Here is a 72,089-nt window from a genome sequence, read left to right as displayed (position 1 = left end):
CTGTGCCTTTTATTATTATTTTATTATTATTATGTTGTTATTATTATTATTATTATTATTATTATTTGTGCCTTTTTGTTTTTGAATTTAATTTATTGATTTTAGTTGTATTTCAATTTTATTTTAATTTCTATCATCCCCTACTCAACATCTCCTCTCTCTCCCTTCCCTTCTGCTTCTTTTCTGTCTGCTCAAGTGTGTTTTGTGGTTATTATTGTTATTATTTACCCCTTTTTATTGCCTTGGGTATTATTTATGTTCATTATTATTATTATTATTATTTATTTATTATTATTATTATTTATGTTATTTATTATTATTTATGTTATTATTATTATTATTATTATTTATGTTATTTAATTTATTCATTTGAAGTTCTTTATTTTATTTGGGCATTCCATTCCTCCCTTTTAATTCCTTTGCCCGTCTCTCCTGCCCCTGCACTCCCTTCTCATGTCAATTTCACCACTATGTGTCTCTATTTGGGTAACTTTAACCTTCCTCTTCTGCAGCTTGGAATGAGGCTCACTGTTTTCGATTCCTGCTTTGCTTGCCTTTGAGCACTTGCCCTTCCTTTTCGGCAAGTGGTACCTGCATCAACTAGATTTTCGGGTGGTGGTCTCATGTGGTGATACAGGCATGCTGCAGCTCCACATTTCCTTTGCCGAGACCTCGATTTCGCTTTGCAGTCTTCTTCTGTGCGGGTTTGCTCGCTTGCTGGCCGGCTGGCTGGATTTTGACCCTGTGCTTTGCTTCGCTTGTTTATCGCAGGTTTACCATGCCCCGGAGTAAGCCCAAAAAAACACCGGCTCCTGCTGCTCGAAAGAGCCATAACCGCCCCAGCAAAAAAGCAAGGCACAGTGATGCAGTCGAGGCACGCTTGGATCAGCTGTACACTCGGTTGGCTGCTATAGAAGCCGAGCGGGCAGCAGTGCCGGCGGGGGGGCAGGTGGAGAGTGTTGCACCTCCTGTCCCCCTGGAACCACCGGTGGGCCAACTAGTCAATGCAGGCGATCAGCCTTCATTGGCCGACATTTACAGGGTGTTGGCGCCACAAGGTCAGACGGGGTTGGTTCCGGCTCAGCTAACCCTTGCAGATATATATCGCTTAGCACAAGGGCTCAGTGCGGGACGAGGTCCTAGCAGGGCTGAGGCTGACTCAGGCCAAGGGCCTTCCACGTCGCATGTGGCTCCATCTCCAGATGTGGCAGTGACTTCTGAGGCTGGGGCAGCTCAGATGTCAACGGTCAACATAGGAGCATCCACCTCAGCTGCGGCTCCAGGTATGTCATTGCTACACGATCAGGTTTGGCCCACTGCGGTGTGGTCACCAAGGCTGTCCGGTCCTGAGAATGGGCCTCCCGTGCCCACAGGGGTAGGCTCCACCATCTGCTTGCCCTCTAACACTCAACAACATGGTCAGGTCAGCGAGTTAAGCTCGGGTGGGGCTGAGGTGGGGGGTAATGCACGGGAGTCTGGTAACTCGCTGCAGAAGGAAGCATCGCCTGCAACTGTAGTCATACCCGCAGAGCCCGCAACTGCAGCGGGGGGGCCCCCGCATGCACCCGCTATCTTAGCAGGGGCAACGAGCATTGTGGGCCAGGATGATTCTGTTGGGATCCGTCCTGTGCAGGCTGCCTCCTACCCGGCGGCTTGCAGCCCGTATTTGGAGGTCTCTGCCCCTCTGGGGGAGCACCTCCTACCTGCAACAAAGGAGCGAATAATGAGGGGTGAGTACGTTGACCTCTTCTCCTTGGTGTTTCGGGACCCTGAGCCTAGGGTGATGGTTAAGGATGGTGTGGTCATTAGTCTGCCAAAAGAGCTGGAGCAGTTTAAGCGGCCGAAACTTGAGAGGAATTTCCTCAACTGGTTGGCAGGCTGGACCATCTACGCAGGGGTCCTTACTGAGATAGAACCCAACTGCCGTTGTGGAGGTAGGCAGCTCCTGAAATATCAGGATATGATTCTCAGGTGCCATAGTTCGGTCAAGGGTTCGGCGTGGCTCCATTATGACGAGCAGTTTCGCATGCGTAAGTCAGTTAACCCATCTTTACCCTGGAATGTAAAACATTCGGAGTTATGGTCCGACATCATGGTATGTAACTTGGCCTCCCCTTACAACCGCTGTGACAGTGGCTATGTCCCTTCCGGTGGCCAGTCAAAAGGGAACTTTACGAGGCCTGCCTCTGACAAAAAAGGGCCCACAGTGTGCTGGGATTTCAACGCTGGTAAGTGCAAGCGTCAGTCCTGCAGGTTCGACCATCGATGCACAACGTGTGGGGGAAGGCATCCCAACTCCTCCTGCTTCAAAGGTAACCGGGGAGGAGGGGGCAGCGGATCGGCAGGAGGGGCTCAGGGAGCCAAGGGCACCAACTCCCATTAAGATCCCTCAGCTTTCCGCCTGGCTGGCCCTATATCCCAGGCGGAATAGTGCAATGTACATATTGAAGGGCTTCACTGACGGTTTTCGCATTCCATATTCTGGGGAGAGGGTCTTTCGCTTTGCTCCAAATTCTAAGTCCGTTGACATGTTGAGGGATATAGTGAGGGAGAAACTTCATAAAGAGATTTTGGCGGGTAGAATTTCTGGGCCCCACACCTCCCTACCCATACCGACTCTCCGCCTATCCCCACTGGGGGTGGTGCCCAAGAAAGTGCCAGGTGAGTATAGGTTGATTCACAATCTGTCCTTCCCTAAGGGTGAGTCGGTTAACGATGCTATTGACCCGGCTCTATGCTCAGTTAAGTATGCCTCTTTTGATGCTGCGGTCAGAATGATTAGAGATCTGGGAAGGGGGGCCCTTTTGGCCAAATGTGATATCAAGTCTGCATTCCGGCTTCTCCCAGTTCATCCTGAGGATTTCGATCTGTTGGGATTTAGCTTTGAGGGGTCATACTATTATGATAAAGCCATGCCCATGGGCTGCTCTATTTCCTGTTTTGCATTTGAGCAGTTCAGCACATTCTTGGAGTGGTGTGCAATACGAAAATCTGGCAACAAAGCAATCACTCATTATTTAGATGATTTTCTGTTTGCGGGCAAACCAGGCACTACAGCCTGTGCTTCCACGTTAAGTTCTTTCCAGCAGCTGGCTGAGGAGATGGGTGTCCCATTAGCCCAGGAAAAAACGGAGGGGCCGGACACTACACTTACTTTTCTGGGGATCGAACTGGATACTATCGCCGGCATCTCTCGACTGCCTGCAGAGAAGCTACGGACTTTGACTCAACAGGTAACCAACATATTGACCAGAAAAAAAGCCACGTTAAGGGAATTCCAGGCTTTGGCAGGTTTGCTGAACTTTGCTTGCAGAGTAATTGTGCCTGGACGGGCGTTCAGTGCACGACTTTATGAGGCTATGAGAGGGGTTGCTTCCCCTCACCATCGCATTAGGGTGACTAAGCAAATTAGAGAAGATTTGGGCGTGTGGCTGTCTTTTCTTAGGGGATATAATGGTGTGTCATTCTGGAGATCTGACCTGCACCTGCGAACAGACTTCCAAGTTCATTCTGATGCAGCGGGGGCTCATGGCTTTGGGCTCTTCTGGAACGGCCAATGGTGTGCTGAGAGATGGCCTGAAGGTTGGGTACAGGGGGGACTCGACAGGGATTTAACATTTCTGGAGCTGTTTCCCATTATAGTTGCAGTACACCTATGGGCAGACGTTTTTTCAAACAAGTCGGTGCTCTTTTGGTGCGATAATCAGGCGGTGGTACAGGTGGTGAATGCGCAAAGCTCTAAGTCTTCCAGAGTTATGAGATTGATAAGATGCATGGTCCTACAGTGTCTTAAGTATAACATTGTCTTCCGCTGTCAGTATGTGCCAGGGGCCTCTAATTCAATTGCAGATGCTATTTCCCGTTTTCAGTTCGACAGGTTTCGGGCTCTGGCCCCGTACGCTTCTCCGAGTCCCTTGAGAGTGCCGGCGTACCTATGGACTCTTGGCGAATAGAGGTGAACCGTGCAATTCTCATGTCATTGGCTCCATCAACCCAGCTCGCTTATCGTCGCAGCTGGCGGGTATTTCAAAGGTTCGTGGCATCGGTGGGGGTGCCAGAGGAGTGGCCGATACCAGTGGATGTGATCCTTCGCTTTGCGGTTCACCTCAAGGAAACTGGTTTGTCTGTGCGCACTATTCGGGGGCGGATAGCTGCACTAGCATTCTATTCACGGGCCAGGGGTTTCATGGATAACACAAGTGATTTTAGGGTCCGAAGAGTTCTCGAGGGGTGGGCTAGGGAGGCACCCCCACTCCCAGACTCTCGCCTTCCAGTGTCGGAAGTGGTCCTGCAGAGGATACTGCCAACCCTGTCGGCGATATGCAGCACGCCTTTCGAGACTGTCTTGTTCCAGACAGCTTTCACGGTGGCCTTTTTCGCAGCTACTCGCATCAGTGAACTCTTGCCTAAATCCAAGTCGGATAAATCTCAAAGGGCCATTCAGGTTGACGATATCACAATCGGTGTGAAGGGTATGTCAGTTCGCTTCCGCTGCTCCAAGACAGATCAGCTCAGAAGGGGGCAAGCTATATTCCTGAACAGGGCTCCTTTGGGCCAGATATGTCCAGTTGGCTTATTGGAACGTTATCTACGGATGCGTCCCCCGGTGGCAGGTTCTTTGTTTGTTCATGCTTCGGGGGTCCCTTTGACACAGTTTCAATTCATGGCTGTTTTCAAAAAGGCAGTCATGAAGGTGGGTTTGTCACCGGACCATTTCTCCTCTCATTCATTCCGCATTGGAGCAGCGACGGCGGCGGCCACACATGGTTTGCCATCCGCGATTGTGCGCAAGGTGGGCCGATGGCGGTCCAGGGCATACAACACTTACGTACGCAGGCAAGCCAGTGACGAGCTGGCAGGATATCTTAGGGGGTCCCCCGGGGGACACCACCACTGATTAATTATTTGTGTTTTGAGCAGGCGTCCTTCCTATGGTCTGGATCATCGGACACAGCATTGTATTTTGGGCGGAACATCATGCAATCTTCTCCAGCAGAGGGACCGACCTGGGTTTGTCAGCAGTAGCCACCATCCGTTGGGCAGGCCGCCGGGGAATGTTGTGGGGGGCATTCCTCCCACGTGTGATTGAGATGGCAGCAGAAGGAACGCCCCCGGATGTCATATTAATACACCTGGGTGAGAATGACTTGGTAAGGATGCCCGGATTGCAGCTCGTGGGACGGATGACATCAGACCTTCACCAATTACGACGGCGATTTCCTCACGCGACTATTCTCTGGACGAGGCTGCTACCTAGACGGGCATGGCCGGGTGCTCGGAGTGAATCTGCAATCAATGCGGCAAGGCGACATGTTAACCGGGATATAACACGGAACTTGGCTTGGATAGGGGGGCGGGCAGTTTCACACCGAGACATACGGGTCGAACTGCCCGATTTGTTCAGGGGTGATGGTGTCCATCTGTCCCCTCGCGGATGTGACCTTTACCTGGATGAGATGTCCAGGGCCATTGGGGGTTCCATAAGTGATAGGGCTGGTGGGGGGAGGGGTGGCCAAGCTGGGCTGGCCCCCTCCTGTGGCGGTAATGGTCAGCCCTGTCACTAATGGAGGGCAGATTTATGTGTGACAGGCATACAACAGAAGGACAGAAAAATGATTTATGGGGGTAATATAATAATTAACGGTTTTGACAAATGATTTATGAGCTTGTCAAAGATAATTTATGAGGGCAATTATCTTTGATTTATGGGCTAAATTTTGATGGATTGCGATTATGATTTATGATAGATTTATGGTTAATTATGAATGATTTATGGATCATTTCTTGATTGATTTATGACCTGGATTTGGCTTGCCTACTCTGTGCCTGTCACACATGTAATCAATTTCCTATGCAATAAAGTTGTGGCCTAATTTTAACCCAAGTTAACAGCGTCCGGCTCATCCAGTCCCACTGCAAGGCACCCCCCCGACAATAAGAGAGGGGGTCATTTTGCAGGGGGCACACTGGAGAGTCGACGCTTCTGGGGTGGCCCTCAGGGTGGCACCACTGAGGGAGAAATTACATGGGAAACTTAGGGGGGGGAGAGCTGAGGGGAATGTAATAGGATACACCTCAGTCTCTCAGTCCTGGGGAACATCGCGAGGGCTGGGAAACTGCAAGAGGATGCTGGGTGATGGCATGGTTATAAAAAGCTGGCACACACGTGGCTTCAGCCTTTTTCGGGCGAAAGGACAAGCTACCCAGCCCACCCACCCTTTGTCAGTTTTGTTAACCCGCTACCTCTGGCTTCGGCTGGTCGCCTTCGGGGGCCGGGAGGGAATTTTCCCATGTTACTGGACCATGGGTTTTTCGCCCTCCTGGAGGTATGCGGACAGTAGTTTAGTGTGGTGGTCAGGGCAACTCTGTAGCATCTCTGTTGTACTAGATATGGAGTAATAGTGGTCTTATGCTAGTCGGCTTAGCGTTTTGTTTGCATGCTTACCTGTTATTGATTGTGTATTTTAGCTTTAACTGTCACAACTGAAGGAGGACAGGCATACAACAGAAGGACAGAAAAATGATTTATGGGGGTAATATAATAATTAACGGTTTTGACAAATGATTTATGAGCTTGTCAAAGATAATTTATGAGGGCAATTATCTTTGATTTATGGGCTAAATTTTGATGGATTGCGATTATGATTTATGATAGATTTATGGTTAATTATGAATGATTTATGGATCATTTCTTGATTGATTTATGACCTGGATTTGGCTTGCCTACTCTGTGCCTGTCACACATGTAATCAATTTCCTATGCAATAAAGTTGTGGCCTAATTTTAACCCAAGTTAACAGCGTCCGGCTCATCCAGTCCCACTGCAAAACCCAAACCATGCTGGCCCTCCAAGCGTTCCTATATGAATTCTAATCTAAAGCAAGTATGCCCTCCCACATTTCACAGATGGAAACCAGGACACAAGCGGTCAAGCAACATCAGATTATGGACAAGATGGGAAAAGTTATTAATGAGGGGGGAAATACACAAGCCAGGAGAAGATGCAACTGTTTGCTTTTGCCTGAGCCTACTGGGAAGAGCAAGATTGCATACTTTCTCCTGATGTGTTCACTGAATGCAAACTACATTTGCAATTAGAGCTCAGTTTGCAGCAACTGAGGTTAGCTGAGGATAAAGGAGAAAGTGGAAGAAAGAGAAAGAAACCGGGAAATTTTAAAAGCAGCTGAAAAGGTGGGACAACGGGGAATTAATTGGGATTGTCCCCGCCACATTGGGACAGTTGAAGGTTATGGGCTGGGAAAGTTGCTGTTTGTGTTGACAAGGCCTCCCAGCTAAGTGATAAGCACACCATGAGAAAGTTACTAAGGCTTTGTTCCTATGTGTTTGGGTTGGAGTGAGTGGGGAGGATGGGAAGAATGTGAAGAATGGGGCTCTGGAAAAACGAGCCGTCCAATTTATTAAGCCCACACATTCATTAACTAATCTGATTATTCTGAACTTGGATAGAAACACTTTGACGAGGGTGACAGCCTGAGTTAATCGCCAAAGGTAAATGAGCCGCCAAAGTTTGTTTCAAAACTTGGTGATTAATGGAGATCATGGAACAGATGTATTTTTCTCTACCGGGGGCGAAAACAAGAGCGTTCCATCGAAATCAGCAGGAAAGGTTTTGGCACGGAGCGTAGTAATTCGGTTGCACCGTTCGTGGAAGTGGAAGGAGGAGAACAGGTTGTGCGTGGAAGCCGTCAAAAGCAAGCTGGAAGAGACCATCTGATGGCACCATCCACAGCCATTCTCTCCCAGCTGAAATGAGTGGCAGCTCTTACTCAGTTTGGTGCAGCTTGAACATGAAAACGCAACCTTTATTAACGGGATGGAGTAACTCCTCCTTTCAAATACATGAACAGTAGTTTTGGATCAAGCAGGTGGAGGAGACTGCTATGCCTGCACAGTTCAGTGCCTCTGTTGCTGTTTATTGGTGGTAAGAGGTGACCAGGATTCGCAGCCTTGAGTCCCTACATTGGGAGAAAGGTGGGATATCAGAAAATAAAATAGTAATAATAAGAAGAATAATTGCATCCACACAGCAGAAATAATCTGGTTCGACACCGCTTTAACTGCCATGGCTCAATGCTATGGAACTCTGGGGTTCATAGTTCATTGGGGCACCAGAGCTCTACAGGTGAGAATTTTGCTAGATATGGTTATTAAAATAAAACTTCCCTACATTTGCAAATTTCATTATAAATCAGATGCAAAGAACGTGAAGTATAAAGATTTCCAATGTGAGAAAGAAAATAAAACTGACATTAATACACCCAGGAAGAGGACTTTGAGGGCTTAGATCTTAGAAGATGAAGTCTAAAGTCTAAAGCCTTATGCTTTCACCCAGAGATGTGGTATCACATTAGGGTTGTCACATTGTTTTTACTGATGGGTTCCTCATCATTAATATCTATAAGGCAGGTACAACTCAACCTTCTCCAGGCTTAGAACAGATGTACCTGTTGAATCTGGCCAGTGAAATCTAAGAATTGCTTTTGCATTTTGCATTTTGCAATTATTATTGATGCAATGAATCGAGGTTCAAACACAAGAACAAATGGACACAAGTGAGACTTGATTCTTTGGTATTAGTGCACATATTAGCTGCTGATAAAATGGTAACGGTGTTTCACTCCTGCAACTTTCCTGTTGAATATCCTCCAAATGTCCTAAATTCAGAAAGAGTTTTTCATGTGTGTTTTTTTAAAGAAATTGTCAGAAGCAGATTATGTGAAAGTTTGCACAGAAATGTGCTGCATGCTGGAAAAAGGGAATTTATTGTCTCTGAAGTTTAGGAGGAACTTAAAAATAAACCGGAGCTGTTAAAGTGACAAAACAACACCAGTTCATGCTAAGAAGGAATGAGCGTGACAGAAATAGCTTTCCTTAACTTTGGCTGGCTACCCAACCGCCGGTGGAAAACTCTCCGCTCTGTCTCTCCTTTGAAAAGCCAACGAATCGGCTCATAAAAGGCCCTTGTTTCACCTTAAATGGAGCCCACATGGCGGCAAAGTAGAGGCCAAACTCAAGGTTGGAAATATGGTTGGCCTGAGACTATGTTTAGCTATGGGATTGCTGTTAGCTTTGGGGAACGTGGTTGGGTTTATTTATTTATTTCGCTCAGCCGTGCCTCATTATTTCTGCAATGTATTTTGAGGTGAAGGGTCTTGGTTTTATCCAGTAGTGGTCACAACGATGCTTTTTCTGCTAGGTTCGCTTGTTCTAACTGTGTGGTCCTGTTTCTGGCAAAGAGAAAAGAGGCTGACTCAGCTGCCATCAGCTCCTTCTTCTTGCATTGAATACTTGCATGGATTTCCCTCCCTAAACCAGAGCGTAGGAAGCAGGTTGGGGCAGAGGCTAAGCCCAAGTATTTGTTTTCAGCACCAGAATGGAGCTCATTAATGTTTCACACACCAAGATGGATCCCCCCCCCCGGCCATGTTTTCTTCAATGTAATAGTCTAATTTTGAGGGGTAGTCTGGAAGGAGTTCCTGTACCTTGGATCAAACATGGATCAGAATGGAGACTGCTGTCGAGAAATCAGAAGAAGGCTAGGGATAGCTAGTCTCCATTCTGATCTATGGAAGGAACTAGACAAGATCCTAAAGTGTAAAGATATACAATAGAGCACTGACATTAGAATAGTCCAAGCCATCATGTTCCCCATCACCATGCATGGATGTGAGAGCTGGACAGCGAAGAGAGTGGATAAGAAGAAAAGCAACTCATTTGAGATATAGTGATGGAGAAGAGTGCTGAGGATGCCATGGATGGACAAAAAGACAAACAAATGGGTTCTTGAAAAGATCAAGCTTGAAATCTCCCTGGAAGCCAAGATATTAAGTTGAGACCGTCGTACTTTGGCCACATCATCAGTGACCAGTGGAATGCCACAGGGTCCTGTCCTGGGCCCAGTGCTATTCAACATCTCTATCAATGACAATAAACTTCCCAGGGTGGCTTTCTCTCTGCTTGGGGGATGAGACCCTCCCCTTTGCTGTGATGTTCTGACTTTCAGTTCTTGCAACTATATAGCTTGCTCATTGCACCCAAACAGCGAAAGCATCTTGGAGAAATGAGTAGGAGATAAGCATCATGACATTTTGGGTAAGAGGGACGGAACATTGGGAGCAACATCGGGAGCTAAGAGAACAATGGTATTCATCCTGAACTCTGCTGGCATCAAAGCCTGACGGCAACAATAATATTGACCTTTTCACAAAGGGAATCTATGGGCAGTTAGTGGGCAGAGCAGTGAACAAGGAATAAATATCCATCCGTTCCAATTGGTGACCCATTTGAAAGAGTTCTCTATACAGAACTCCCAGAACTTAATTTGGAAAACCTGACTGAAAAGGAAAATGGTATTTAGGCCTAAGTCTAATGAAATGCCAGCAAATTGAAGATCTTCACAAGGACAGTTGCACGGCAGTTGTGCAAAACAGTTGCACGGCAGTTGTGCAAAACAGTTGCACGGCAGTTGTGCAAAACAGTTGCACAAAGAAATGTTTTTGCTGGGTATTATGGATAGAGGACTGGATGGGAAATATGGATGACTTCTCCGATACATGATAACAGCAGCAAGAACACTGTTTGCTCAAACTTGAGAATTTACTGGATCATGGATGATGGAAGAATGGATCCTTGAGGTTGCTAAGTTTGCCCAGGTTGCCAAACTGATGCTGGTTTTAAAGACAAACAAATTGAAGATTTTTTAAAATAAAAGATTGGAAACCATTTATGAGCAAACTGAAATCTAATGATGCAATAACTTGTGGCTATGGCTACTCATAACTTTAGCAGTAGGATCATCTAGTTGGAACTGTAATGGTAGAATAAGATAATCCCCCTTTTTCTTTGCTTTGTTTCCTTCATTACATTCTAGATATGGCAGGACCCCTGATCTTGACAGACAGGCGTTTGGTCTATAAATCCAAATGCTCTCCACTCCAGCCTTGGCGCTTCCCAGGGGTCTTTTTAACTGGAGGTGTCCGGAACTGAACTCTGGTTCTTCCACATGCAAAGCCTCTATGCTCTACCTCTAAGCTGTAAGATCAGTCACAATGCACACTCCCAAGCCACTCTATTAGACCGGCAGCAGCTGGATGCAGCCCTACAAGGCTTCAAATGGGCTTTGCCTTGGTCTGTGCTCACTGTCGCATTGAAATGGGTCTGGCCCTGAAGTCCTCTAACTGGACAGCAAGAACCGGGAGGCAATCCAAGGTCCAGACAAACCTGGCAACATAAGTCAGGTACAGACTTAGTTTGCAGCTGTCAGATTCCCTGGCTAGATATCAGTTTGAATCCTCTTGAATCTTGTTTTTTTCTTTCTCACATTCTGTTGCAAGGCAAAGGCAAAGGCAAAGGCAAGGCAAGGGGGCTTATACTTGCAATAGGGAGTGGACCTCATGCAGCCCATAGGCAACACATGGTCCCCAAAGCCATTTTAGTAGCCCATGGAGTCTCCCAGAACAAAAAGGAAAGGAAAGGAAGAATCACAAATGCCCCGCACCCCCACCCTGGGTACTAGAAATTGTGTCCCTTATATAAAATGGCAAAACCAAGGTTTGTTTTTTGGATCATTTTTTAAAAAAATGTTTTGAAGCTATGGATGGTTGACACCTTGCATGCAAAATCTATGGCTATGGAGGGCCAACCGTAGTCATTTTTGCAGTTGTCGTCCCACTGCCAGAAAGTCTTCGAACATTACACTGTGTTTGGAGACTATTCACGGTCTGGAACTGTTTATGAACAAAATCTGCATATAGTATTTTTGCAGAGTAAACAGCATTTGCTGCATAACCAAGAATATTTTCCACTCAATTATATGCATGTTTGCAAAATGTGCACAGGAAGTTATCTTCTGGAGAGATAAAGATGAGAAAAGGGGATGGGGATTGATAAACAGAGTTGCCCAAATGGGTGTGGGCATTCTTCTAGGACTAAGAGCAAGCATCCATTGGAGAGAGAGAGAAAAAATCTCTGCCTTTGTTTCAGATTGCATTTTGCAGGCGATCACTCCCTCTAGCGTTGGCGTCTTGTATATATGACAACATGCATCACCCCATTGTTTTGGCTGTTATCTATAGTGGTCACTTGTGCATCCAACCCTTCATGAAGAAATGCATCACCATTCAAGAAAAAGGTTTAAAGAGAAGATATATACATGCGGTCGAGAGAGTTGCATACCAATTTGGTTGCTAAAATACATGTTCATGGGTGCAGCTATAGAAAGAATTGCTGTGATTTAAGTATCAGCATGCAAAGGGATCTTGTAGCACCTTTGAGACTAATGGAGCAAAAGAAGTTGTAACATAAGCTTTCGTAGACCTGGTCTACCTCCTCTGATGCATGGAGTGGTTGAAATAGAAATACATCTACTTATGGTCCAGGTGCCTCTAAATATTTATGGGCAGCTTTAAAGGTAAAGGCCATTGCTGGTCTCCCAGCTTATGATTCTTTATGATTAAACTTGGGTTGCACTAGACAGCTCTTCAAACAAAAGGAATGGAGCAATGAAGGTCCATGGACCAGCGCCAGTCTGTGAACCATTAGCTGCTAGTCCACAAAGAGCTTGCAGAAAATAAATTGTTGTGGCAATACAAATCTGGTACCAATCCTTGGCACACATTAGAGGGGTGCGTGTTTTAGTTCTGTTTTTTAACCTGTGTACATTTTATGTTAATTTTATACTGTTTCAAGTTGTTTTTAAATTCTAACTGTAAAATTATTTAAGAGGGAATGTGGAAGAGAGAGCTCAGGACGGTTAATGGTACAAAAAGTCCCCATTGAATTGTCGGAGAGAGGTGTGATAATGAAAGCTCCAAAAGAGGTGTTTTTCATTCACTTTTAATAACGCAATTGCAGAAGGGAGAGATGAGATGAAACCAATGAGCATGTTATAAAGTACTCACTGTCCCTTGGAGTCCTTCCAGGTCCCCCTTCCAGATCTTTTTTCCTGTGATTCAATGCCTCCTCTTCTGCAGTAAATCTACTTTGTAATATTCATAGTTTCAAATAAGTCAGGAATGAGAACGTCAACAGAGAGGCTGTCCAGGCTAGAACCCAACCCGTTCTAGCAAAGAAAGTAGTTTTCCTTGCCAGTCCTTCCAATGCAGCTCCCACAGCCATCCTTCTCCTGAATAAAATGCCTACCAGAAGGATGGGAAAGGAAAGGGCATCTTGCTAGGCAGAGTGACCATCCTATATTTTCAGACCTTTAATTTCCAAACCTAGCGCAATCAAAGTGGTCAGATGGGTAAAGACTTTGTGCGATCTATGACACAAAAACGCCTCTAATCTCTTATAATCGGGTTGATCCATATGGCATAAATCTGAAAACTAAACAGACACTAAGCTCCTGCAGAGAGAAGGAGGAGAGAGAAAGGGAGGCCTTGCTATCTTAGCATTTGAAATGGGGAAAAGGATGGCCACTGGCCATGCTGGCTGGGAGATACTGGGAGATGCAGTCCTTGCAAATAACTTTCCCAGTTTCTCATCTAGAATTGGAATTGGAAACCTGAATCAGCAGAGCTGAAAGAGGAAAGAGTAGTCTGTCTTTCCCTTAATGGTTTGGCCTACAGCTCCCTTCAAGCCTCAGGTTAACCAGGCAAGTGGTCAGGGATAATGGGAACTGTAGTCCCAAATATTTTAAGGGACCCAGGGATGGTGGCATCCCTTGACATCCACAAGAAAAGTTCTTCTTTAACCCTTAGAGCTCTAAAGATCCACAGGTCTGCCGCATCCGCAGAAAGGGTGCCAAGCACTGAGCCCTTCCACCAAGGCACATTCTTGGATTAACAGAGAGGCAAGGCATGATGACTCTCTCATATTTCATATTTTGTATTGTTTTTAAATTGTATTGTTTTATACTTATTCACCACCTTGAGTCCCTATATTGGGAAGAAGGTGGGATGTAAGAAAATCATCATCATCATCATCATCATCATCATCATCTTCCCACAATTCCCTGGGATGACAGTTTGGCAAAGCATTGTGAGAATGTTGAAATCAGTTAGGATTTTGTGGCTTTGAAGCAACTCCTGTACATCATGGAGAGACTATTGCTTGAAACCTGTTTTTGTCACCTGAACGTAGCAATTCACACTGTTCATACTTGGTTCAAGCGGCCTATGCTTCCAGGGATGTCAGCGTGTTTTAGTGTACTATAGTGATTTCAGCGTTGGACTACAACTCTTATAGTTCCACACTATTGAATGCAATAGTGGCAGATTTTGCCATTCCTAACTGATTTCTATAGGGATGTCTCATACAGCGTCTGCATATTTGTGCAAATTGGTTAAGAGAGAGTAGAAAAGAGTGAAAAGTTCCATTAGTGCTAAAGATTAAAACACAGCGGCATCAAAGGCGATCTGTAGTCAACACTTGTGGACTTTTTTTCAGCCCTAAAAACATGCCTAGGCATTTACCTGAGGACTGCTAATGGATGGAATATGCAAAGCTGTTAGCTAATGTTATAATTACTCGCCTGCGCTGTTAGGTTTCAAGAGACGCTCTTTTTCAGATCTGTGTTGCAGACACAGCAAATGGTTAGAAACACAGCAAATCCTTCGCAGTGTTTGAACTCCAGTAATTATGCCCCTAAATGCTTCAAATGCACCAAAATAGCTGGAATGGAAGTGCTGACAGACTCCATTACTATACAGTGGCATACATTGCTTTGCTAAAAATAAATGGCGTGAATTTTTGTATTCTCATGACAGCCTCTCGTTTGCATATTCTGGTAGTGTATTAGTAGTACAGAATATAGTAGTACAAGCTGGTTTATATTACTTATCCTTCATGGAAGAACACATGTGGTTATGGTCATAGCCATTTCACACATGCAGAAAGCATGGGTTTGCCATCAGATATAGCGTGCCAATGTGGAAGAGTGGCTAGTGTGAAGTTGAAGGCTTTTATGGCTGGCATCCATAGTTTTCTGTGGGTTTGGGGGGCTATGTGGCCATGTTCTAAAAGAGTTTATTCCTGACGTTTCACCAGTATCTGTGGCTGGCATCTTCAGAGAAAGATGGGCCTCATTCCCACTTACAAATGAATCAGTTTGCAATCCGAATCGATGGATCGGTTTGACAGTGGAGCATGGTTCACATTACATTTGCCCCGATCACATTTCTTCCCTGTAAAATAACCTACTTGTGCTTCACATTCAAAAGTGAATCGATTCCAGCCAGTTCACACTTGCGCAGAATCGATTTATCTTAAAAAATCAGCATCAAAAAGACATGGGTTAAATGGGTCTAGCGCATGGCCCCTCTCTCCAAATCGCTTCAGCAATTCGGTTCAAGTGGGAACCAGGGTCATTTGAACCGGTCAAAACCAATTTGAGATCCAGTTTAAAAGGTAGTGGGAACCAGGCCTTGGAGAGACACCTTCCAGCACAAAACAGGTGGGACATAATGGCGACAAACACAACGACGAATAAATAAAAGCAAGTATAATCCAAAAGCCTTTAGGAAGGAAAGATGAGCAGCTCCCAATTAAAACTGTTGCTGCGCACGGCAAGGAAATGTGCTGGAACTGAATGTCATATTTGCAGTTCTCTCTTTCGATAAAGAGGTTGCAGGTCTAAGAGTCATTAGAAGCATCAACCTTTTCTCCCTCCCAGATTTATTAAAACATGCACTTTGTCTGCAATTAAATTCTGGGCATCCATTGCCAGCCTGCCCTCTGAATAATATCTGAAAGCAAACACTGGCTTTGAAGAAGCAACTGCGGAAGACAAGCTGGCAATGGCGATGGCGGCTGCGGTGGGCAGCCAGTAGCTGGCAGTGCCAGTTGGGTACCATTGGCCTGTCTTTCATTGCCATGGCAACACTTGCTGGTGGGAGCTGATCAGATGCAGGCATCCCTTTGGCAGAAGCAAAACCATTGGGGACTCTGCAAGCCAACCCTATTCTCAGTCCCACTCACTCCCTTTTTGGAGAGGGATGTCTGCAGACACTGTGCTTCTTGTATGACCTTTGTAATGTATACTGTAGGCCCTTGGTATCCACTGGAGTTCTGTTCTAGGGATAGCAAAATTCATGGATGCTCAAGCCTCACTAAATACAGTGGCACAGCAATATGGTATTCCTTATACAAAATGGCAAAATGAAAGTTTGCTTTTTGCAATGTATACATTTCAAACCATGGATGTTCAATTCCATGGATAAAAAAAAATCCATGTGATAAGTTTGCCTTAGGATCGCCATAAGTTGGAAACGACTTGAAGGAACACAACAAGGCACCAGCACTCTTTAGCAGAGAAGACTAAAGCCTTATAAGACTACAAATCGTGGGATTACATGGGATAAGTGGTGTCAAACAGCATTATTTCTGCAGCGTAGATGCACCCAGGAGCATTTTACCCCTTGGAGTCTCCTGCAGGTCAGGCAGAAGGAGAAATACTCCTTCTCCTGCATTTTCACACTTTAAGCTTAAATTGCTTTTGAGACTCTCTTGGGCCATTTACATGAAGTCTAACTGTTGCTCATGTGGAACAAAAAGCGAGGAAGAGGTATTCATAATTCAAATGTATGTCTTGTTCATTGTAAGCCTGACATTTGCATTACAGAGCAAAACCCCACTTTTTACTCCCTCCGTCGGGGGATACAATTTTCATTTTAAGTCTTGTTGACATTCCTCTTGGAGTCTCCTTTTCTAATATGATCTTAAGAGGACTACATGAATCCCCCCCCCTAAAAAAAGCAGGATAAATACAGTCAGCCCTCCATATCCACTGATTTTTTATAATCCACAGGTTCAAATATTCACAGTTTGAATTTTTTTAAAAAACAATAGATCAATTCCATAAAGCAAACCTTGGTTTTGCCATTTGATATAAAGAACACCATTTCACTAAGCCATTGTATATAATGGGACTTGAGCATCCACAGAACCAAACTCCTGCAGATACCAAGGTCCCACCGTCTGTCATGAAAACCAGTTGCAATGACTGGGAGCTGATGCAAATAAATGCCTATCTAGGCATTTTAAAACAAAAGAAATAAATATAGTTGCACAGTGGGGTTTGGACAGCCCTCCATGCCCTACTGGGGGGCAGACATGGCCCCCAAAATGCTTCTGGTTGCCCACATTTGGCTCCAAGTGGGGCATGAGGGTTTCCTGATCTGCATAGCATTCATAACAGAGAGACAAAACATAAATATTGCGATGTCCCGAACTGCCTCATCTCCACCCCAAAAGCCCTTCTAATCTCATCCAGAAGATTGCAGCTAATTAAAAGTGCAATCGGAGAAAGAGAAAATGAGAATGCACCATGCCATTTTAATCCTGTCTCTCTTTCTTAAGCCTTGGATGTGCAGAAAGCGTGAGTCATGCTTCGCGGAGCAACACAGGCGACATTGGCACTGGCTGGGAAGGCAATTATTTTTATCAAGAGCAATCCCCCCCTTTTGAAACCCGCTCTTTTGTTTTGCTCCTCAATCGCACTCAGAAAGACCTTTAGGACCTTGGACAAGTCACACTCGCTCAGCCTCCGAGGAGGAAGGCAAAGGCCAGCTCCCACTGAACAAAATCTTGCCAAGAGAACCCTGTGATAGAGTTGCCTTGGGTCAGAAAAGACCTGAAGGCACACGACAACAAGGAGACCTCACTGTTTACAGTGCTGGATCTCTTGTTAACTGATACAGGTATACCTCTGACAAAGAAGCCTCCTTTTACAGTGTCTTTTTATGGCCACCCAGCTCCCCTTGTCCTCCTTGGCCTCTGCCCAGATAAATGTTTTTTAGCAGCATCAGCACTGGAAGACCAAATATCTTGCAGAACTATGCTGTAATTCCATTGCATTGAGCCATGGCAGTTAAAGCGGTATCAAAATGCATTCATTCTGCAGTGTCAACGCAGCCTAAGTCTGTTCTTCCCCACAAATCTAAAGATCATGGCAAACTTCAATATTCAAGTTTCAAACATTCTCCTAGATGATGGAAGTGCCGTCAACTGGCAAGTGAAAAAGGATGCCCCTAGCCATGTTTCAGAGACACAGCAGCTACAGGTCAGAGGCAACGTCATGCGATAAGTATTGCCAATGGTGCTGTTTCCTAGATGTAACTGCAGATTAAAAGTCATGCGTAGTAATCTCCTTGGCCAATTTTACTTCCAGCCACAATCTCTTACACAGCTCTTGGTGACCTGTAAGGGAATCCTAGGATTCTGTCCGGGAATGCTGCCAGCAGACACTTGACAGTAGCCGATAACAGAGCCTTAGCACAGTGGAAGTGAAAGTAAAGCAGACCTTGCAAGGAATCAGTCTGAGAGCAGTCCGAGAAAACAAGCCGAGTTCAGAATTCCAGAAGTCCAAACGTTCCAAGAGTCAAGCCGAAGTCAGGATACCGAGAAACAACGTTGGTCAAACAGTCCAAGGTCAAACAGCCAAGAGATAACGAAGTCCGGTCCAAGGTCAAGGTAACAAAGAATCCAGATACTAGGAGCTAGTGCTAACAGCAATCACGCCGAGAGATCATGCAATAAACTCTAGCCACCAGCATTAGTCTCTCTCCCACTTAAGTAAGGGAAACTCTCCCTCGTGCCACCTGAGGCTGGTTGGCTAATTGCCTCTCGGCAATTCTCTGTGATCTGCGCCTGCAAGCACTCTCGGCTCTTCTCTCTTTGAAAGAAGGCACCTGCATGCAAGCTTCATCCCCAGAGTCCCCACTAGGCAGTGGTACCATAGAAGGCCTCTCTTCGGCACTAGGACCTGGTTGAATCTCCTCCTCTGGGGCTGGAGGATCACAGCTGGGACCTGGCAGGGCAGGAACAGCACCTGGTGTTGCCTCAATCAGCCCTTGCTCTGGAGGAGGCTCATCCTCCTCCTCATCCTCCGAGAGCTGATCTTGGCTGGCCATGACAGATACTGGGGAAACGTGGTTGAGAAACTTTGACCCCGTAGACACATAGTTTGATCTAAACTAGACAGAAACCTGTGTAGAGTTGCAGCTAGGAACCAAATGAGATCTTGCCCACTGTGTACCATAAAATAATACTAATAAACCTGATATGCCTGGTCCCTTCAGATGAAATGTGCTAATTCAGAAAGCAGAAGAAGAGGGGAGTCAACAGATACACAGCTTTTAATTTCCCATTCCCGGCAGACAATAGCGGGAAGATCGACATGTCAGATAGTTGCTTTCATTCACCGCCATTGCGCGACACAATAGCACTGGCCAAATCATCTGTAAATTGGCACAAAAGAATTACTCTGCATAAAAGAAGCAATCTATAGTTTCCATGGAAGCACTTCTAATTTTTTTTTAATGTGCAAAAGCCACAGAGACCGTTCTTCAAAAGGGTTGGCTTGGGAGGATGAAAGAAAGCTAAATAATGCCCAAACGGAGCCAACCTCATGGCACCCTGCAGATATGCTGGACTACAAGCCCCATCATTCCAGACAACATGTCCTGGGAATGATAGGACTCTAATGCAGCACATGTGCAAGGTACTAGTTTGAGAAATGCTACCCTATTTATAGCACTTAAACACTGATACTGGGCAACTTTACTCAAGTGCCTCTGAGACTTACCTTCATGCGCAGCTTTGTTGTCTGGCCATGTAGACTTAAATGCTAAATCCTGACTGCAGCAGACTCACTGAATCAATTAGATTTACCTTTATATACCTGGCCACTCAAGGCTTAAATGCGATTGATGCACTTGTCTGACTCGATTTGGGTGCTGGGCCACCTAAAAACCCCATGCCCTTCAACATTTCACACATGAAAACCAGGAGACGTGTGGTCAAGAACGTAAAAGATATTAATGAGGAAGATCACACAAGCTAGGAGTGGCTGCAAAAGTTTGCTTTTGCCTGAATCTACAGGGAAGGGCGAGAGTCTGCTCTTCCGCTCCAAGTTTCTGAATTAACAGAGTGCAAACTACATAATGTTTTGAACTTATCTTTGCAGCAATTGAAGTAAGCTTAGGGCAAGGGAGAAAGTGGGAGGAGGAGAGAGAAACTGGGATATTTTAAAAGAAGCTGAGAAAGTAGGTTGGAAGAGGATTAAGTGGAACCATTGGGGGTATCCATATGGAGAGGCAGGGTAAAAATAAAGTTGTTGTTGTTGTTGTTATTTATGCAAGCCAGCTAATGACCTGATTTCTGAAACTGAATTATCGTTATTGACAGTGGAAGTGAGTAGATCACTGCCCAGGAAGAGCATAAGAGACCACTGACACCACTTTAGCACTATTCATAATTCTCAGACAAAGAGCACTAGTGCCTCCCCAAACTACAAATCTCAGACTCCCACAGGATGCAGCCGTGGCAGTTAAAGCAGAAGCATTGTGCAAGAACTGTGTTGAAAGACCCAGCCGAGGTGCCAATGGAAGCATTTCCTACTGGTGAGGAACGTGTCATTTTGTAGGCCTCTGTTTTATTTATGCCAAACAAGAGGGAGACCTCGAAGGACGAAGGCTAAACAAACCAGTCTGAAGGTATTTGCCACTGAGTCCTCGTCGCGGCACCTCTGAATCTGTCTCTCGCAACCTGCATCTGTTGCAAATGTGCAATTTTACACTCTGTCAGAGGCATTTAACAGGCTCAAGCTGAAGAGGATGTTGATTCGAAGAGAAAAGCTGCAGAGAAAGAGGAGAAGATGTGCTGCAACTTCAGAGATATCTCCTAGTGCATGCAGCGAAGGGCCTTTTCACACTGCAGAATTAGACCACTATGATGACTCTACTTTAATCTCCATGGCTGTCATATACTCCCTTTGAGAGATTGGTTTCAGAAGGCAAAACAGACCTACCCCAACCATGCTTTCCTCCATTTCAGTCTGAGAGTCACCTAAGTTCTCCAAATAACACTCCAAGTTCTCAAGAAAGGTGAGCACTGCCTTGAAAGGTGTATCCATATATGTTGGTAGACTTGGTATTTTTTTATTGCAACAGGATGCTTTGCACAACTGTAGTTGGCATTTAACATATGTTCAATGGCATCACCAGGAGCTCCTTCTTGGAACATCACCAGGACCCAATTCCTGTGACATCACAAGAAGTCATTCCTCAGTTTTTGGTCCTCAAATCTCAGGACCTGGACACGTCCTAACCTTGCAGTCCTATTGATGCCTGACATCCCATGCTTGGCACTGGACACTATACACTTTTACTTGGGTTGGCTTCAAGCAGGAACAAGGCACTTTCCAACTTTGGGCAAAGGGGAACCAAGGTTTGGTTCAGCTTCCTTTCTCATACATGTTCCCAAAGCTGGCTTCTCTGAGCCACATTTCTTGGGTCCCGATACAAGCAGAGGCCAAGTGTTCCCACTCCAAGCAGCTCCAACGTCTTCCCAAGGGTCATCCAGAGCGTGGAGTACAGATGCCAGGGAGTCCATGCCATCTTGTTGGAAAATGAGTCCCCACCCCATAAAAACTTCATCATTGGCAATACTGCTTCTTGTCCAGGCTCTTGTGCTCTTCAATGTAGCGAGCCTGGGAGAAACACATGGCTGCAGCCCGGTCGCACTGGCAGATGTGCATTTCGCAAGGGTCGTTCTCACCTTGAAGGGGGCAAAAAAGCAGAAAAAAGGGAAATCACCACCAAGGGACTGGTTCAGCTCATTACAGAAATCAAAACTTTCCCCCTCACATGCTTCTGCCCCCAAAACTGCCTTGCCTAGGATAAAGGCAAACCTCCATATTCCAACCTACAACTCCCATCATCCCCACCCAACATGGTTAACTGTAATTGAAATGTTCTGGTCCCAAATATCTAGGACGCCAATGGTTCCTACAGCTCTGTTTAAGAGCTTCTTGTGTATTTCTCACCGTGGGGATGAACTATATTGGTGGGTTTTTTTAAATTATATTATATTAAAAAAGAAACAATACAATACAAAATACAGACAATTTGAACTATGTTGGTTTTGATGGCCAGTGGCAATGCTGGATGGGGGATTGTTAGGAGTTGCAAGACCTGAGCAGGGCTATTGATAACTGGAGCTCTTGAGGGTCTCTCATTCTTGGATTTGCCATCAATCAAAGTTGACTTGATGGGACATGACAATGAAGAAGATATCTTGCGTCCCAATTATTAGGAAAAGACAGGCTATAAATCAATAAATGGTGCCGAATACTGGAAGCTGCAGTGCAATAACATTTGGAGGGCCACCAACTCTCACCTCTGCCCTAAGAATGGGGAATGTTCTCCAGATGTTTGGGACAATTATTCCCAGAAGACAGAAGAATGGTAAGAGATTATGGGAGCTGCAATTTGTAATATCTGGAAGGATATATCTTTCCCAACCGCTGAACTTAATGGTATGCCTGGAAGCTGAGCTGTCTATAGGCACTTTGGCATCCATCAAGAAACTAAAATTGTAGACCTTTGGAGCACTGTAAGGAAGAAGATGGCGGACTCAACCAACCTACTCACTTGCACAGGTGATGTCCGTTCCAGAGCAGGTATAGGAATAGATCTCGATGTAGGGGTTGTGAAACCATGTATAGCAATTTGGGATGTCGTTGGCAGCCCCATAGCAGTCATCGTGGATTTGACAACACCTGCAAAGAAAGGTTCAGTGCTCAAACCACAGAGTCTAAATATGAAATTCATTTGTTTCATATACATGTTATATGCATAGCCTGAAACTAATTTTCTACACAAGCTGTTAAATAATTGTGTGCATGAAATTGCTTTGTGTGTATGAAATTGTGTGCATGAAATTGCATTGATTTATATTTGCTGTTCACCGCCTTGAGTCCCTATATTGGAAGAAAGGTGGGATATAAGACTAAGATGATGATGATTGATGATGATGATGATGATGATGATGATGATGATGATGATGATGATGATGATGATGATGGAAACTCAATACTTCCAGAGGACCCTTCTATATACACTTTCTGGATGAACCCTTAGGAAGCTTTTTTGGGAGAGGGAGTATTTGTGTAGTTTCTTGCTTATGTTTCTTGCAATGCCCATCTTTTTTTAGTCTCCTTGACAATGCAGACCCCTCACTCACATCTCCCCCAAAATAATGCACCATGCGCAGAAGCTGCTCTGGAAGAACCGAGGCCAAATGAAACCCACCACACCGGTTATTTGACAGCTTCCAACAAGAATTGGTTCACCTTTGGGTATCTCCAGTTGCCGCTTGGGTAAATCCAGCTGCCGCATGAGGACAGCAATGGCATTTGAGTGCTATCCCTGATCGTTCTTAATCGCACTGAAATTTCCCGAACGCACCGGCTGGGTTTCTGCTACAGTGAGCTTCTATTAGAAGTGTCGGGAGAGACAAAGCTGTCAGGTGTACAAATTAGAGCTGGGAGGAAAGCAGCCATTTGGAATTGGTTTGGGGCTTTGAATATATTTTCCCCCCTAGCTCATCTCGAATTCCCAAGCGAAGGTTGCCTTCTTGAAAGTTCAAATTTTAATTAATTCCAAACCAATCCAGGCTGCCATTGCCACGCTTTGGAGGCAGCCTGTCCTGAGACAGATGTCATCATTTGGGCTTTCTTCCTTCTTAAGTCTTGCAGCCTGACTCCAAGTGATATGAAACATTGGAAACCCATGAAAAGTGAAAAGCACTTGACGGCGCCACGAGAAATAAGAAAAATCCAAAAGCGATCATAAGCAAACGCCAACTACATTGTCACAAAAACAAGGAGCAGGTTTTGGAGTTGCTCCAGAACACTTTGTCAGATCTCACCTAATGAAGAATCCTGGAGAACGCCAAAGCTTGTTCACAGCACTTTCTGCCAATAATGGACCATTGAAATTCATGAAATGCTGGGCTGAGACACAGGCAGTAACTGTTAACAAGTTTGTCTTCTGCCCAAATACTAATTGAAAGTATTGATTTCAGTTAAGTTAGCTATGTTTTACCCTGTAAAATTGATCAATTACATGATGCATGCATTTCTGTCTTCATGAAGGGTCCCACACTCCAGAATACAAAATTTGGAGCATCTTCTTCTGTCTATATACATTTGGGCCTCCATATCCACAGATTTTTTTTATCCATCAATTCAAGCATCCACAGTTCGAAAATATTCAAAAACAGTATAAATACCAAATAGCAAACCTTGATTTTCCATTTTATATAAGGGACACCATTTCGCTATGCCATTGTATTTAATGGGACTTGAGCATCCAGAGATTTTGGTATCCACTGGGGGGGGGATCTTGTAATCAAACCCTAGAAGATAACAAGGACCCACTGTATATATATACATATATATATATATATATATATATATATATATATACACATATACATACATACATATATAAATTCCCAAAAGCAAACTTTGATTTTGCCATTTTATAGAAGGGACAGCTGCCATAGCTGTGTCTGAGTTTCTCACACTGCATGAGACAAAATGTGATGCGCTTTTTAATGGCCACTAACCTGTCAAGATCGTCCACAGGTCTTCCAGAGCCTCCGAGGCCACAATAACATCCGTAATGGTTGTATTGCCTGAGCGGCTTGCTCTTGGGATTGGCGCATTGGATCATGGACCGGAATTGCCACAGGGCCCTTGGCACGGGAGACGACGTGATGGTGCTGGCTGGGAAAGGGAGGATTGTGCATGAAAAGCCCTTCAGGTAAATTTCACATGTACTGTATATACTCATATATAGGTCCAGAAATTTAGGTCAAAAATTGATCCAAAAAACATGAGCCAACTTATCCATGGCTCAGTGTACTTTATCTCTTATTTTAAAATAAAGAATCACCGCTGGTGAAAGGCAAGAATATAATCTGTACTAGAAGCACTGACCCCCCTCTATTTTCACCCAGCCTTTAATATGAGCACAAACAGTTATACCTGCTGGAATTGTGTAAGTTATTTGGCATTGTTTTCCTTTGCTTCATCCTTTACATCTAGATTTTATTACGATCAACTGATCAAACATCAACAAACAACAATCGACATATAATATGTACACTTACTTTACATCATTTGTTAGATGCCCCTAAATTTTACCCTCAACTTATCCATGGGTCATATCAAAATCCATAATTTTGGTCCCAAAACTTGCCCTCAACTTATGCCTGAGGTCGACTTATAGTCGAGTATATACAGTAAATTTAAAGGGGTGAGGATGGCTTAAAAAACCGTAGCACCATCAGATCTCATCTCATCTCACCTTGGAAGCCAAGTAGGGTCAGCCCTGGTTAGTACTTAGATGGGAGACCACCAATGAATACCAGTTGCTGTAGGCTCTATTTCAAATCAAGGAATTGGCCAAACCATCTCTGAGTATCCCTTGCCTAAGAAAACCCTATGAAATTGAAATTCATGCAGTCAACCTAAGTCAACTGGTGACTTGAAAGCCAAAACAGACAGACAGACAGACAGACAGACAGACAGACAGACAGATATATATATATATATATATATATATATATATATATATATTCTTACTTGCCCCGAGCAAAACCAGGAGGAAAAGGAGGAACATCTTCCAGGATGAATGCTATGGAGCTGCATGCTCACCTTAGGAAAGCGCATGATATATATATGCGCCTGTGCGGATAGGTGCTCAGGCCAACAGAAAGCCCATCCTACTCCAAGGTCAATGGAGCTTAGTTAAGGGAGGGAGCTGCACTAGATTTTTACCAGAACAAATGAAAATAAGATATGTTCTCTATATCATCTGGCCTTGGCACCCATCAACATGCCATGTCCAGAAGCAGACATCAAATCAGTTTGAACAAAAGGACATTCCAGGTTAATTAGTTCTTCCCCTATGAAGTCATCTGTAATCTTAATGGTGCTTTCTACAAAGGTTGGGAAATATAGGAATATATATAGGGAAGAGTTAATATTTGTTCTCTTGTGAGGTTGTATAATTAAAAAAATAAAATGACTCAGGTTTCCAGAGGTGTTTCTGAAGAATCCCAGGACTGGTTTCGCTTAGGGAAAAGGCCACCTGTGGGAACATGGGCCTTGATAAGACCAACCTGCTTGCCAGACCTTACCGACACATATTGATAACTGTATGACATAAGAGACAGAGCTCACGGGTGCATTCAAGGTTACTATGAGAATAGGAGCGACTTCCAACCACCCGCTGAAAAGATCCAGTATAACCAAATATACTGCCCATCTGGCCTCTCTGCATGCATTGGAAATCAATCCATAATTAAATGGGGCTTCTAGGCAGCTGCTGCACCTTGGAATTAATGCAGTTGGACACTGCTATAACTGTCATGGCTCCATCCCATGCAATCCTGGGATGTGACGTTTGTTGTGGCCAAATAGTTCACAAAAATACAAATGTCAGAGTTCCATAGCATTGAGCCATGTTGGTTAAAGTGGTGTCAAATTGCATTAATTCTGCAGTGTAGATGCAGGCTTAAATCTCTAATACAATCAACTAGAATGGTAGAATGCAACGTTTTGCAATATGCAACATGGAATGCAATGTATTTTCATTTGGCAGAATGCAAAGTCGTTCGCAGCCTCTTTCCGACTGTCAACCCTGCGTGCCATTAATTTTGGCTGCCCTCTTGTTGCTATTTTGAAAATCTGGCGATGCTGCTTGCAACTTCTTCGGCGCTCCAAAGCTTGTTATCCGACATTATCCCATCCCTCAGCTGCTCCAATTAAAAAGGGATCATGTTGAAGTTCATGTTCATGTTCAGAGCTAACGTAAAAACAAAGAAACATTTGAATTATATGAAGTATCAATGGGAATTCTCATCAACCTGACAGCTGTCTACCTAGTTCTCATTGACGAGGTTCGAAGTCCCAGATTTTGGGGGACTCCAACTCCCATCATCCCTGATCATTGGACACAAGAAGGACTGATGGGACTTGCACTCCAGCAACTTTTCTACTCATCATCTGACAATAGCTTGGGTTTTATTTCCATTCTTCTTTCACTTAGAGATGTGCCCATCTTTGTCTTAGATTTTGAAAGCGGAGTGTTTCAGATGGAACAGCGCACTCTAGTGGATGCAAAAGGAAGCACATTTTGGCCATCCAACAGTCACTGCAGAATTTAACAAGTATGTTGTTGTTGTTGTTGTTGTTGTTGTTGTTGTTGTGTGCCATCATCGAGTTGTTTCGGACTTATGCTGACCCTATCTCGGGTATTCTTTGCACGTGAGGGCTCCTGTGCCTTTATTTTTAAAAAAAGAAATTTGTTACACAAAATACATAACAATATTTGAGTTGTCAATACAACTACCAGAAATTATGCTATCAAAAGCTACAAAATTCAAGTTGAAAAAAATGAATGCAAGGCTAAACCGGAAGCCAACAACCAGATGCTATTACAAAGAGAAAAAGAAATAACATATTCATTCATTTAATAAAACATCAGACCAAAAATAGTGTTGGAGGGCATGGGGCCATCATTCCATTGATATGTACAGTTTTTGTACAGAAAACAAGTCTCCTACACAAAAAATATTAAAAGCATTAAATGCACAGGAGCCTTCTCTAGTTTTTACATTGGCAGCCTTAGGGTGGGCATAGTGAATGCCCACTCCAATTTTTTAAACATTAAATTGGCATGGAAATGCCCCCACACACACTCCAACAAGTATCCCACAATTGCATACTAAGGTATAGAAACCCACTCAGTGGAGCAGTGCCCACCTGAGGTATAAATAAAGACACAATGTAGAATACAAGGAGCTATTGAAAGGGGGCATGGCTGCAAATAGGTTTTTCCAGGCTCACAGCGGGCACAAGGGTGAGGTGGCAAAAGAACCAGAGTGTGTGGCATGCCCTTTTCCTGGAAAGGCAGGGAACACACACAGGACAAAGGAAGCCTTCTGTTCAGTAGCAGCTGCTGAAACCTTATCACTTTCCAAAAATATGTGACGTTAACCTTGGCCCCGGCGTTAACTTTTTGACAAAACACCCAACCCCAAAGGCCTCTCTGCTGCCCAGCATAAGGGCACTTATGCAAAAATACACCCGGTAAGGCCGCCAATCCTACACAAGCTGGCCCCTTTCCCTCTCCAGCTTGGCAAAGGGAAGCCTTTTATCAGCCAGTTCTTCAACAAGAGTCCAAAGGGTAGAGCTCAACCACCGCTGATCCTGCACATTTCGCTCGGGTGGGAAAGATCAGCAGCTGTGGAAAGGCTGGAAAAGTGGGGCTCTTATTTCACAGAACCGGCCAGTACCCAAGTCCTGTTGACTACTAACCCAATGTGGTGCCAGCTTGTGCCACAAATTCTCCAAAATCTCCTTTTGGCTGGAGTTTTCTCAGTGCTTCTGCTGAAACAGAAGGCTAATCTTGGCTCCATCCTGATTGCTTGGAGAAGTAACACTCTCTCAGCCTCCAAAGAAGCCCATGGCAAACCTCCTCTGAACAAATCTCGCCAAGACAACCCTGCAATAGGATCACCATACGTCAGAAATGACTGGAAGGAACACAACAGTTGTTTCTTAGTTTTCACTTTGTTGTTGTTGTGTGCCTTTGAGTCATTTCTAACTTATGGCGTCCAGGAAATTATAAATGGAACCTGCCCCATTTAGGTAGTAAAGTGAGACATTTTTCCACAGGGGTGAGTACTGTGCATCTCTCCAGATAGGAATGTGATGTTATCTCTGTGATATCTTTGTCTTCAACAGTGATTCTTCCTTCTCTTTATTCCCAAAGCAATGGGAGACAGCAGCCTCCAACTCCCCAAGTAAGGAGCAGAATTGGCACAACAGTCTTCTGCTTTGGGAGTAAAGAGGAGGAAGAATCCCTGGATTCCTATTGCACCTCATTCCCGAAGCTGGAAACTCTTGTGTCACGGGCAAACAGTCTTCTCCCAGAAAGTGTTTGAAGACTGGTGGGCAAAAGAGAGGCTTCCTTTGTCTCACCTTCTGGCCATACCTTCTCTTCTGCTGAGCTCCTCATCCATTCGACTTTCATAGTTCATTCCTCTGGTTCAGCATGATCATGCATGTTCTACAAGCATCCTAGCACACTCTTTGACAATTTGCATGCATATATTTGGAAAGAGCCAGTGTAGTGTAGTGCTTTGAGCGCTGAAATAGGGCTCCGGGAGACCAGGGGTTGAATACCCGCTCATCCACACAACCCCACTAGGTGACCAATGGGCAAGTCACTCTCTTGCAGCCTTATATGAAGGCAATGGCAAACCTCCTCTGAATACATCTTGCCAAGAAACTCTGTGATAGTCACCATGGGTCAATGTCAAATTGAAGAAACTTAACAGCACTTCAGAAAGACCAACACAAGAGACGCCGCTCTAGTAATGCAAGAAAACCAGTAGCATTTGATCAACTTTATTGTGTTATCAAAGTATGACAATCAAATATGAAAAAAAAAAATCTACCGAACTTATTCGTAACACTGACAAAGGTGTGTATAAAAACAAGAGGCCTTACTGGGCAGTGTTCTATACAAAATACTGTTAGAAGCAGAGAACAGGAAAGTAGTTGCTCAGTCCCTGAATAGCTGAACAGCTCAAACACTATGTACTCCACAAACAAGCATCATGGCAGGAAATTCTAGACTTTGGCCTAACAGCTCCTTTGCACTTATTGCTCAGTGGGAAAGTCTGCCCTTTTTAAAACAGAATCACATGGTGACCCTGACCCTTTGCAGCAGAATTAATAATTTCACACTCAAAAGAGACCGAAGTTCCATCCAGCACTTTTGTTTTGTATCAGGAGTTAAGTACATTTGGTCCTCATAAAGTTACTTATGTTTTTAAAAATACCGTCTGGGAAGAAAGTCATGTGCATACAAAAACTGGACAAGTCTGCAAGTTTCTGTGGGTACCATGAAGAAGCAAGCTTTTGGAAAATACTTCCTTCATAAGCTTAGGTCAACAGCAGCCATCAGGATCCAAAGAGGTATTTTATGATCGCCAATCACAGTTCTGCATCTCTAGGAGAAACTTGACTTTTTTGATTATCACGATATATAAAACTGTTTCGGAACTACCCTGTCACAAATGCAGTTTGGGCATGGGACTGTTTGAGAAAGGCTACTGTTTGAGGAAAGCAAGTTTTAACATCCACAATCTGTGAGATTCTGACCAAGATCTACAGACAGTTTGAAAGAACTTCAAAGTGTCCAGTATACTGACATTTGATTTGTGAGTGACCATCATTCACAACATTAAGATGTGGGTATAAATCACTCTCAACTTGTTCTGCAAATACTACACACATTGATTTCTTTGTTTGATAGAAAGGATCAAAATACAGCCAGCACTACTACTGTTACTACAAGACAAAGTAAGCCATCACTACACAGTAAAAACCCAGTCCACATGAGAAACAAGTCACCTCACTGACAAAAACACCAATGAAACACCTATGGCAATGCCTGCCTGCTCCTGTTTATTTCAATTGCAGATAAATAAATGGTCTGGGAATAAATAGAGTGGAGCAAAATGGAAATCTGAACAAATGTGTAAACTGTCGATAGCACTACAAAATGGGACTGAGATGTATCTGTACTTGGAACACAATGGAAAAGGGACTAGAAGTCAAAGTAGCAGATGCCAGTTACCTGTCATAGTGGGACAAGATAAAATGTCCATAAACCTGACTTGGGCTTTATGGCTAAACCTCTTAGCCTTCATCCACAAATGAAACCAAGCCTAAGCACATGTGCCTGAACACATCAGTCCTTCCCTCTCTTTCTGTTGTAATTTAGACTAGAAGTCCCCTGGGGTCAGAAACCTATTCTTTTGCTTACGTTACCCGTATGAGTGCCATACGTAATGATGGCACATGAGAAATAAATTAGCAAGTCATGGAATAAATATTAGATATTTGATTCTCAGTAATCGATTTTAGTCACTCAGTTCTCTGCTACAATACAGACAACTTAAACAAGCAACAACCTTGCCACGAACACGATGGTGCCCTGACTTTTAGTCACGAGACCAGGAACAATATGCAAAAGGAACTCTCCATCCTCATCCTTTGAAGGTAGCCAAATACAATGGTGCCTTGAAGCTGTAAGACAGATCAGGGCAGGATGGAAAATATCTCAACGCACAAGATGCAAACAGATCTACTGCCAAGTGTAAGTTCAATTAGTGACGGGGCCAGTTTAGCAGGTTGTTTTTACAACACAATCTTGAACACTGCAATACTCGCCACCGCACTTAAAAGCCATTTTATGCTGACAAGTCTGGGTACAAACTGTCAAAGGATGTCTGATGAAAATTTTCAGATATTTCTGTTTATTATCATGGCTGTAGTGCCTGTTAGTAGTCTTAAGATGGGCATTACTGAGAAACAAGAAGTTGAACGAAGAAGGTTGTACATTCCTTTAAGGCAAAAAATAATTTACATTTTTTAAAAAAGCATTTGTTTCTGGGGAGGGGGGGGGACCAACATTGTTCTAAAACATTTGCAACGTGACAATCAAGAACATTAAGATTTGGGATTAAAAAAAAAATCTCGATGAACAAAAGCATATGAAAGTGCTTCACAAGATCAGTAGCAGAGAAAATAAACTTTCATGCCATGACCCACCACTGAAGATTCTGCTTACTTTTATTATCTGTCTAGCAAGGACAGTGTCCAAAGACTAAGAGACACCTATGCTTTTTTGCACTCTGCATGTTTTGTTACTAAAGGTCTGGGTCAGTGTAACTCACCTAGAATGCCCAGATATCCAGGGCACTATAATTTTCAATCTGGGGTGATTTTGGCACAAATGAAGTCTTAAGTTATATAAGCAGCCCTGTAAAGTCACTGATTGAAATAACATCTACAGTAGTTTTGTGCTTTTCATCACAGGCCTTAACTAAACACTGACCGCTATGAATTTACCCATCCTCAGTAGTATGCTGGATTCAAGGCATCACAGGTTATTTTATGCACGCAACCGCTGCACATTCTTTTGCTGATTTTAGCACATAAGAGGGCCACAAGGTCTTGCAGGGGCCATTGCAAGCAACGATTGAAAACTCTAATGGATCTGCTCTGAGGAGCCATCAGTGCATAACTGATCCCAAACTTGAGAGAGACAACTATGGACAACTTGGAAATCCTTGCTGTCTGCCAGGCATTGCCCCACAGGAAGGCAGCTGCCTTTTGCTAGGGGCACCTTGCAACTGTGGCTGTATTGCTGTATTTAATCAGGGTCTGTACAGCTCTGTATCTTATCATTTTAAGTCAGTTAAATACAGAAAGGGGCTATAGTTCAAGAAAAATCAACTAGTTCAAGACACTGCCAAGGATTCTGGAAAGAGTCAGCTACAAACTCAAATTTAATAGCAGACACACTTCTGTAGCAACAGCTCAGCTGGCACCCTGCAAATGCTGTTGGATGGCCACTTGGATGATTCCAAGGAGGAGTGCATCTAGCTAAAACATCTCTTGAACAGCCCTGGTCTTTGAACAATGCAGTCCGTCACATAAGTATTCAAACAGTAGCCAACATCTCTCAACAATGCTGAGAGTTCACCACTTTGCAGAAGGCATTTAATATGAATCTTTGCTGATATTTAGGACTGGAGACAAATCAAAGTCTCCAAAGGTGATAGTTATGAAAATCCTGCAGTCTGCTTTTTACTCAAACAAGGACCAAACTGACACCGTTATGTTAGTGATGTAAGATCAAGATATGTATTTTTATCTCCTCTAAGACTAAAGATGATCTTAATGGATGGCACCAAGCTAACATAATACATAATCATGTGTGTGCTGATCAGACTTCACTTAATGGCAGCTTCCCTACTGGTATGTGCTCCAGCATTTAGGACCATTCAGAAAGTCATTACCTATGTTATCTCTGCTGCCTGTTATTTTAACTCAGTATACAGAGAAAAATAAAGCCCTCCCCCACATCTCAGAGAGTAAGCATAGTACAATCTTCACCTACAATGTACAGTGGGCATTGCACCAGAGATACCTAAATGCAGTTGGAATGACTCTTCAACATGTTACAGTGTGTTATGAGCCCCAACCGGAGAAAAGTGATCATTAACCAACATCAAAACAAATTCCCAGCAAGTCCCAACAAGCCAAACAAACAGGCTTTTAAAGGAGGGGTCCAAAATAGCCAAACATTCTTCTTTCCCCTCCTCCTCCTCTTCAAAAGGCCCTCAAATGTCAGAGAAAAGGTGCGTTCTGCAATAATACATCATGAGCCAAAGAGAACCTTTTTCACATAGGAAATGGTCCGAGGAACATAGAGCATTTCGATGTGTTCACTTCCTGGCAGCTCATAGAGTATCACTTGTTGCTTCTGTTGACCCACCCACTTCTGACACTGCAAGGCACTTTGCAAGTTCACTGTGCCGTCGCCATCACTGTAGGAGATTTTAGGCTCCTTGTCTGGAAATGCATCATAGAAGAAAGAGTCAGGGGTTTCTACCCCAGTACCATACAGACAGTGTATGCGCACTCCTGGGGCAGACATCTCATAGACCAAGGCTTCTGTTTTTTCTCTCATAAGCCAGCCATCCTCAAAGCCAATGTCAACATAGAATTTATGGTAATCCCGCAGTGTATAGTTCGCAGATGGTGTACTGACAAGGATCTTGTCTGGAGACCAAGTATAGTTGTAAGGGAGCAACCAACTGGTTGAAACTGCAGATCTCTGTTGGTCTCTGATCTTAAGGGAGCTGATAACAGGGATCCGGTTGTTGTCACCTGTTGAGAAGGTTTATTTAACATTAACAGTGTTAAATGATCATGGGTTATCTCATAACCCATCACTTGGTTTTCAAAACCATAGGCCAGATGTGAACTGAAAGTACAGTCTGAAAACTGCATAAAGCATTATCTCAAAGCTTGTGATATGTGCAGGAAATGTGGTAAGCCTACAGCTGACTTTATGCACACAGTTGAAATGTAACAAACAGCTTTTGAAAAACACCCGCATCAAATAAACACCTGCCTCAAATAAACAGTAAGACATATTCTTTTAAGTGATTTCTATGCCTATTTACTAGATTCTAAAAAAAAATATGCCAAGAGTATAGAAATTTAATAGGAATAACTACCAGGAAAATTAATAACAGCAAACTCTAACAGAAGCATTTGGTCACTGGCCCATCATAAGAATATTGAGTAAAACACAGCACAGACAAAAAGGCAAAATGTCCAAACTTCAAGGATTGGTTTGCCTCAAAGAAGTTAAAACAAAACAAAAAATTCTGGGCACTGGTTACTGAGTATATGAGGGCATCCATGCAAATATTTGATATTAATGCTGACATGTATCAAAGAAAACAACTGTCCTATAAAAGATATATTCTAATGTTAAGCGTTTTCTGCCCTCTAAACCTGTGGCAGAAAATTGGAAGGCTGCTAGATTCCAACAGCAGGACCAATGTTTCCCACCCTAGTATATATGAAAAGCCACCCAATTTCCTATTTGAGCTCATTTAGGACTATTGTGTGAATGCTACCCTTCTGTAGTGATGCATTAATCTGTAATGTGTCAGCTCTGAAACAAAAATGCGCTCTGCTTCTGTTTGGCATAGCTCCTCAGATACTCTCCCTAAAAGCAGCAGTTCAAATATGAGTTTCCATCTAACACCATTGTCAGCTAGAAGTCCCTTAATCTCTGTGGCTGGTTTCTGGATTCAAGAGTAAAGCAAAGTTGGTTCATTCCTCAAACTCTTCTTAGCATTTTAGAGTCTGTTCTGAGATTGACCAAAAAGAACTGGGAACATGACTCTCACTTTTTATAGGAGACTCTGATGACTGTTCAGTATGAAAACAGTTTAAAGTTTAGCCCCTAGAATTTCTCCACACAAAAAGCAGAAACGCTAGAAAGGTGGAGCAGAGCAAATATGAAGGCACAGAATAGCCATTCCACTTTCAGAAAAGGTAGTGAAACCTGGATGAAAGCACTGTGATCAGTGGAGTCTACTTCGCTCTACCCAGTTTAAGAGGAATGGTTAGCATCTTCAGTGATGGGATTGTAAACCATGTGCCTCTCTAAACTATACTTGGTGCCTAAACTGCATCACAAACATCTGCTTCTCCTTCTGTAGACCAGACATACCTACCTGATGCTAGCACTCTGAGGGTTTTAGCCACTCCTCCCCACGGAGCACCCAGGGACACAAAGTCCCTTATGTATTTGTCTTTCCAGTCTTGAGTCTGCCGTCTGAGGAAGTAAAGTGTGTACATATTCCCCATGCTGTGGGCAATTAAGACCACCGGCTCGCCGTAGTCTTCATACAGGACCTCTATCAGCTTGCGGAGTGCCTCAAAGTACTCTTTATTCTCATCTGAAAGGATCAAGACAATGATTTATACAAATAACTGAATGACTGCATTTGCCACTCTACTCAGAGAAGGGGGTGGGCTCATTTTTTATATATAAGAATTGAAGTATAGTACTTACACTGACCCATGCATAATTTGATCCAGACTTTTTGTCAGTATTTTAACTAAAATTTCTAGACTTATATATGAGTACATACAGTAGATCTTGAATTCATCCTGTGATAAAATCCCAATCCCTATAAAGATGTATTATTTACCTGGTGCCTTCCGCCAATCATATGGAGCTCCTCTAATATCTTCATCCCGTTGATAGCCCAGGTCAACTAGATTCTGCACCATCGTATAGAAGTAGGTCCCTGTAGATAAAGGAAAAATTAAAAAGCAAAAATTACTGACTATCCAGTCAGCACTAATCTTAAATTCAGGATTCTTTTTAGCCACTGGCAATATAGAAGAACTGAGACATAGGATGCCTATAAGTTAATTAAGGTCTGAACAAGGGCTTGGGGTCCTTAGAGGATGAAAAGGGTTCAGTCAGGCATTACTACACTGAACTCATAGATCAAGACATCTACTTCTCAGTACAGTGGTCACCTTAAGGCCTAGGTACCAGACCCAGGAAAGGGTTTTAAGGTTAAAAGGACAAAAGGAGCGATAACTGCCCTAGGATTAGAACTGCAGGGTCAATCTAGATAGGGGAATGCATCACAACAGCATTAAGTTGTCCACTAGATCCAACTGTTTGAGGTAGGCCAAAGTCACAAGAACCAAAGAGAACAAAGAGATTCCACCTAATCATTAGGAAGAACTTTCTGACAAGTAAGAGCTGTTCAACAATGGAATACGTTGGTGGAGCCTTCTTCTTTGGAGGTTTTTAAACAGAGGCTGAATGGACATCTGTCAGAGGTGCTTTGACTGTGTCTTCTGGCATGGCAGAATGGGGTTGAACTGGATTGCCCTTTGGGTCATCATGCACATTTATGTATGAAAACAGATTAGATAAAAAATACATACCAACACTTCTTTTACTAGGGTCAAGGAATTCCACGGAAAAAGTGCGTCCAAATCCAGGGACTTTGATGTCAACCCCATTTGGTGGCCCAGTGGTTCCACTAGTTCGATTGTATACAAGCCTGGAGAGGGAGAGCAACAAGGTGTATTTAAGGAGTGTCCCCCTACAAAACATATCTGTGTATTTGAATTGTCAAGTACAGAAAATATGTACAAATGAGGCCTGGACATTTTGTTTTCTAACCTCCCCCAGATTAAACCAAGCTTCATGTCTGTAGTACTAGCATCAACGTTTAAGCCTAAAATGATCAGTACACTTTACTTTTACCATAAAGCTAGCAAAAAAAAAGGTTAAGACATTAACAGACAACATTAGACTACTCCAGTAAGCTCCCCCACAAGACTAGCAGACTTAATATAGTCTAAGAAGATTATCCACTTAGCTGTAAAGTACTATTTGAAAAAGCCAAATCTAATCATTGGGAAAGCTTCTTGAGAAGCAACCAGTTAGTCTCATCTCAGCTGCCAAGTAGTTTTTTCTGGCTACCAAAGTTCTATCTCCCTTCCTTCGATGGAATATAGATGAATACAAGCAGTAGTGATGTTTGGTTGAAACTGCTAGCCTCTTAGCAATTTTAATTAAGTTTCAACATGTAAAATTTGTCATCAGAAAATGAAATCATTAGTGGGTTTGTTTTAACTGTTCTAGAAGGTACGTGGAGGTGTTAATCTAAAGGCTTCCCAAAATGAGTTCCACTGACATGCATTTGCTTTTCAAGTAAAACAGATTACATTTTCACCTCCGTTGTTGTTTGCAATGTCTACCCTTTTGAAGACTTCCATGTACAAATGGCAGATTAATTTATCATTTAACTCACAGCTAACAGTCTAAAATGCAAGAAAAATAGCATTTAAGTGTTAGTGACACAGAGCATGTTGAATGAGAAGAAAAACTCAAAGCTACTTGACCAAAGTCAAAGTACGCAGTTTTATGCTCATACTTCAACAGTAATTTGAATGCTAATGTAAAGATTTCTTCCTTGATCAAGCAGTATTTTATGGCTAGATTCCAATTAATATCAAGCTTACCAATTTTCTAATTGTTAGCTGCCCTTGAGTTGACTTCAACTCATGGCAACCCTGCAGAGAAGACATCTCCATGTCTCCCTGTCTTTTTCTCAGGACCTGCACGCATAGGTCACTTCGCTTACAAATTTTCCTACACTGGCATAATTCAGGGCTAATACTAACCCAAACCATGACTTGTGCTAGCAAACATCAGGAGAAAAACCATGGAAATACTTGATAATTCTAACAAATGTCAGGACTATACCTGCTACTTCTAACAAATGTCAGAAACAAATCAACTATTTAATCTATTCAAGCTATGACAATTCTGTAATGCTTACCTGTACATTTCTCTACCTTTGTTTTCTGTAAGGCAGGTTAATATCATTATTATTTTATAGAGGGAATAGCTGTTAGGTAAGGTGTGCCTCATTCAAAATCAAATGTCAGCTTGAAGCAATTTACACACAGAAAATACTGTGAATCTATGCAACTCATGTATGGCAGGCACCTACTCTACCATGCTGAAATGCCTCATGAACCTTCTGCCAACTGAAACTCCTCTCAAGTGAGACACTGTATGCAAAATTCATGTTCTGATGCATGGTACTCTTTCATAATAAAAAGTGATGTATCGCTGCTCCCAATCAATAGTGAGCAACAATCTCAACTTGGATCTCCTTAGATCTACTCACTGCCTATCAAACATGGTCTCAAAGATTCTTGCTATCCCAGTTCAAAAAATATTCAGAACTGTTACCATCAAATTTTCATTTAGGACGGAATCATTTTAACAATGCTGCAACCCCACCTGATGTTATCTATCCAGCAGTCAATGATAACTGGAAGCAGCAGTTCTAAATTCAGCCATAATGTGAAGTAACTGTCTGTCTTCTTGGAGCAGAGGTAATGCACTACAGACGGTTTGTTCAACTTGGCTTCTAGCTGGTTACCCAAATCTCCTGGCACTGAAATGATATGGAAAGAGGTGAAGATTACACGGAGTCCAGCGTTTTGTTTTTACCAAAGCATTCTGTCTCACCATACTATCTAAGGTATTAACATGAGAGTGGTATGCATGGTCCAGCAATCCCAGGCAGGATAAGGGGTGATGGGAGGTGCAATCCAACATCATCTGAAGGGGTACAATTTTCCCTTTCATGGTCTGAGCTCCCTAGAGAAAAGGTTTGAACATTACTCTTTAGGCGACCCAGTGGAGGCTCAGTTTCTAAATAAATCAAGTGACCTTTACTCATCCAGTTGTAAGAATTCTTGTAAATCCTGAAATATTAACTAACACGCCTACAAAAGCAGAAGCAGGGACACATGACATAAAAGCCTGACAGTCTGAAATTCCTTAACAGACTATTATTTTTTTAATTATGCAGAAGTGGTCTCTTCAACAGTTACCGTTACTGGAAGATTTTGAAACCGAGAAATACTCGAAGATACCAGTCAGACAGCTTATTTATCAGCATTGGCTTTGCAGCAGATTCATGTTGACCACAATTGTACACATCAGCTGCATTTTAATCCCATTCCATAAAGTTATGTCACATCTAAATCAAAGATTGACAACAGGAATACAGTGAGTTAATTGGCTTCCAACCAAAGGATCCTTGTATGAGTAGAAAGTCACTTCAGACCAATAAGCCCCTTTGAATCCCCCTGTCTTCATAAGTCACAGGATCTGTGCAATTTACACTTGTGTAAGTCTGAGTGCAATCCATTACATTCATAAACTTCTAATTCTAAACATACTGACAAGCAACAGGGCTTAGACTCAAGTAAGTGCACATAGGATTACAGGCTTTAAGATTAAAATTGTTATTGGACCTACAACAAAACTGCTCAGGTGACTTAACAGTAATGACTTAACTGACTCAACATAACCCTCCTGGCTATATCCAACCCAGACTATTGTGACACACTCTACCCAGATCCGCCTTTAAAGAGAAGTCTGGAAATTTCCAATCAGGTGACATTCAACCACCATAATACTTGCAAGAGCTAAGCGATTTGCACTAATTTTGGGACAGTTGCACATTTTATATCGCCCTTCCATTTAAAAACAGTGGAACCACCAAACACAATTAAAGATAACAGAAGCATTAAAATGGTTATCATGATCAAAATAGCTTTAGTTGCCATCAGTCAGAAATTTGAAGGCACACAGGAACAACTCTTCGAGATTTCTCATTTCATAATGTTTTTATTCTCCCATTGCTTATGCCACACAGAGACTTATCTGATGTTTGTTCAATAATATATTTTTTTTTACCATAAACTGATCTGTTAGGGCTTACCATAAAAAAATAAGAAATTAATTGGAAAAGATTAAACACAACAGGGAATAGTTCTTGCAAAACATACACAATCTGATAGGAACACTGCTGAGCAAATAGCTCCTCTGGTTCTGCAAATGTGGCATTATGGCTTTCATAACAAATCCCACGCATGGTTTCAGAATAAAGATGTGACTTTTTTCAACCTATTTTGGGCTGCTGCTGAGTTATTCTTCTGTTCCAAATGCTTCATCTATCTACAGTCAATAAGGGAAGAAAAAGGTACTATTCGCATGAGACTGAAGACGATACATTTAACATACAATACAGCAGTCCAAAGAACATTGCTGGTCAATAAGCACTACATGGGGCTACCTTTGTACCAAGTTCGGAAGCTTCAGTTAGTCCAAAATGCTGCAGCCAGGTTAGTCGCTGGAACATCTAGGGCAGACCACATAACACCGGTATTAAAATCTCTTCACTGGCTGCCCATTAGCTTCCGGGCTCAATACAAAGTGTTGGTTATTACCTATAAAGCCCTATATGGCTTGGGCCCGAGCTACTTGAAGGAGCGCCTCCCACACAATCCGCCCCGCACTCTCAGAACAACAGGGAAACATCTCTTAGAGTGCCCGAGAGTGAGAATGACAACTCACAAAAGATCATTTGCGACAACAGCACCGACTCTCTGGAACAATCAGGTCTGCCCTACCTTGGATGCCTTTAAGAAGGCTTGGAAGACATATTTATTTAGGCTAGCATATCCGTCTGACGCCTTGTAGATATCATTCCTGATAGAAGTTCACTTTATGGGCTGATAGATTTTATGGTTGTATTTTTATTATGCTATTGATATATGAAGATTTTATATTTTGTAAATTGTATGTAACTGTGTTTTGATGTAAACCGCTTCGATCACTGGAAAAGCGGTATACAAATAAAGCTTTATTATTATTATTATTATGTAGATCACAGCAAACAAAATACCAGATACTATTTTCAGTGGACTACTGCTATTTATTTATTTCAATGTTTATATCCCACCCAGGACCACAAGATGTTTGAATGGCTTGCAAAATTATCAGTTTAAACAATTAAGACCATTATTAACAAGAATAATAAATTCAGTTCAATGAAGTGCTTATTTAGTACTTCTCAAGATATAGTCACCAAATCAACTTCATGCGTTTTTTAATACTGTTGTCCAAAGGGGGGGGGGGGGGAATGCACACTTCCTGATTTTATTTTTATACTGAGGTTTTTATCATTGCTTCAGTAACTGGCAGGCAGTTCTCCAATTTTATCCTCCCATCTGTATGAATCTATTGCTCAAATCAGATATTTGATAAGAAGAAACCAAAGGGGGGGGGGGGGAGGAAATAGATTTGCAGTGACTTCGTTTTCCTAGGAGTCAATGAAAACCACTTACTGTTGACCAAAAAGAGTTCATTGCACAGAGTGACCTTTCAGATTCTGTTGAATTGCAACTCCCAGCATTCCCCTTTATTGCCTATGCTGGCTAAGGCTGATGGAAGATGCAGCCCAACAACATCTGGAAGGGCACACTTTGCCTACTCTCTCATAAAGTGGCTAAAAATCTACAAGAAGCTTGCTTTTCAAGATCTTGTAAAGTTATCATTAGAAACAAGGCAATCACATGATGTGCATATCCCACTGAAGATCACATGCGTAACCCAATACTGCTGCAACCGTCCAGTTGCAAAACATGACTCAACTGAGTAGAAGAATCTTTCATAAGAGAATTAATTCCAAACAGAAAACGTTGATGAAAAAGTAATGAGGAAATTTCAATTCCTGGAAAAACCGAACCACTGCAATCCTCATCTTCCTTCTCAATTCTCTGCTTTGAGAAGCTAGTTTTCAGGGCTGAACAAGACATGACAGTCTCACAATCAGATCATGGTGGAATTCAGTTAAAAAGGTGTAGGGCTGTCAAGTATTTTATGGGGTGCTCATCTCTCTCATGTTCAAACTCTCCCATCTGTTCACACTCCTCTATCTAACCACTTGTTATTGTCATTATTCTTGCCATGAAGCTGTTGGATGAAAAGGAAAACAGGTGAGGAGGAGTTGTGGAGGCTGGAGACCCACACAGCACTATGAAATCTGCCCCTATCTCACAGTGTAGCAATCTAGTAAAGCCTCACGGGGGTTAAACAAACCCATGGGTTTACACAGAATTTTACCAAAAGCCAATTCAAATCTTTCCTTTTAAAGTGTAGTTCTAAAATGCTTGACATTCACCAAGACAGAAATAAGGTAATGATGCAACTCTGTTCCTAGGGCATCGTGCTCTAAAACACCGGTTAACCACAATTAGGAATGAACAAACAAAAGTAAATTAAGGGCAAAATGTTAGGATGAACTGCCCTTAAATGTACTGACATTGCTTATTCTCTAGTAAGTTGAAAACAAACTCCTTTGGAGGTTTTGTCCATATACTAATCATAATAAAACTTTATTAAGTGGTTCAGTGCCCCAGGCTTTTTCTACCATCACCCCCAAAATAAAAGGCATCTGAAAGATAGTGTCATCGGAAGGGCAGGGGGGAGAATCTACCTTGCCAATAGTATTGTTAAAGCTATTTTGGCCCCTATTAGGCCTGTCTCTCCCCCATCTGGCAGCTGTATACTTACTTACTCTGGAATTAAACAGGATTCATTTTCAGATAAGGATTGCAGCTTAAAAAACAAATACTAAAAGGATTATCGGTGTGTGTGATGCTGAAGCAGTTCATTAACAATGGTTTGATAATTATAAGGACCCCTTAAAGCTACTCATATAGTAGCATTAAATGATATGAAAATATAATGCATCTCTATCACACACAAAAAATCAGAAATAATCACAGCATACTATTTTCTCATCGACTTCAAAAGAAAAGGCTGACATCAGTTTAGATTTAACCAGCGTGCCAAGACCCAGTAGCTACAGGAGTGCTGTAACAGTGCCTTGAGCTTTCAGCTTTGAATATAATTGTATGTTTCTTGAGCAGCTATTTAAGACATATATCCTGGAACCCATAGTTATTTATAATGGATGCGATGAGCTGTACATTTTAGCTGTAAATGTGTTGTGCTCTTTCAGCCCCTTTCTCTGTGCAGCATCTAAACAAATATGGCCATGGATCCTCCTTCATTCCCTTCCCAATCTTCTTGACACACACATTCTTAACAAGTGATTTTTGCTTAACTGGGGTTGAGATAAAGACGCCAAGCTCTTCTGGATAAATGACGAAAATTAGATGTCTTGAATTTTCGCATGAACAAGACCAGTTCACAAAACCTCCTTCTGTTTACCTATAATGGATTGAATAGCTACCAAATTACAGCCACAAAGGGAGCATCTGTGTAGCCCATGACTTATTTAACCTCATTTACTTCTCATATGGCTGTAGCCTGATATGGGATCAGCAATATCTCAGCAGATCCCTGCCTTGGATTAAATGGCAAAGCATATTTGTTTTCCACAAAGGCTAAACAATAAGGAGGGAGAACCAAGAAAGAGCTCGTGTTTATAAAGACACATAGGAGGATATTATTTTCTGCTCCGTGACCTCAGCCGTTCACAATTGTTTATTAAGTTTCTAATTTTAATTCACTTAGCAAGTGCAAAACAGATCTGTCGTTTCAGGGATAACAGCCTACTTCCCAATGACAACACAACAGTTGACATTATAATTAGCCAGTTTCTTTGCTTTTTCTATAAACTACTCAATGTAGACTTGCAAATGATTAATCCTGCAATCCAAATGGAAAAGATGACCATAATTTAGTCATTCTGGCCTCTTTCTGACGCAGGGACCCTACTAATCCCATCATGGATTCCCAGATCAACCATTCCGGATGTACATTTTCGTCAGTCGGCATGAAGAAAAACTCAACTCCTCATTATAACTCATATAAACTCAGTACATTCAGTGATCATCCAATTGTCCTCCAGGTTCCCACAGGTAAAACCTCAACTCTTACTGCCATTATCAGATTCATCCAATTTCTCCCCAGCCCCGACAAAAATATTTCAATCTTCGGCTTAGAATATCTGTCTACGTCTTTTCCACCTTTCATGGCAACAATTTTGGAAACCATTTTGGGTACCCCACCAAATGCAGGCTGCCTACCCTCCTCCTGTCCAACCCTCAGAGCATCTCTTCCTTTCAGAGAAGCCCTTTACACCTCACCCAGTATTTTTTTCTTCTTCTAAGTGAACCTCAAATCCTCCCCAGAGCTTCCACTTCTCTTTCATGGTTGCATTTTCAGTTCCTGGAAGCCAAGCCAAAAGTCAGCCTGCAACTTCTCTCTGCTCTCCATCTCGCTTCCTTTGACAACTGGCAACCCATGAAAAGAGTTCAGAAGGTTCACTCCTTCACATACACTTCTCAGTCCTTGCAGGCATCATGGCTGTTGCAACCTGTCTTTTATCCTAATTCCAGGGGGGGGGGGGAATCTGTTTCATCTTATCTTCCACTTTTCCTTCCATAAATACAAAGAGGCAACCCACCTCCGTATCTGAGTACCACCCATAACACCCGACATTTGCATTTTGCATTATTCAAAAGTAACAACCCACCCTAACATGGATTAAAATCGTCCACTTAAAACACATTTTATAGGAGAGATCCGCCCTTTTAAACCACCCAGGCAGCCAAGTGTGTTAGCAATTAGCCCATATTGAAAATCCTTGATTGATATATTAATTTGGTTTTAATACAAGTCTCACTATGCTTTCTCAGCCGCCTGGGTGTCCTCAACGTTGTCACCCAAAATTTATTTTCCATTCAACTCATCACTTTCCCTGATCACCGTTCTAATATAACTCCCAAATTTAAAAGCTATACAATATATTACATTAAGCATTACATAACTTGAAAACTACACAAGTATTGAAATGCAAATGTTTGTTGGGGTACGAAATTCAGTATGAGCTCATTTCAACATTGTTAACTGAAGAAACACACCTGTTTCACAACTCCACTAAAAGTGACATACTATTAAACGTTCGTGAAGCCTCGTTTTTCAAAACCAGAAGTAAATTCCTAGCCACTTTTGGATTTCTTTGGGATCTTTTATTTTTTGGTATTTCTGGAGAAGGATCACAGAGGTTAAAAAACATCGAAATCTTCCCAAGTTGCCTACATCATACATTTTGGGGGGAGTAGAGAGGACCATACAAGGTTTTCAGTTAGGAGCTTATGCTATAAATATCCTGGGGAAATCACCTAATTACGAAAAACATTTCACCCGCTGTCGCACAAAAATCACCATCAAAGTGGTCACAAGGGTCTGTTACAGACTGCCAAAATAAAGCTGCTTTGGGTCTCTTTGGAGGTATGCTATTTAAATGATGCATGGGTCCTAAGAGTCCGGAGATCGCACCAAAGCCACACTCCATTTCTAAGCACTGGAGTGCAGCTTTGGTGCAGCTTCCGGACTCTTAGGACCCATGCATCATTTAAACAGCATACCTCCAAAGAGACCCGAAGCAGCTTTATTATGGCAGTCTGTAACAGGCCAAAGAAGCATTAACACACATCTTTTTACTTTTGGGATTTCGGCGACAATGCATTTACGATATCCTTATTTGCAGAACTGCATGTGATAATTAGCGCAATTACTTGCTATTTTCGCTGTATTTGCGGGAAGCTTTGAATGCGCTTTAATCTCTCTTTAATGCCAAAATTAAACTCCTTACTTTCCTTTAAACCAGTGGTTCCCAAGCGTTGGTCTCCCACGTTTTGGCCTTCAGCGCCCAGAAACCCTGCAATGTGCAGTTTACCTCCTTAAATAATGTCTTTTGCTGAAGCCAGCAAGTGTTCTTCATCAATCTCAGACTTAATTAGACTGACTTGGAATTACAGCCTGAATCTATTTCTCTTGGTCCAGAAGTCTTTTGCCTATTCCTTGAATGTAAAAACATGCATTTCAGCACTGGGTTTATGTAAGCTTTTAAGGGTGTCACTTCAGGGCAAAGTTCAGAGTCTCTTTATACATGGGCAAAAAAAAATTGCTTCCATCAGCTTTAGGTTAATAATCTCAAGAAGCCTACAAGAAAAAAAGTGCTTCGACAGGAATTAAGTGAAAATTACTGCTTTCTTAAAACATCTTGGGAAACTAGTTTGATCATCTTTTCTTGTTGATTTGGCTATCCTTTTTATGTATTTGTTCCACAACATAAATCCTGTGATTTCCTTTTGCAGACGTAGAGAAGAGAGAGATTTACCTTAAGCGGTATATAATGACGCAAAAACTCATTTTACAATGAACAAAATATTTGTTTATTGAATTTATATCCCACCTTTTTCCTGTGTTTGGATGCTTTTAAAGAGTCTTTAAAACCCGTAGACTCAGACTAAAGCTTACCATACTTCTAGCAGAAGCCTTAATGGACTACAAACCGTGTCATTAGATATATGAACTTGTTATCTTCAGTGGGCAAGTTACTGACATACACACAGTGTACTACAAATAGAAGGACCTGAGAACTAAAAAAGGTTAAGAGGCAACAACAGCTTTGACATTTGTTTTTGACTCCAAAGAATAAATCCAATTCTGAATCTAACTGTCCTTAAACTACTACTCCTCCTGGCAAATTCTAGGTCCAACGGATCCCACTTTTAAATACAAACATATCTATAGCCATCTATGCACCCAAAGGTACCAAATTCTGCATCTGATACGACAGACTCTGGGCCACACAAGCATCTGTTACACAAAACTGTGGTACAAAACTCTTGCGCCTATCACCCGATCCTCAGACTTTGGTCCTCCGTATGTTTTGCACGTCAGATCCCATAAATCTTGAGCACTGGACATACTGGCTAGCCAAAACATCTGGAACACCAACGGTTGAGAAACACTGCCTGAGGATAACATGAAGTTTACTTAAAGAGAGTTCTTCCACAACTATGACTCTAACCACCCTCATGCCCAGGAACAAGGCACTCCCAGAGTGCTTCAGCCAAGGTATTTGCTCACTCTCTCAAGGCCCAAACAAGACGTTCTTGCGCTTGGCTCACAAAGTGGATACTCTAGTCCATTAAAGCTTTGGCCACAATATATGTGTCGATGCTTGCCATGCTACAGGATTGTTGTTATTATTATTATTATTCCAGCTCAACATTAGGAGGAACTTCCTGACAAGCAAGAGCTGTTCTGACAGTGGAAAACACTCCCTCTAAGGGCGGTGGAGTCCCTTTCTTTGGGGGGCTTTAAACAGGGGCTGGACGGCCATCTGTCAGGGATGCTTTGATTGTGAGTTCCTGCATGGCAGAATGGGGTGGCACTGGATGGCCAAGTGACGGAGGAGCCTGGAGATGTGAGTGTTTTGCCCCTTTTCCTCGTCTGCTACCCATCCTTCTCAAGAGAAAGCCAGGCAAAGGAGGAGCCTTGCAGGGTGAGCATTTGCCTGTCTTCACCTGTCCTTCTCCTTAGCATAAAGCTGAGCAGCAGAGGAGCCTTGCAGTGCAGGTGTTTGGCTATCTGCCGACACTATTTCTTCTTTCTCTACTGGAGAAAGCCAGGTGGCGGAGGAGCCTTGTAAGGTGAGTGTTTGCCCTTCTTTCTCCTCCTCAGGAGGAAGCCAGGTGGCGGAGGAGCCCTGAAGCCGTTCCACATCCCTGCAGGCCACCCAAAATCTTTGGCAGGCCACATGCGGCACTGGTCCCTATGTTGTGCAGGCCTGAACTAGAGACCCTCAAGAGGCAACGAATGGGCTTTGCCTTTGCCCTTTAGCAGAGCAACTCACAGGAGGCTGCCAGAAGAGTTGGCAACCTGACGCTGACCGGCAGCATCTCTCTCTTGACCTTTAGGCCAGCCTACTTCCCCGAAGAGCTGTGGCTTCCTGCCTGTAAAAGTCAAAGTGTTATCTCACAACGGTTTTACCAGGCATCGCAACCCCAAAGGAATAAAGAGTGCCAGGCAATTTCCATCTCATTCCTATTACCAACTTTCTTGGGCATGCAAAGTGCGCTCCCCGTTCTACAAAAGCACTTCTGCCACACAGAAAGCTATTCCTGTTCGTTTATTTAAGGCGGTGTATTGGCCGGTCAGCTCCTCTCTTCAAAAGGCCAATCTCCCACTTAATGCACAGAGAGGCATGCGTCCGCCTCTGAGAACTATGGCCTGTTACAGACAGCCAAAATAAAGCTGCTTCGAGTCACAGTGGAGGTATGGTGTTTCAATGATGCATGCATCCTAAGAGTCCAGAAGTCGCACCAAAGCCACGCTCCAGCCCTAAGGACTGGAGTGTGGCTTTGGTGTGGCTTCTGGACTCTTAGGACGCATGCATCATTAAAACACCATACCTCCACTGTGACTCGAAGCAGCTTTATTTTGGCTGTCTGTAACAGGCCTATGTCTCTCCCAAGGGACCGATGCGGCAACACTTCTCCATTAGAGTTGTCAAAGTGAAAACGCTAACTGTCTTTCCTGGATGGAAAACGTGGCCCCTCCAGACACGGCTGGACTGCAGCTCCCATCGGACTGTGCAAACTTTGCCACGGGTGCAAAAAGTGGTACTGTGATTGCATAGAAACAACAACACAATTGTTGCTGTAAAGCAATGCTAGGTATGGAGCAAGTTGTTGGACCGCAACTCCCAGCTGCCCTTGTCAGCATAGGCAATGGTGAAGGATGCTGGGAGCTGCAGTCCAACTCCACCAGAAAGAATGGCTTTGCCCACCTCTGCTGGAAAGGAAAGCAATCCCCAGTCAAACACAAACTCCAACCATACGTACACAACGCCCCTTCTCACACACAAACACAACCCCCAACCCCATATAAACACAGCTCTCCTCCCACATACAAACACAACCCCACTTCCCACCCACGCAAACACAACCCCCAAGCATACAAACACAACCCCCAAGCATACAAACACAACTCCCTTTCTCACACACAAACACAACCCCAAGTACACAAGCCACCCACACAAACACAAACCCCAACCATACATACACAACCTCCCTTCCCACACACAAACACAACCCCAAGTACACAACCCACCTACACAAACACGACCCCCAAGCATATAAGCACTACCTCCTCCTCTCACACAAACACAACCCAAAGCACACAAACACAAACCCCAACCATACATACACAACCTCCCTTCCCACACACAAACGCAACCCTCTGAGGCATACAAACACAACGCTCAACCCCCTCCCTTTCTCCAACACAAACACAACCCACACAACACTCAAGCCTCATTCCCAACACAACCACAACCGCAAGGCCGCCCATCTTTACCCAGGACGATGGGGGGCCCTGGGGCCCGTCCTCCGCTCCGCCGGGGCCCCCGGGAGAAACAGTCTCCGCCTCCGCGGGGGGAACCGAGCAGGAAACCGAGGAGGAGGACGGAGAAGAGCGGGAGAAGCCTCGAGCCAGACGGCCGCATCATCGCCTCAGCACATCGCCCCTTCTATCTCCGGAGACCCTCACCCTCCGGCGGCCAAAGACGGACTGAAGCGCCGCGCGACCTTCCAACGGGCCCCTTTAAGGAGCACGCCGATGGCCACGCCCCTCTGGCACCGAACAGCCAATCAGAGGGGAAAGGGGCGTTCCTGGATTTCGCACCCTCCTCCCTCTCTCTCTCCTTCTTCTTCTCCTCTTCACCCCAGCTGGCTTCTCAAGGGCGACAAGTCGAAGGCGGAGACATCGATCGACAGCCAAACAAAACAAAAACACAGGAAAAGCAATCGCAGGCCGAGTAGTAGTAAACCATCTCAAAGTTGGAGATAGTGCTGCTGCTGACTTTTTCTTTAGCTCTTTAATTCATTAGTCTAATTGAGTTGGCTCTTTTTCCATTTTCTAATTTATACAAGTTTGCATTCCACAGATCAGCATGCATATCTATGCATATATATATATATATATATATATATATAATTAAACTTGGTTTTTTCTTTAATTTCTTTAATCCTTTAAGTTTCATTTTATCATATATATATATATATATACAATTTCTCATTACTGTATTTATCTATTAAAGCATTGTTCAACTGTTTGTTTATTTGTTTATTTATTATGTTGTTGTTATTATTATTATTATTATTATTATTAATTGATAGGAATTGTTTTACATGCCAGATTTCATGGCTAATAAGAAGCCTGAGTGCCAGAATATTTTAAAGATGCGTTTGAATTGTCCACACATTATAAGTTCCAGGTTTGGAAATGTCACGACTCGCCCAACTCTGCCCTTCCAAAGGGAAATAACTAGAAAGGCATGGAGTGGCGCCTATGTGGATTTAAATTGCTTTCCCATACATTACCATGCTAAATGTGAACTCATTCTCCCTATGCTGGTGCAGATATGTGTGTGTGTGTGTATATATATATACACTCTGCAAAACCTGTGTGTCTAGAGAAAACAGTAGAACAAATCATAGAATCATAGAATGATACAGTTGGAAGAGACCGCAAGGTCCAACCCCATTCTGCCATACAGGAACTCTCAGTCAAAGCATCCCCATTGAGAGATGGCAATCTAGCCTCTGCTTAAAGACCTCCAAGGAAGGAGACTCCACTATACTCCGAGGAAGGAGTTTGTTCCACTGTCGAACAGCCCTTACTGTCAGGAAGTTCTTCCTAATGTTGAGGTGGAATCTCTTTTCCTGGAGCTTGCATCCATTGTTCTGGGTCCTGTTCTCTGGAGCAGCAGAAAACAAGCTTGCTCCCTCCTCAATATGACATCCTTTCAAATATTTAAACAGGGCTATCATATCACCTCTTAACCTTCTTTTCTCCAGGCTAAACATCCCCAGCTCCCCGAGTCTTTCCTCATAGGGCATGGTTTCCAGACCTTTCACCATTTTAGTCGCCCTCCTCTGGACACGTTCCAGTTTCTCAATGTCCTTTTTGAATTGTGGTGCCCAGAACTGGACACAATATTCCAGGTGGGGCCTGACCAGAGCAGAATACAGTGGCACTATTACTTCCCTTGATCTAGACACTATGCTTCTATTGATGCAGCCTAGAATCGCATTGGCCTTTTTAGCTGCCGCATCGCACTGTTGACTCATGTTCAACTTATAGTCTCCTTGGACTCTTAGATTCCTTTCACACTACAGTGCGCCCGTGCTATAGGCATGCACCCCATACGCAGCTTCCAGCATATGCAGAAGCCACGCAATGGGAAAATGAATGGTATGTGCACCAGTGGCGCACACACTCTCCCATGCCACGAGCACAAGCCCCATTCATTTGAATGGGACTTAGGCTTATGCGCTATTTGGTTTATGCAGGGGAGCCCGGAACGGATCCCCGCATAAGCCAAGGGCACACTGTATAAATCCCTCATTCAGCCAGGTGTCCCCCATAATCCTATATCTGTGCATTTCATTTTTCCGCCCTAAGTGCAGTACCTTACATTTCTCCATGTTGAAATTCATTTTGTTACCTTTGGCCCAGCTTTCTAGTCTATTCATCTTGAATCTTGATCCTGTCCTCTGGAGTATTAGCTACTCCTCCTCATTTGGTGTCATCTGCAAATTTGATAACTATGCCCCCAATTCTGTCATCCAAGTCATTGATAAAGATGACCTCAAGGGCCACCATTGGCTGCTCCTTTTTAAAAACCCCGGGTGGGTCCTGTAACAAAATGTTGCAGCAGAAAGTACTGAACTTGCTCAAACAACTCCATCCCATTTCCCAATCCGCCCAGTTGTCTGGTTTTTCCCCTCCAACCGGCATCATTCTGTAGCCATCAAACATGCTTGCTCTTGATTACTCTTGTTATTCCTCCTACTCTAAAGGGTTTCATTTAATTACAATATATATTATGGATACTTCTGCAGACCTTGGAGTTCCCCTGACCTTGCGGATTATTCCTTTTCTTGCCAGGATGGGGACATTTTGGCTAAGCAAGACCAGTTATTTATTATGTATTGATTCACACATGTAACTATATATACTACACTAAATGTTCAAAGTGGTGCATGAAACATTCGAGGGTATGCTTCAGTTTCCAGACCAGACCAGCCTTAAGGGCTGCTTCATGCAGAATACACCGGAGTAGTCCAGACTTAGTGTTTGCGCCACGGCGGATCTCTGGCATACCAATGGCTGGCATACCAGACATAACTTTTACTCCAAAGTGTAGCCTCCATTCACCCTCTCTTTTCAGATACCAAATTGATATTAAAAGGGGATGTTTGAGGCACGTACCCATGAGGGCACCCCAGTGCAAAAAAATAGGTTTGCCATATAAGAGGATCTGGGATCATATTTGGGAATCTAGGAGGAAACCATACATGTAGCCAAGGACGGTTCGATCAAGATTAAGAGGCGATATAATAGCCCTGTTTAAATATTTGAAGGCATGTCAGATTAAGGATGGAGCTTGTTTTCTGCTGCTCCAGAGAATGGGACCCAGAACAATGGATTCAAACTGCAGGAAAAGAGATTCCACCTCAACGGTTAGGAGGAATGTTAGGAGGCTTGAGACTTTTGGGGTGTGTTTCTCAATTATTATTATTATTATTATTATTATTATTATTAGCCCACCCAATCACAGAGAATAGCAAAAATGCATAACAATTAACAGTTTCAATAAAAAATAGCAATACAAACGTATATCAAATGTATATCATTCTAGTAAGGTGCTTGACTTTTCCTAATCTGGGTGTTTTCAGCTTCTAGCTCAGTTAACAAATCTTTAGTTGTGGGATGCAAATTGAATTGGGCAGTTTTAGGCTCCAGCGTCTGGATTTAATTGGCTTTGTGTGGTAATGCATATTAGTTCAGAAACAGAATGGTTTCCCATTGGCAAGGATATCAGGCAAGGCTGGATTTTATAACCATCTCTGCTTAATTTACATGCAGATCATATGTAAAGTGGATTAGCTCAGGAGAAGGAGATGTGAAAATTAGGGAAGGGACACCAACAATTTAACACATGCAAGTGGCACCATATTGTGTGTGCGCACCTTCAAGGCGCCAGTAGACTTATGGCAACCCCATGCATTTCACAGGGTTTTCTTAGGCAAGGAATACTCAGAGATGGTTTTGCCAGTTCTTTATTCTAAAGGATAGCCTACAGTATCTAGTATTCATTGGCCCTTTCCATACAAGTACTAACCAGAGCTGACCTTGCTTAGCTTCCAAAATCAGGCCAAATGGTGCGCCTTTAAGGTAGTTAAACCTGACCCCATATTACTAGCAGAAAACAGCTTTTGAGCTCTCGACGGACTGTCTCAGCCGCTCTGAGAGTCCTGTCAGTTTATGAGTCAGGGAGGCCTCTTTCCAAAGAGAGGAATGGAGTCACCTCTGGGAAAAAGGACTGGGAACTGTGTGCCCCTCCAGACAAGATTGCCTAAGTCGACAGCTTGTTCCACCTGGCACAGGTGTGTCCTCCGCCTGGGAAAGACACTTGCTCAATCATAGCACCAGGTCCAAACATGTCCATGCATCCTTTAGATGTGCAAGGCTGCAGCAATTCAGATATCAGATGCTCAGGGATGGTCCAGCAGTAGATAGCCTCTGACCATTTCTTCTGGTTTCCCCAGCCATTCATATCCGCTTGAGCAGCTCTCTTCTGACAATGGTTGCTTATGGCCAGAGTAGGAAAGATTTGGCCCTTCAGATATTTCGGCTTACAACAAGACGGATCTCTTGCGGCAGGCCTTTCCTGAATAGAACCACTCAGCCAAATAATAATAATAATAATAATAATAATCCGCTTAATCTCAGGGAATCCAAGAAGATTACAGCAGTAAAATAAGGTACAATTAAAAGAGATAGATTAAAAAATCCCAAATGAATTCCCTTCCCATTATGTACTGTGTATCACTCATCCTATGGATTATTTTATTATTAATAGTTTATTTTAACTGATAAATTTTAATTGTGATGTGTTTAATTCTTTTTTGGGGAGGGGATGGGGATGTTATAACGTATTGTATATTGGAATGATTTTTAGATGTAAGCTGCCTTGATTGTTTGGCAACAGAAAAGCGGGGTGTAAATAATGAAGATGATGATGATGATGATGATGATTAGCTCCCATCAGCCCCATCCAGTATAGATAATAGCAAGGAATTGTGGGGATTGCTTCACAAAATGTCTGCCAACAATAAGGCCTTATGGAGAACTGTAGTCCAAACCATTTGGAAGAGCAGAGGTTTCCCAGCCTTGAGGCTGAGCCTTTGGCCTGATCCAGCGCAGCTCTCCTTATATTCCTACATTATATTCCTGCTCCTCAGGCCATACATGCCATGGAGTAATGCCATGTTACTCAACCTTTTTTTAATGCTTGCAAGCATTAGTGCTGGCAACCAATTAACAGTTGGGCAACTTTCTTTCAGTGCATCTCATAGGCATCGAATGTAATTAATTCCCACTCAATGTATCATGAAAATAATAAGAATATAATTTACTTCCGAGTGCAGACGTATATTAGCTTCATTAGCAGAACTAGCGAAACAGGTCCACCAGAATCTGATGATCTGTTGTTTTTTCTTCTGTCCTCCATAGGGCTGAACATTGGAGGAGCCTCCTATACCTTTAGAATGGTTGTCTAGAAGAAGCCAAGATGGGAATTCAGCAAGTGTTGCTTTTCGTGCAACAAAGAAGAGGCATGCATCCATTATGCCCAGTTCCACCATGTCCAGGCCCAGAAGTAGATGAAAAGTAGAGTGCCATGCCTTGATTCCAGGACCTTGGGATGGACAAGGACTCTGAAAATAAAGGCTTTGATAGAGAGCCTGAGAGCCCAGAGGATGTGCCAGGTTTGCAGTCACAAGAGCAAAGCTCCAGCAACCAAAGGAACAAAGTTCCCAGCAGCCACAACTTTCAGAGGAAGAGACAGACTTACCTATACCTACACCTTACTAAGTCAGACTTACCTATACCTAAACCTTAGTAAGTCAGAGTCACCTATACAGCCTTGCATCCTTCTGTAGCTTGCTAAAATGAGTACCTTGTTCGGGGCAATTGGCGTACACATTGTAAACCGCTTAAGGAGTGCTTAAGTGCACCGATAAGCAGTATAAAAACATACTTGCTATTGCTGCTTGCTATACCTACCCCTACAAAGAGGCGTCAGTACAAAGAAATTCACGGGTTCTCACAGTGTTTATATAGGAAGCATGTTACAATTAGGGAGCACGTGCAAGACCTGGTGGGCTATAAGTAACCCCTAGACAAATGTGGATGACAGCTAACCTTTCTTGGGCCCCATACAGACAGGCTCAGTCCTTAGGAGTGGATCGTGGCTTTGGGTCAGCTTCCGGACTCTTAGGACGCATGCATCATTTAAACAGCATACCTCCAAAGTGACCCGAAGCAGCTTTATTTTGGCCTGTCTGTATGGGGCCATAGTTGAAGCAAAGCTGGTGCCCCATTCTGGAACTGATGGTTTGCCTTGAACTCTGCCTGGACTTCTGACTACTCTTCTGGACTATCCTTTGGCCTGCCTTCCTAGACTGAAGACTTATCCATGAATGATTTGGGCTCGACTGAACTACCTGTGTTCCTCAGCTCAACTGTTCCTCAGTGATGTGTGTGTGTGTGTGTGTGTGAAACCCTGTGCTTTCATGCTGGGCTTCTGGTTTGCTTCTCAAGGGCAAAATAGGACCCTCTCTCCATCTCAAGTGCCATTGCCCTGGCCTCAGAGGGAGAGAAGAAGAGACAATGGAGCTTTTCCCATGACATTTTAATTCATCTCGCCTCTATCCGGATTAAATCTTAATTCAGGTGGCATCCTGATCTTATCAGATGGCTTTTGCTACCTAATTTGCCGCCCAAATATATCTCAGGTCTATCCCTGCTTCCAAAGCCGCTCTTCCTGTGTCTTTTCGGATCCTGGAGTTTTCTGGCTTGAGAAAATGGCTGGCAAAGCGCTCCTGGAAGTGTGGGGTAGACTTGGGCTGTATTTGGGCAGCAAATTAGGGGGCAAAAACCATCTGATAATATCAGGGTGCCACCCGAATTAAGGCTTAAACCAGATAGAGGTAAGCCATAAGGACTAGAAATTTAGGTCCTAAACACACTGCAGAAATAATCCAGTTTGTGCATTCAAATTTTTGTAGGAATGGGCATGTGGTGTCTGTCTGAGAAACATAACTAAAAACCCTATGATTCCTTAAAGTCTGCAAACTTTCAAGCTATCATAACCGCTTTCATTTTTAATGTATTAATGACACTACAAGAACTCTGTTGTTTCTTGGAATGGCCACTGGATGGAAGCATACATCCTGCAAATAGTCTGGATTCAACTAATAAAGAGAAAATAATTCTGTAAACACTTATGAAAAAAGCCAGTATTGTATGGCATAGCAATTCAGATTGACCACACCAACCAGCCTGAAAGCCATCCACCGCCACTGACACATTGCTGGCAATGAGTTTCTTCCATGCTCTGCTTAAAAGGCACACAGGAATAAGTCCATTCCCACACTTCTTAAAAGAAACTCAGCAAAGTCTCTGTGTGCTGATGGTTTCTCACAGGGAAAAAAGCCTGCGTTCAGCAAAAAATTAGGAAGCGAAAATTAGGAAGTGAAAGCGCTGTATATAAATGCATGCCAGAAACAATCTGTATTCTGTGTATTCATGTCATCTTCCAGACGGAAGGACAGTAACTAGAAGCAGAACGGCAAGTGCCACACTTAGAAGCGAGAACCACTGTGGCAAAGAAGGATCACAATGAATTCCCCCGAAGAAAGCAATGATCGCCAGTCTTTGACAATTGCCAGGATTTTGGTCTGCGTGGTCCTGAGTGTGGCGTTTGGCGTCGGCATCCCCGGGAACTCCTTTGTCGTTTGGACCATTTGTAGAAGAATGAAGCGACGACCTTCAACAGTCATCCTGATCCTCCACTTGGCCATCGCAGATCTCCTGGTTCTCGTGACCATGCCGATCTGGATCTACTCCTTCGCCAATACTTGGTTCTTCCGAATTGTCGCTTGCAAAGCCCTGGTGTTTGCTGTCTATTGCAGCATGTATGCCAGCATTTTCCTCATCACAGCCTTGAGCCTCGAACGGTTTGTGGCGGTCTTTTACCCCTTTGCTGTCCAACGGTGGAAGCAGAAGACCATCACCCACCTGGCGGTGGTTGTCATTTGGTTGCTGTCCGTTGCCTTTGGAGCAACCATAATCCCCTTTCAGGAGCTTGACGATACGGAGGTGGGCCTCCAATGTACAGCTCGCGTATATGACACAAAGTCTCAGGAGATTGCTTGTCTCCTGGTGGAGACCACTGTAGGCTTCATCATCCCCTTTGCCATCATCTCCATCTGCTACATTTGCATTGGCAGGAGAATCAGAGAAATGGCTTGTCCATCCAAGCGAAGATCTGAAAAGCTGATTGCTTCGGTGGTTGTGGCTTTTGGCCTCTGCTGGTTTCCTCATCACATCTTTAACCTGATAAGCATTGCTTCAGCTCTGATGGAGCATTCCCATCCAGAAATGGCTGGTGCCTTGGAGAAGGTTTCCGCCATCGGGGTCTACATTGCCAGCTCAGTAGCATTTGTGAGCAGCTGCATCAACCCGCTCCTTTACGCCTTTGCAGCCAGGAACATCCGCAGCAGTGTGAGGTTGACAAAGTTGTCCAGGCTCTTGGAGCAAATGAGCCCATCGGCCAAGCAAGAATCTGCAAAAGGTGCACCTTCGCCAAATGGGAACGAGGAGACTTGGACAAACCCGGAGATGATCTGACACAAGCGGTGAGAGAAAAAGGAGGTTTCACATCCCCAGCCAGTCCTTTATGCAGCCCTGTGAGATTTACCAGCCATGTGAGATTTGCAGTGACTGACTTTTTAGATTAGCTTTGTTTTGCTTGTATTCAAAGTGCTGGATAGGACCTATAAAGACATCTAAGGCTCAGATCCAGGATAGATGAAGGGCCTTAATTCTCTCTTATGAACTTGCCTGGGTTATGAGGTCGGTATGAGGTATACAATCCATTTTCCAGCTCTTGGCATACAACAGTTTTGCTGCTATAATCATATAACACTTCACTTCAAAGTTTATAGCTTAACATTTCTCCTTAAGATATTCCCAACAAAAACAATTCCAGTCTTAACTCAGTTCTACATTTTAAAATAGGTTGCATTATTTTATTTTATTTTTGCATTTGTGGCTGGTAGCTTTTTGCTTTATTACACAAACACCGCTTGTGAAAAGAAGTGCCTTGCTGTATACCACATTTCCAACATTTACAATTATTTCTGCTTTTGGTCATGTAAAAACTGCCATGTTTTTCTTGCTTCTGTCCTGTATCTAACAAGGAAACTTGATCCGACATTCAAGATACTCTATTGTGGTAATGCTTTTCTTAGATCAACACCAAGGAGCAAAAATTATGACACTGGCTTTCAAAGCTTCTTATGGCACTGGCTTCTTCATTGGGTAAAGATGGTAAGAGAGAGTGAACAGGAGGAAAGGTGAAATCAGAATCTGCACTGTGAAATCACTAAGGGAAAGATCTCTTTGACAGACCAGGCTACCTCCCCAAACTACAAGTCCCAGGATTATGTAGGATAGAGCCACAGCAGTTAAAGTGGTGTCAAACTGCTTCAATTCTGCAGTGCAGATGCACCCTTCCCTAGAATGACAAGGCTGTGACAGATCTGCTCATCCGTTTCCTGCAAATTGCAAAAAGGAGTTGCTTCACATCATGAATCAAAAACTGAACTGAAAAAGCATTAAGAAATACTCTCTCACGCATTCTGTGGAAGTACACAGACAGTGACATCTCACCTGTTTCTTGTTGTTGTCATCTTGCTGCTGTTGTATGCCTCCAAGTCGTTTCTGTCTTATGGCAACCCTAAGGCAAACCTATCCTAGGGTTTACTTGGTAAGTTTCTTCAGATGGCCATCCTCTGAGGCTGAGAGAGTGTGACTTGCACAAGATCACTTCAGTGCGTTGACATGGCTGAGCCGGGATTCAAACAGAAATAATCCAGCTTGAGACCGCTTTAACTGCCCTGGCTCAGTGCTAGGGAATCCTGGGAACTATAGTTTATTGTGGCAGCAGAACGCTCTGACAGAGAAGGCTAAATGCCTCACCAAACTATAGTTTACAGAATTTCCTAGCATTGAGCCAGGGCAGTGAAAGCAGTCTCAAACAGAATTATTGTTGCACTGTGTATTGGACTATATATATAGTCCATATATATAAGCTGAAAGTATTGTACTGAGTGCCTGGTGTGATACTTAATGCCTTTTTCTCCCTAAAAGCAGTTTGTTTTTGACCATAGACACCGTGATTCCTAGTTAGTGCCATTTTTAGAATGACTTTTGCTCTTCTGATGATGACAGGACTTGTCTGCATTTGAAGCAAGACACTTTTGTGCATGGGCGAAAATGCACTGATCCTGATCGCCACCTTGCTCCAACCCCGACACAACATGGATTGGATTCCAACCACCTCCACCATGGTTTATTATCCGTGGCTTATTGACACCGGTAGCCATAAAGGAATGACCGATCCCATTTTCCAGGTCATTGCATACTTAACAAGTCCTCCCTTTGCAATTCATTAATGCAAGAGGCGGCTCTAAACAAGCCCTTGCACACACATAAATGAGACAGATGTGAAGTCAGAGGCTTTCTCTGAAGATGCCAGCCACAGATGCTGGCGAAATGTCAGGAATAAACTCTTCCAGAACATGGCCACAGAGCCCAAAAAACCTACCCCCAAAAAAAGGGGACAGGATTCCCAATTCCATAATAAAAATTCTATAATGGAAGGGGTCTTTATTGTCTGATGGATCTATCCCCTCATAAAGCTCTCTGTGTTTGTGTACTGTGTGCATCCAAGTCATTTATGACCTATGGCAAACCTATCATGGGGTTTTCTTGGCAAGATTTGTTCAGAGGAGGTTTGCCATTGCCTTCCCCTGAGGCTGAGAGAGTGTGACTTGCCCAAGGTGGGTTCCATGGCTGAGTTGGGAATCGAACCCTGGTCTCCAGAGTCATAGTCTAATGCTCAAACCATTATTCCACGCTGGCTCTCTTTATCTTTATAAGATAAATCTACCAGGTAGATTTTTGGATTTTTGAAATCAAGTGCATCACTTAGATTTATTTCCATCTTTGTTAATGTAGCTTTTCTATTTTTAAATATGTGTGTGTGTGTGTGTGTGTGTGTGTGTGTGTGTGTGTGTAAAAGATTTTATATTAAAAACTTGGACAGTCTTGAAAAATTTCCTTGAGAAGCGTTGACTGGGATGGCAGCATAAACATATGGTAAATGACTTAATAATGAATACTTTCCCTCTGCTCTTGTTTCCCACCTGCGTTGGAACCTGCGTGCTTCGCCTAAGGAAGGAGCAACAAATGTGTAAGTAACTAGTGAACAATAACTTGGAACTAGAACATCGCAAGTGTCAGAAAACAAAGTGGTGTAGTAAAGCACATTTCCAGCAGGTGACAGTGCCAGTCACAACTGAGAATGGTTGTTGGTAAGACTGGCAAAGTGAAGCATAATGTTAACCAAAATCCGCCAAGCAGTGATACCTTTGGTTTTTTGTGGGGTTTTCAGGCTATGTAGCTGTGTTCTAGAAGAGTTTATTCCTGACGTTTCGCCAGCATCTGTGGATGGCATCTTCAGAGAATGCTGGCATGGAAGAGAGTTGGGTATATAGATGCCAGCCACAGATGCTGGCGAAACGTCAGGAATGAACTCTTCTAGAACATGGACACATATCCCGTAAAAAAACCATGAAAAACTATGGATTTCAGCCAGGAAAGCCTTCGACTTCACAGTGATACCTTTATTGGAGCTACCAAAATGCACATTATACATGGTGCAAGTTTGCAAAGCTCCACTCCTCAGGCAATGGTGATAAAGAAAAACAATCACACCCTGAGTCGGAATAGTTTCCATGGGAAAAGAATTGTGGAGAAAATGGTGGAGAGAAGGATGAAACATTCCCTCCTGTCTCCGGATTCTCCAATGACTTTTGACACCAATTTTCCTCACTTTTCATATGAAAACTCACCATAGATAATTAATTTGATAGTTTGGTTTTTATATTTATACAAAACACCTTCTAGATTGAAAGCAATATACGGAGTCTCCAAGCCTATTAGGATTCAGCAAGGAAAGATCACCGTTTGGGTGGAAGGCAGCCGAAAGCGCAAGTTTTGACAAGTGCCGTGGCTGAAAAGGGCGGTGTTGAAAGAGGCAATAAATAATCCATTCTGGATGAGTTAATTCACTTCCAACTTTGCCCGGAGGTTTTCATAATGGTGGGAAATGCTCCACCACTATTTGAAGCAAGTTTCGGGCGCCTGTACACCTTTGGCAAAAGACAAAAGGAAAAGGAAGGGAAGATGTAGGAACACTTGCAAATCTCCCTCATATATAGTGCCATATCTGTATATCCCAAACTACTGAAAACAAACTGCAAATCTCCCTATTTGGAGAGAGAGTCCCAATTACTTTTTTCCTCTGTCACAAAAATGTTGATATTGTTCAGACACCTGCCCTAATCTAGCACTCTCCAGGTACCTTAGACTACAACTCCCATGTTCATGCAGTCTGAAATGCAGGAGTTGTAGTCCAATATGTCAAATAGACATACATTTAAGGATGGTTTCACAAAGATATTTCAGGAGGGATATTTCTGCAGATGCTCCTCGTCTTCCAAAAATGGGGGGGAATAGGGTTGCCGGAGTGAAAAATTGGAGAGGGATCCTGTACCTTTAATGGTTGTGTAGAAGAAGGAGCTCTGTACAAGTGGAAAAGGTTGTGTGCAAATTTTCGACACAGCTAATTGATGTAGAGGAGAGCAGAGGGTGAGCCCTGGCTCCATAACATTTGGGAAGAATCTATGTACTGTAAATATACAGAGTCCCTGGAGAGTCTTTGCAGCAATAAATCAATGAAGCAATGCAAATTTTCGCAAGCTGGTGTTGCACTAGATGAATTGAAAATTTGCACAGGGTCTTCTCCATTTGCACAGAGCTCAAAAACTGGGGAATTTGCACCTTTGCAGAGCCTTGAGGTGACCCCTGAAAACCAGAGCCTTGGTACCAGGCCTTGAAATCTGGCTACCCTACTGTTGGATATGAAATAACTTTGGTCTACTCCAATGTTAGTGATGAGTAACAAATCCCATTCATTTCCATTTTATTCTGGATTCTACATTCGCATTCTACATACTTTCATCGGGAAGTATGGAAACATCAAGCCCCAAATGTAAGCTTCTGGAGGGCTGAGATGTCAAAGTGATGAGGAGGAGCCTGGGTTTGTCTCGAAAGCTCCCATCTCCAAGGATGGATTATCCGTCTCGGTAACAGAAGTCGGCCTTCGACTGTTTGTGGCAGAAAGGAAAGTGCCATTAATTTGAGAGTGCAAGAACACACAACAGCTGAGCCCTGTCCGCAGAGAGCTGCGTGTGTATATTATTAGAGCATCTCAGAGGCTTAAGCAAAGCCTTTGATTCAAAGGAGGCCATAGACGCTTGGGCTGGGCTTAATTTTTGCTTTTGTCAACTCCTTTCATTTGCTGTCCAGACTGACTTCTTAAAAGGGGATCATGGAGGGGATAAGGGACAAAAGAGTGAGTTTTTGCCTATGAAAATTAGGAGAAAATGTGTATTTTTGGGTAGGTACGGTTCTATGCTGCCGAACCACCATCCAGAGATCAAGCAGGCTAGATCGGATGTTAGTCTCAATTAGAGTAGACCAAATGAAATCAATAAGTCTTATGCCACTGGCCACCAGGAAGTCCCATTAATTTGAATGGATTTACTCGGATTAGTAGGTTTCTCAGATTTCGTGAAGACAGTTGGCACCTGAATTGGATCGTGTATGGATCTGGACTGGGCATGGCAATCCTATCTTGGCTTTAACTTTTAACGTTTAATGATCCAGCAGAAGTCTCCAGTAGGTTTTTCTTGCTCTGTTTGAGCATCTGCTTTGCTCCACCAAGGTGGACTTCAGTATTGTTCCAAGATGCACTGAAAGAAGAAAAGAGAAGGAAGAAGGCATGAAACAAGGAAGAGTTCTCATTGTTTGCACAATTTCTGTCTCATTTATGTTGACAATAAAGAAGCCAGGCAAAGGTCCCAGCCATTGGACACAATTTACCTGGCAAATGCTCCATGGTAGTTATTTGCTGGAAGCCGGCGTTTAGGTTTTTTGGGAAAGTCAAGTCTACCTGGATGTGGTTGCAACGTATATGTCACAAAGCTGAATTATGGTTCTCAAAATGATAACCTTCAGGCCCACTGCTTTGCCTTTTCGTAAAACTCTTATGCTTAGTCCAATGGCTCCAGGTGATGCCAAGAATGAAATACATCAGGGAGTGGCAGGCAGGTTTTGTGCAACTCGCCGCATGATTCACCATCTGGCATAACTTTCTTGTTGTCAAATACCACTATAAAAGCAGATGGCAAGCACCATAAAAATTTAAGGCCGCACAAAACTACAGTTCCCAGAATGCCTCGAATGGAGGGAATCTCTGATTTCTAAAACTATGGACAAGTCTCTACAAAGAGCTCTGCTGAATCAGATCAAGGCGTCTCCAAGGGATGGGGGAATGTCCTTACATTGGTGGACTTTGTTGTTGTTGTGTTCCTTTGAGTTGTTTCTGGCTTATGGCAACCCAAAGGTGAACCTATCATGCCCAGTTAATTCAGTTCAAACCATTTTTCAAGATGCATCTCCACTGTAGAAATCATGCAGTTTGATACCGCTTTAAGTGCTGTAGCTCCATCTTGTGGAATCTAGGGATTTTTATAGTTTTACTAGGTCTTTAGCCTTCTCTGCCAAAGAGGGCTGATGTCTCACCAAACTCACATCCCAGGATACTGTAGGAGGGCACTATAGTGCCAGACGTGGTGCCAAAATTAATTATTTCTGCATGTGTCTTCACAGTGTGCAGCCATTGACATAAGCTGAGGGCAAGGAGGGCAAAGTAGAAGGAAGAGACGAGAAAGTGAGCTGAAAAGTGACCAGGAGATGAATTGCGACTGTCCTTGCCAAATGGAGTTCGATGGTACGCTGCTCCATCTTTGAGGATCTGTGACAAAACAGGCTTTGCAAAAGTCCTATCACCTGAAGCTGCCCTTTTACCTCCTTAAGACTTTTTATTTCAAATGAGGTCAGGCTCTTGTCTCTTGCCTTGCTCCTCCTGAGTCACCCAGGCGGCGTTCCCAAAGGTGCGGCTAAACTTCTAGCATTGCTGTAGTAACCTGGGTGCAGTAAAACAGCCTTAAGTAAAACAAACAGGCTTTGGGGGGAAAGCAAAAGAAGGGCATGTAAAACTCTGTCCCCACCTCACGGCTCCAAGGCTGCATCTGCACTGCAAAAATCATCCATTTTGGTCCCATTTTAACTGCCATGGCTCAATGCGATGGAGTTCTGGAAAGTGTAGTTTGGTGTTGCACCAGAGATTTGAGATTTGCACATCTCAAATGAGTTGATTTTCTTCTTCTCTGCTTTCTGCGCTGTCCGATGGTCCCATCCATACACGGCGATGGGGAACATAATGGCTTGGATTACAGTTCTTTTCGGCAATCTTCATAGTTCTTCCCTCCGAAGTTCTTTCATTTCTCGATACCATCTATTTCTTTAATCCCATATTTTTGTTACTTTACTACTGCACAGGATTTTACCAATCCGCCCTCCGTGCGATAAACTCCTTGGTTGGTGTCGATATTTTCTGTTGCTACCAGGAGTAAATAATTTTTTTAAATGAAAATAAAAATCCTTTTTCAACATAAAATGTAATTGATATATATGCAATGTAATTTTAAAAACAATTGAAAACCAACTTTATTGCTAAATACGTCTTCCTTGTGAATGTAAATGTAATTGAATTATTTTTAATTAAAACAATTAGAAGCAACTTAAGTCTAACTTTGTTAGCCTCATCCTCCTTTCAATGTAAATGAGATTGGATTAGACTGATTTAACATAAGAAAGACTAGAATTGACCTTGTTAACTCTCTTCTCCTGATTTTCCTCATCTCTGACCTCTGCAAGGTCAAATGGCTGCCTCAAGGAACAGATTAAATATGTAGATAGATAGATAGATAGATAGATAGATAGATAGATAGATAGATTAGGTCATTCATTATGCTATCACTTGCATTTTATCTTTAGAAATAGCCCAAAGCAGGAAAACAGTCCCCTCTATCAAAACTAAAGCAAAATATTTAAAACCCTCTAAGGATGTGAGAGCTAGCATGGCATTAATGGTTTGGATGTTGCACTGTGTCTCTCAAGACCAGGGTTCGATTCCCAGCTCAGCCACAAAACCCACTGGGTGACTTTGGGCAAGTCGCACTCTCTCAGCCTCAGAGGAAGGCAGAGGCAAAACCCCTCTGCACAGATCTTGGAAAGAAAAGCCCATGGCCTTAGGGTCACTGCATGTTGAAAATGACTCAAAAGCACACAACAACAACTTTAACCACTTGAAAGTATAACATCAGGACTCCACCAAACAGTGATACCTTCATGGGTCCAAACAAAATGCACACCATACATGCTGCACGCATTCAAAGCTCCACCGGCTTCTTCATCAGGCAAGATAGGAGATTCAAGGAAATATAATTTTGTGTTGCAAATGGATGTTAAATTTCCTGGAGGAAGGGCCAGCGTTCAAAGAGATACCCCTCCATATCATCTAAACTGAGAACAAAAACAGCAAAATGCAGGTCTAGGACTAACATCTGTATGGTTTGTAACACCTTTGCTGATGAAGAAGCCAGTGGAGCTTTGAAAGCTTGCAACGTGTATCTTGTGCATTTTGTTTGGCCCCATAAAGGTATCACTTTTTGGTGGATTTGGTGGATGTTATTGGAGCTGCTATACAGCCATCATCTCTGGATGTTCACATGAATCAATGTAAATGTAAATACATTTAGGCTGTACCTATAATATTGTAATTTAAAGGTCATAATTTTAATTTTGCTAGCTGCTTATGCCACAACTATCACCGTGCCATTCAGTGATATATAATTTGTGGGTGACGTTAATACAACAAACATTACTAAGGATTCTTTATGGTGTGGCACAGTGGGAGATCAGTAAGTTACCATGAGGTACCAAACCAGGTGATGCCAACCCTAGTAATGTTCAGGACTATTCCAGGCAAATTGGGACTGTTGGTGGGTACGAATTCAGGATGAGACCCATACCCCTTTTGTTCTGATCACTGGACCTGAGTCTAAGAACAGATAAGAAGAGTTTTGCTCTTGCACTCCGTGATGCAACATGTGCCCAGCATGTTTTTAAAGCAGATATTCCAGTTGCACAGATCTCTCAACAAATTTGTTGTTGTGTGCCTTCAAGTAGTTTCTTATGGCGACCCTAAGGCAAACCTAGCATAGGGTTTACTTGCCAAGTTGCTTCAGAGAAGGTTTTGCCCTTGCTGTCCTCTGAGGCTGAGAGAGAGTGTGACTTGCTTAATGTCACCTAATGGGTTTCCATGACCTGGATTTGCACCCTGGTCTTCCAATGTCCTGGTCCAAATATTCCAGACTTTAAAACCCTACACTTAAAAGCAAAAACAAATGTGCACAAAGCTGCTTTTGCTTCTTGTTGATTCCCTGTTATCTGCAGTTGTTCCTCAATGGCAATCAGTAGCTCTTATCAACTGTTTGCAAATCTGTCTTAGTTTACTAACAGGACAATCCAATGGCTCATGCACTGATATAAATCCCAACTCAGTGGCATTTCTTCCTTTAAACACCAGTACAAGAATCAGTCCTTCTGCGTCATCAGATCAGCGTTTCCAAAACTGGTCCTTCTCCGTCAATGGGCCGGTCTTGTTTTTTTCCAATATTGCTTGATAAATACTGTCATTTAAGTAAATAAACAGAGTGCATCTGCATTGCAGGAATAATGCAATTGGATACCACTTCACCATGGCTCCATCTTACAGAATCCTGGGATCTGCAGTTTCGTGAGGCTGCCAAAAGCTGAAGACATGGTGAAACTACAAATCCAAGGATTCCATAGGATGGAATACAAGCAGCGGTTCCCAAACTTTGGCGTTCCAGATGTTTTGGGCTTCAGCGCCCAGAATTCCTAGCTATTTCCTATGTTTCCTAAGGCTTTTTGGAATTGAAGCCCCAAACGCCTGGATGACCGAAGTTTGGGAATCACTGAAATGGAGTCAAACTGCTAGATGCATCCTGAGTATGTCTGGTTTCCCTCTCATTTTCCCAATGTCGCATTTTCAGCTTTCAAAAGTGCACACACTTTTCCCCCCAAAAAAGAGCAAAGAAAGATGATTTTACCCTTGAAAACAACACATTTCTGCCTGCAACATTTTTCACGGCCCTGTTTTTAGGGCTGTTAAAAGAAAAAGCATTACACAGCCTCTTAAAGGGAGTTGCGTTGCATGTTATTTGGGAAGAAGGCACCATCATGCCTTGGGCTGAGACTGAGAAACCAGCCGCGCAATGCTTCACTTAAGCAGTTGTTCCTTGACAAACAAGGGTGTGCCCTCCGACCAAAAGATATGTGTGAAAAGGGATGGGTGCGGTGTTGGCAGCTGAAAGCGCATAAGATGTGTATTGATATCATCGTGACTCTGGCAGGGCTGCAACGAGGCATGGCGCATTCTGCACCTGTTCTGCCATACACCTAGTTTGGATCAATATTGACACTGCAGAAGGGGGTAGCAATAAAACATATACACCTTTTTCTTAAAAAAGAAAGAAAGAAAATGCATGGTGTAGCCTTTGCATCCTGGAGACATATGCTCTGTTGGTCATGCAACACGCATATACGGAAAGGGGAAGGCTGGAACCTCCTGGGAAGGGTGGCAACCGTGCAACGGTCGGGCATACAGAACCTATGCGCAGATATGTACAGGAATTATAACCCAAGAACAATGAACAATACTTGAAGCCTTTGCTGCTATCAGTCCATTATAATCATAGATAGAATGGGAAGAGACCCCAAGGGCCATCCAGTCCAACCCCATTCTGCCATGCAGGAACTCACAATCAAAGCATCTCCATTGACAGATGGCCATCCAGACTCTGTTTAAAGACCTCCAAAGAAGGAGGCTCCACCACTCTCCAAGGGAGCAATGTATTCCACTGTCGAACAGCCCTTACTCTCTGGAAGATCCTCCTAATGTTGAGGTGGAATATCTATTCCTGTACTTTGCATCCATTGCTCCGGGTCCTAATCTCTGGAGCAGCAGAAAACAAGCTTGCTCCCTCCTCAGTGTGACGACCCTTCAAATACTTAAACAGAGCTATCATATCACCCATTAACCTTCCCTTCTCCAGGCTAAACATACCCATCTCCCTAAGTCATAAGGCATGGTTTCCAGACCCTTCACCATTTTGGTCTCCTTTCTTTGGACTCGGTCCTGTTTCTCAACATCTTTTTTGAATTGTGGTGCCCAGAACTGGACACAGTATTATTGCAGGTGAGGCCTGAGTAAAGCAGAATAGAGTGGCACTATGACATCCCTTGATCTAGCCATTATACTTTTATTGATGCAGCCTAGAATCGCATTGGCCTTTTTAGCTGCCGCATCACACTGTTGACTCACGTTCACCTAATCTGTACAGACTATGCTTGTGGCAGGTTGTAGTACAGATTGTGAGACACTTAGCCTTCTCTATCAGAGCACTCAGGTGCCACAATAAACTACAGTTCCCAGCATTCCATAGCATTGAGCCATGGCAGTTAAAGTGGCATCAAACTGGATTATTTCTGCAGTGCGGATGAAGCCCTTAAGACCCTATATGTAATTCTTCTCCTTTCCCAAAATGGCTGAATTCCCCCTCCAACTTTGTAATGCAGCAAGTCTATTAAGCATGCAAGGAAGCAAAGGGTAGACCCTTCCATGAATGAGTGTTTTGGGTGCAAAAGAACTATTTTGTACATTTAAAAATTAATATTGATTTTCTTTTAGTGCACAGTATATGCTAACCATTTTCATGTAGCATTTCAGGTCCAGCACCTGCCAACATAAAGAACCATATATACTTAACTATAAGTCGACCTCATATGTAAGTCGAGGGCAAGTTTTGGGGTCAAAATGATGGATTTTGATATGAACCAGGGATAAGTTGAGGATAAAATCTAGGGGCATGTAAAAAAGGATCTAAAGGATGATGCAAAGGAAAATAATGTGCCTGACTTAGAAGCACAGCATTTATTTCGATATCATTCAAAGCTCATGTGATGGAACTGTAACATATCCAAATGTTCCCGCTTGGCTTCATGCCGTCCAAAAGAAAATGGCATGTTTGCATGTGGGTCTATGGAAAGGGAAGCAGCGAATCACGACACTTAGCTAGGATGCTGAGTACTAGAAATCCCAGGATTTGGAGCTAGTTTCCAGCATGAACTTCTGTCCTGGGACGTAGCCTGAAAACGACAGGCAAGATAAACATGAGCACCCAAAGCCATGCTAAAGGTAAGTGACAATACGCCTCCATTTTGACAAAAATCGGAGTTACAAATTAACTTTGGACCGGGTGCATTGCCCAGGGGCTTAACCCACATGTTGCTCTGCAAAGAAACCAGATCCTGGTTTTGTGGCTGTGCAAACAATATCATTTTTTTGTCATACTTTCACAGCACAGAAAAACAAAACAAACGGTACAACATTTTATAGATTGCAAAGTGCAGAAAATGTGGCAAATGAAAGATGGTGGTGGTGCATGAAAGAGTATGGGAGCCTTTGGCTGGGGCTCATGAATGTTTTGAAAGTTCTGGGTTCAAGAAGGCGAAATCCTTCCAACAGAAAGAGGGATTTGGGCAGAGCTATTGGCAGAGTTTGGAAAAGTTCCTTGAATCGCAGATCCCAGCATCCACCAACCAGCATGGACAATAGTGGATTCTGGATGTTGTAGTCAAAATGTAACTCTTACAAATGGTGTTACTTGTTCTGTATGTTAACACTCAGAACATTCAGTAATAATAATAATTATTATTATTATTATTATTATTTATATCCTGCTCCTCCAAACAATCAAAGCGGCTTACATTAAAACAAACCAATAAAATACAATATCAATACAATGTCATATAATAACATTATAGCCCTACCCCTCCTTAACCCTCCTATCAGTAATAATAAAATACAATTATATATATATATATATACACACACACACACACACTATATATATATATATATATATATATTATACACACACATATATAATAATAATAAAATACAATTAAATTATATATATATACACACACAACATAATACATACATATATATATATATATATATTATAAAATACAATTAAATTATCAATTATTAAACAACCATTATTAAAAACAAATAAAAACAATTGTTAATTAAATAATTAAGAGTTATTTAATTCCACTAAAGTTGGCATGTACTTGTGTGGGCTGGCTTGTGGTTGAAAGGTTGAACCAGGGCTTTTGGGGACTGGGTTCAAGTCCCCCCAGAGCCACGAAGCTCCTGAAATAATCTTGGGCAATCATTCTTTCGCTTACCTGACTTATCTCATGGGATTGCCATGAGAATAAACTGGGAATTTGGGCCACCTTGACTTCACAGGTGGAAATTAATACAAGCAATTATATATATATATATATATATATATATATATAGGCAATAAATAAGTAAGTATTAGTAGTGGTTTGAGTGTTGGACCGTGCCTCTGGAGACCAAGGTTCGATTCCCAGCTCAGCCATGAAACCCACTGGATGAGTTTGGCAAGTCACACTCTCTCAGCCTCAGGGGAAGGCAATGGCAAACCTCCTCTGAACAAATCGTGCCAGGAAAACATGATGATAGCCTTAGTGTTGCCATAAACTGGAAATGACCTGAAGGCAGACAACAAGAACTACAGGTTGAGCCTCTTTGATCTGGAAGTACAAAAAACCCCACCAATACTCAACTGAGATAGAAACTCCTTTACTTTCCGATGGTTCATTGTACACAGACTTTATTTTAGGACATGGATTCCCTATGGGCAAGTATTCCCCAATGATTCTCTATGGGAGTATTCGACAAGGATTCCCTATGTATGGGCAGGTCTTCTCCAATGATTCTCAATGAGCAAGTGTTCCCAAATGATTCCCTAATTCCCCAATCATTCCCTATGGGCAAGCATCCCCCAATTATTCTCTATGGGCAACTATTCCCCTATGTTTCCCTATGTGCAAGTATTCTCCAATGATTCTGCATGGGCAAGTATTCTCCTAATATTCATCATGGGCAAGTATTCTATTAATGCCTATGGACAACTATTCTCCTATGATTCCCTATGGGCAAATACTCCCCAATGGTTCTCTATGGGAAAGCATTCTCCTATTATTCTCTATGGGCAACTATACCTCAATGATTCCCTATGGACAACTGTTCCCCAATTGTTCCCTATGGACAACTATTCCCCAATGATTCCCTATGGACAACTGCTCTCCTATGATTCCCTATGGGCAAGTATTCCCCAATGATTCTCTATGGATAACTGTTCTCCTATGATTCTCTATGGGAAAGTATTCCCCAATGATTCTCTATGGGAAAGTATTCCCCAATGATTCCCTATGGACAACTGTTCTCCTATGATTCCCTATGGACAACTATTCCCCAATGATTCCCTATGGACAACTGTTCTCCTATGATTCCCTATGGACAACTATTCCCCAATGATTCCCTATGGACAACTGTTCTCCTATGATTCCCTTTGGGCAACTATTCCCCAATGATTCCCTATGGACAACTGTTCTCCTATGATTCCCTTTGGGCAACTATTCCCCAATGATTCCCTATGGACAACTGTTCTCCTATGATTCCCTATGGGCAGCTATTCCCCAATGGTTCCCTATGGGCCAGCCTTGTGAAGGGGAGGCACTTCCTCCCCAAGAGGCCAAGGCCAGCCCTCTGGCTCCAGGTAAGCTGCCCTGCCTCCCTCTTGCTCCCGCCCCTACCTTTCCAAATGGGCCAATGGCCTCTCTCCTTTGGTTGAGTGGCAGCTCACGTGGCCTCCTCCTGGGCAGGTAACTTGGAAAGGAAGGGGAGGAAGAGGGAAAGAGAGAGAGAGAGAGAGAGAGAGAGAGCTCTTTCCATCCATATCCCTATCTCTCTCTGTGTGTGTCTTTTAAGGCTGGGCTCCTGCCATGATGCCAAGAGAGGGACCTTTGCTGGAGTCCTGAGGCCAAGGCAGAGAAGGAGACGCAGCAGCAGCAGCAGCCGCCCTCCCAGCCCAGGTGAAAGCCCTCCACCTTGCCCTAGCTAGAGCTAGAGCTAGAGCTCTCTATCCCTGAGGGCCTTGGGGGGTCAGCCTTGGGGGCATGTTCGGTGCCTCTAGTCTTGGTCTTTCTTTGGAGAGAGCTCTAGCTCCTAGGTATTTGCTGTGGCTCTTTGTGACACCCCTGTTCTCTCTCTTGTTTGCAGCTGCCCTCCTTGCCTTGCCTGGGGCTGTTGGCCATGGCTGCCCCTTCTCCCTCCTCTCCCTCCTCTCCCTCTCCCTCTGCTTCTCCTCCGGGCCAGGAGGCGCTGGTGGTCCTCTTCGGGGCCACGGCGGGGGCCCCTGGGGCCAAGCTGGGCTCCGACGAGAGGGAGCTGGTCCTCCTCGTCTGGCAAGTCCTCGAGCTCCGCACCAAACAGGTGGGTCGCCCCCAAAAGGA

General features: G+C 43.2%; 3 protein-coding genes across 3 annotated transcripts; 1 reads left to right on the top strand and 2 right to left on the bottom strand.

The window, feature by feature from the left end:
* Positions 1–20,999: 20,999 nt before the first annotated feature.
* On the bottom strand, positions 21,000–24,528 carry LOC149306025 (phospholipase A2-like). Its single transcript, XM_089476927.1, has 3 exons — positions 24,376–24,528; positions 22,395–22,522; positions 21,000–21,519 (listed from the first exon to the last, which is right to left on the bottom strand). The coding sequence occupies exons 1-3, from the start codon at positions 24,480–24,482 to the stop codon at positions 21,398–21,400; spliced, it is 357 nt and encodes a 118-aa protein (XP_089333053.1). The 5' UTR covers positions 24,483–24,528; the 3' UTR covers positions 21,000–21,397.
* Positions 24,529–29,214: 4,686 nt separating this feature from the next.
* Positions 29,215–49,023, bottom strand: LOC149306024 (lysosomal phospholipase A and acyltransferase-like). Its single transcript, XM_089476926.1, has 6 exons — positions 48,795–49,023; positions 38,052–38,208; positions 36,176–36,294; positions 35,419–35,517; positions 34,939–35,163; positions 29,215–33,571 (listed from the first exon to the last, which is right to left on the bottom strand). The coding sequence occupies exons 1-6, from the start codon at positions 48,943–48,945 to the stop codon at positions 33,060–33,062; spliced, it is 1,263 nt and encodes a 420-aa protein (XP_089333052.1). The 5' UTR covers positions 48,946–49,023; the 3' UTR covers positions 29,215–33,059.
* Positions 49,024–56,189: 7,166 nt separating this feature from the next.
* Positions 56,190–57,207, top strand: LOC149306023 (leukotriene B4 receptor 1-like). The gene has a single exon (XM_089539822.1). The coding sequence runs from the start codon at positions 56,190–56,192 to the stop codon at positions 57,198–57,200; it is 1,011 nt and encodes a 336-aa protein (XP_089395948.1). The 3' UTR covers positions 57,201–57,207.
* The last annotated feature ends 14,882 nt before the right edge of the window (positions 57,208–72,089 follow it).

The sequence above is a fragment of the Sceloporus occidentalis genome, unplaced genomic scaffold (genome assembly GCF_023333645.1).
Source record: "Sceloporus occidentalis isolate IW3139 unplaced genomic scaffold, rSceOcc1.0.p SCAF_10, whole genome shotgun sequence".
Classification (NCBI taxonomy): Eukaryota; Metazoa; Chordata; class Lepidosauria; order Squamata; family Phrynosomatidae; genus Sceloporus; species Sceloporus occidentalis.
This window is presented reverse-complemented; position numbering and strand designations above follow the sequence as displayed.

Bases quoted from the DNA above. Each gene is read 5' to 3' on its own strand.
- LOC149306024 (XM_089476926.1), bottom strand. From the start codon at position 48,945: ATGATGCGGCCGTCTGGCTCGAGGCTTCTCCCGCTCTTCTCCGTCCTC. The intron at 38,209-48,794 runs GTAAAGATGGGC...ATATCATTTCAG, and splicing joins AGGGCCCCCCATCGTCCTGG to TGCCAGGAGATTTGGGTAAC. The intron at 35,164-35,418 runs GTAAATAATACA...TGATCCTTTCAG, and splicing joins TGATTGGCGGAAGGCACCAG to ATGAGAATAAAGAGTACTTT.
- LOC149306023 (XM_089539822.1), top strand. From the start codon at position 56,190: ATGAATTCCCCCGAAGAAAGCAATGATCGCCAGTCTTTGACAATTGCC.
- LOC149306025 (XM_089476927.1), bottom strand. From the start codon at position 24,482: ATGATCCAATGCGCCAATCCCAAGAGCAAGCCGCTCAGGCAATACAAC. The intron at 22,523-24,375 runs GTTAGTGGCCAT...CTTTCTTTGCAG, and splicing joins CCTGTGGACGATCTTGACAG to GTGTTGTCAAATCCACGATG. The intron at 21,520-22,394 runs GTGAGTAGGTTG...GCCCCCTTCAAG, and splicing joins AACGGACATCACCTGTGCAA to GTGAGAACGACCCTTGCGAA.